Source organism: Scomber japonicus, chromosome 14, assembly GCF_027409825.1.
Source record: "Scomber japonicus isolate fScoJap1 chromosome 14, fScoJap1.pri, whole genome shotgun sequence".
In the NCBI taxonomy this organism is placed as follows: Eukaryota; Metazoa; Chordata; class Actinopteri; order Scombriformes; family Scombridae; genus Scomber; species Scomber japonicus.
In genome coordinates this window covers 14,474,528-14,546,412 of record NC_070591.1, presented here as the reverse complement: position 1 = coordinate 14,546,412, position 71,885 = coordinate 14,474,528, and the positions used below count along the sequence as shown (strand labels likewise).

Here is a 71,885-nt window from a genome sequence, read left to right as displayed (position 1 = left end):
CCAAGACAATAAAACAGAAAATCTTTGACCTTTACAACCTGCAGCTGCTCCTTTAGGAACTTTGAGGTTGAGGTGGTTGTCAAAAATACAATCAATCACAAATAGTTGCATGTGGCAGAGTCAAAAGAAAAGAAAGATGGGGATAATGAAGATCTAATGGTGCATGGTATAATTAGACGTGCATATGTGCTTTCAACAGTTGTATTTTGTGTGAATACTGTACAGGTTGCCCAATGCCTTACCTTAAAATTTGTGTTACCATGTTTCTCTGAAACCTAGAATGAACTTGTACATTGAGTCTCAAATTTTGTTCTCAGATACTGTTTCACACTCTATCTTCCACAGAGAGACTTCAAGTGGAGCAGGTGACCTTCTCTGCAGCCATTTCTCACTCAGCACAGTGATATACAGTAAAGCAAGAGAGAAGATTGAGCAACAGTATTGAATGACTATTGGACTATTGGAGTTGTGTTGGATCCCAGTGGTGGCTCATGAAATCTTCTTATGTTGACAAATGGTTTCTTTGCTCATGACCCATTTACGCAGCCATCTGTTACAGGCAGTGATTATTAGCAAGTAACTTGACCTGGAAGTAGATTTACTCAGTGCAGTCAATTACAGCAGCTACATGGATTTCAAGGAGTCTACTTTCTGTGTTTAGACACAGACACACTCAAAGACAACGTTCAAAGACAAGTGTTAGAAATGATTTTTGTTTAATTAATTGACATGTTTTTGGAAAGCTGTTGGAGGCAGTTGTAGCCTGATAATCAGACTGAATTACCTTTTTATTTTACTTCATTTTCAGCTTTGTGTTCATGATTTTAATCCTGCCGAAAGGTCTCTGGAAAAAAGCTAGTATGTTGTGCTACATATATCACACAATAAAATTTAAAAAGTACAAAAGTCAAGATGGATAACTTTGGTCGGTATGGCATGTGCAAATAGGGATACACCTGCAAAACAGAATCTGTGCAGTAACGAAAAAAAAAGGGAAGCAAAAAAGATGTGTGTTAAGCTCACTGGTGTTGGCTCGATGAAAGACTTCTGTACTTTGTGCCATTGGGAATTTTCAACTGGCCGTGGAGGTGAGAATGATCTCACTCGGCATATTTCCACAGGAATACACAAGAAGGCCACACTAGCTAAAGGTTTAAGCAATATCAATACATTCTTTGTGACATCTACTGTGGAAAATGACAGAATCGCAGCAACTGAAGCCTTGCCAGTGTGTGTGAGAAATGTATCTGTCTAATGGAGTGCAGCGCAAGTTACTTGACTTTTATGGAGACAGTGATGAAACTGGAAAAGTATGATCTGTATAAAAGACACATCACTGCCTATGCAGCAGATTATGTCAATTGTCAACTTTGGAAAACACCACTCTGTTTACCAGTTATTGAGCAGTGCCAACAATGGCATTTTGGAAGCTACTTGCCCAGCTCACATAGTCATAACACCTGCATGCATGCCTGAAATTGGGTGTTAGTAAATATTGAGTCAACTGTTTTAAATATTTACAGCCACTCTTCAGTATGAACAGTACATTGAATGGCATGAAATTCTGTCATCTTTGCACACGATGACTCTCTCCTCATCCACCTGTCAATCATCTCCACCAACACTGGCCAGCATTACTTCATATCTCAGGTCCTTTAGGGAGACCTGTCCTTTTGCAGTGAGGAGAAGTTTTGAAGATAAAGAAACAGCTGGAGCAGCTGCACTTTTTCCACAATGTAGGGTGTGTTTTTGACTCATAAACTCTTTTTTTTTTTAAAGCTGGAGGAAACAAAGCTCTGCATCACAGATGTTTACAAGGAAGTTTGAAAGCTCAAAATGAAGATGCTTCAGTGGAATCTTGACAGCTTTTTTGGATAGCAGACCAAGCAGCTGATGGACTAACAAGTGTCAACACAAAGGTCCAAGCAACCAAAGGACTTTGTGAAGTTCTATGACCCTATCATTACATACAAGGGTTTGATTTCTCACCAGAAAATGTAATGAAGAAACTGAAAATGCTCAGCTTCTTTGGGGAGCTCTTCTTCTGGCCTGGAGCAGGTAATGGCTTCCCCTCAAAATAACAGAGACCATCAGAATGGAACAATACCATGAAGAGTTTTGTTCTAGCCAGGAGGAAATACAGAAAGCCGGACAGGACACCACAAAATCCACCAGTCAGAAGAGGGTGGCGGTTTTCTAAAACATAGGGAAAGCCAACTTGATCAACATCTTTAGGATTATCTCATTTGTCCTCAGTATGCCAGGCTCGAATGCCTTTGTAGAGAGGATTTTCTCTCTGATGACTATTAAATTGTCTGACTCAAGAACTGGACGCAGTGCAGAACTGATCAAAAATGAAGTTGAAATATCTGTGGACTGTGATTTTGTCATGTAAGGACTTCTTTCTGGCTGTGTAAAAGGACCAAGGAGTACTTGAATCGGTCAAGAGCAACACAAAATATAATATATATAATAAAAAGGGGACATTATATGTCCCCCTCTTTTTTCCCTTTGATAATTTATTTTGAGGTTTAATCATGTAAGCTTAAATAATGAAACACTTTCAGTAAAGCTATAGTCTAAATGGGATATACACATTTTTTGCCTTTATAATTCAAAAGTAATATGAATATACTGTATATTCAGATAACACCACACCCACAGCACCGTGAAAAAAAAAAGAGGAAATTGCTAAGATGTCAACCAGGTTAGGAGACTCACCGTTCTTGCCCTTAACTGACTTACTTTTTGCTGCAGTCCACAGCAATTTCCTAAATCTCTGCAATATAGATGCTGAGTAAGATTTCATGGTGACCCAAATATGAGAAACCTATAGTAATTAATTCAGGATACAGAATACAGAATACAATAATTAATACTTGAATTTCCCTTTGATATAAAGAGCCATGTATAAGTTTAATATAAAATTTGTAAATCTATAGCTGTTCCTGCACCATTAACACACATTAGTTTCTACTGCTGAGAGTACATGCATCTGTTATTTTCCTTGCTTGTATGTACAGTTTACTATTAGATGAATGAGAAAACACACAGAAACAGAATCAGCTCTGTACCAAGTGAGTTCATAAAACATCACCCATGCAGTGCAACACAGACCCAACGGCTGCTTCAGACAGCTTGTGTGTACACTTGAAATGAACTTGTATCAGGTAACTTATGGACCACAGCTAAAGAAGGGTGTTTAATTTACACAATCAGATTGAGAATAATAAGTCTGACGTCCATCAGATCTTCTCCACCACCCTCCAGCTGGGTCCTGTGGGTGCGCACAGGAAAGGCGCCTGCCATGGTCACGCATGTGTAAACACAGGCAGACGAGTAGGCAGCAGTCACAGATGTTATCACCACAGACATTAACTGCTGGGAAGATAACAAATGAACATGAAAATGCTAATTATGTTCAAATTAAGTCCCCGGATAAAGAGGTTGGTACATTTCTATCTGATCAACAAACACAGCTTGAGGACACTTCACTGTTTGGGCAGTGTGGAAATAATTGTATTGATAATGCAGATAATGTAGCTTCATCGTCAAAAGTGTCACACCATCGTCAAAAGTGTCACACCAAAGAAAGTAGAACAGCTTTGTACTTGAATACTTTACACTTGCTCAAATAGGATTAAAACAAAATGTATTTTGAGGCCTAAAATAAACTGACAGCCACAGAGTACTTATGAAATTATAATGATGTTAATTAGCTGAGGACTAAAATCTCTCCATTTTGAAGAAGCAGGAGGAAACTACCATGATAAATTTATCTTCACTATCTCCTACAGTTAATTAGATATTTGGATTAATTTTTTTATTCAAACCACCTAAAACTCCCTTTTCCTGTAACATAATCATAACAACTCCCACTTTTTATTCTCAGAAGTGCTTGTTAAGCAACTGCACAACAAGTGGAAGTGGATTCATTTTGATAAATGTTTTCTTTTTTCCCCCTCAGAATCTGCAGGGAGGAGGAACAAACAGGATCTTGGAATGCCATCAAATCCTGTGGGAGAAGATATTCTTGATGCGGCTGGTTTCAGTGTTTCAGGTTCCCACCAAGTACTGACAGATTACTAATCTGTGTGAGCCAGTGTTGTTGCTTTGGTGTGGGTCTCTGTCAAGGATAGGCACAGATAGTCCTGTTTGATCTAACTGGGAAGAGAGAAAATTAGAGTGCTTAGAAAATCCTTGGTAAAGCATGAGCAGCTTGCCATTATCTCTGTTGAAGAAGTACATCGTGTGTCGCAGTCTTCTTGCCTTGCCTGTGAATACTTTTCCCAGCCCAAGCAAAGCTTTCAAGGTTAAAAAGGTTTTTTTTTGTTTAAAAAAAATCTCTTCTTTGGAGAGAGGTGTCAAGTTACACCTGTGACTGAAAGAGAGGTACAGATAGAGGCTTTATGTATACATTCATCTATCTGCAGTTGGGTTTTTAACTTTTTTGTAAAGACTCAACTGTTGTGTCTGGCTTTTCATGTTTTCACTTCCCTTTACCATCTCTTTACATTCATCAGTCTCCATGTCGAAGACAGAAAAAACAAAGCTGAGTCAACCATTGTGTAAAAGTTCTACAGGATGATCGAGTACAAACGGTGGGTGCTTTTATAACGTACAATGTGCCATCATAGAGATATGAGTAAATGGGACAGACAGAGAGGACAATACTGTGGACCTGTATGAGTAAGGAAAGACAGGGCTGGTGTCTGTTATTTCTGTGTCCCTGTAGGTTTGCATGTCTGTGACAAAAGAGAAAGGCCTCTTCCCATGTTTGCACAGTGTATGCTTTCCAAGTGAGCACCCTGCTCCTGTACTGTTTGTGTACAGTCTGTGTATGCCTTCCAGTGATCAAACAATGTGGTTGCGTGTAGGAGTCAGTCAGTGTTTGTGTATCGTACTGAGCGAGCTCAGTTTATGCACTTCACGCCTGTCTGAGATTTGAATGTTTCCTCCTGTTCTGGTTCTTTTTTTATCACCCCTCCCTTCCTTTGACATACACTCATAATCAGGGAGATGAAGGGATGGGAGGAGGGTCCGAGGAGGGAGTGGAGATGGGGGGTCTTCTCTTCTTTTTTTCTCCTTCTCTGCACTCCATCACTGAGTTGTCTGATACCTCCTCTCTGGAGCACGTGGCAAGTTCTTTCCCAAGGTTAGGGAGCAAAGTCCGCTGCAAGGGGAGGAAGTCTAACTGTCACCGGTGTTCCAATTTATCAGCTTCCCTTCAAGATTTACAGCCGTATCATAGTCCACTCACATGAGAATCCACAGGGTACTATGGACAGTGCAACACACACACTTGCACACATGCATTGACAGTGGATATGTTCACATACCACATGTACTCCATCATGCCTCCATATATGCATGTATGTGTGCAAGCTCTCAGTGCACTTCTCTCTCAGAGAAAAGAGGAATTAGGAAGGAAGAGAAGAGGATGAGTTGTGTAATATGGGGGAGAGTTGAGTCAAAGATTGAACCAAGAATGCAGCAATATAACACAAACAGCCAAGATAAAAAAAAACAAAAAAACATTTCCTCTGCAAATTTACAATGTTACAAGGCTGACCACAGTATTTTTCATCAAGCATTATTGTTAGTAAGCCACAGTTTCAAACCTTTGGCCTTCATCACATGCTGGATAGTTTGTCAGCTGGAGTAAATATGGGTAAATGTAGCACAATGTAGTCTACAGAGGCCTTGTAAGGAGTTAGGGTTTGGAAAGCCCCATAGCATGCTATTCATTTTCCCTCCCCTGCGCTCGCCAGCCCACTCCACCCGGCTATTATGGCGGAGTTACTCTCCAGGGACCCCCAGCACAGACGCTAGTTTGGAAACCCCAAGCATGCCTGACTGCCTGCATTTCAGAGCAGAGAAAAGGGGAAGGAAAGGATGAAGAAAAGGAGAGAACAGAGTTGTTCCTGGCTGCATCTTCCTGACTCTGTGATTTCCATCCACTGTGAATGTAAACAAACAAAGACATGAAAGAGGAAAACAGGGGCGAAGCAGAGGAGGAGGAGGAGGAGGAAGAGAAGAGAGGGAACAGGCAGCAGGCAAACATATCTTGGCACAAGGCGTGAGATACAAGTCACCAGTTCATTTATTGGTACCACTGCCAGACACAGAGACAAAAAACACATGCAGGCAACGATGTGTTTTTTTCACAGTGTGTCTGGAAGCTGGCTACCAGACACACTGGCACTGAGAGGACTTTGTGTGAAGTCCTTGGCAAAGCTGTGACTCACATCAATTTAAACTTTGTATACAGATGCAAGACAAATATTTCTGATTTGATGATGCAAGGGACCAAAAAGGTTTTTGCATGTTTATGTCCACTATATCACTTATACTTTATACTTTATATATCAGTTCATATGATGGTCATTACAAAATTGCCACATGCCTCAAAATGATGATTGGTTTTAGGCTACTGAAGGATACACTTTTCATAATTAAAAAAAAAAAGAAAACCCATAATGATAACCCCTTACTTTACATTACTGGTGACCAATTTACAAGTAAAACATTACATTCATTTCATACCGAGGTAGCTAACATTTTCAGGTATGTGAAACATGTATGAAACTGGGACTTGAAACTTTTTTGCACTTTTTGAAAAGCCTTCCATTTAAAGGGGACATGACATGCTGTGGTTTGTTTTGTTGTTATTTTCTTATTGTTGTCAGATGTTAAACATGGTTAAAAATGGTTAAAGTTTTAAAACATGAGGTGAGTATGTGTAAAAATGGGGCCTGAATGTTAAAAGCCCAGGCTTCAGCCTACTCTAAATGCTTTGTTGTAAAGTTACTCCTCTTGATGATGTCAGATTGCCCACAAATGGTGGTCCAGGTGGTAGACTTTGTAGCTGTGGTTGTTCCATGACTTGTTCACGTCGCCCACACACACTATCAGGCTCGAACATGTATGGATGGATTTGAGAATTTTGCAATTCAAAGAGAAAAAGAAGTGAAATCATACAACTACTGTTTGTTTAAGTGGACTACTGAGCTGCTGGCCAATCAGAACAGAGTGGGTTCATGGGGATGGGGGCCTTAAAAAGACAGCAGCCTAAACAGCCTGTGTCAAACAGAGGATGGATAATGGATCAGTATAAGATATATAAAGAGTTTGTTGTTTGTTTGTTTTTTTAAGTTGTAAATCATGCAAAGATATTCCAGTAGACATGGAAATATGCATGATATGTTTCCTTTAAGGTAAAATACTTAATTCAGTATGTGTTGTTGGAACAACATATTAAAAAACCATGAGTGAGCAAGCATGGACACCATTAAAAGTTTAATATATCATTGATAGTTTCATGTATTAAGAAGCTTGCTGTTCAGCTGTCGACTCTCGAATGATGGAGAGATTTTAAAAAAGGTCCCTGCTTATAGCTTCCTGATGACAAAAACGTATCTCAATCAAGGGTAAATCTAGCAGATTTTCATACAGTGGAGGTAGAAAAAAAATCTATACATTTGTGGTACTCTGCGGTATTTGTGATGTTCATAGTCACCAATGACAATGTGAAGTATGTACGTGAGTTGTATTTCATGGACAAAAGCAAGAACATTTTGTAGCTCAGGCTTTGTGCTTTCAAATATTATGAACTATATGTAATTACAGCCCGTTGGTTTGTTAATGTTAAGGTCAAATATATCTCGACGAATAATCACGAGGTGACAACTAAACTATAGTAGCTGTAAATTAACGTCAGATGAATAATTCTGTACCAATAAATCACCCTGATGTAAGCACACGTATGCAATGTTAACAATGAAAGTTCTTGTCAGCTAATGACAGCTTATGACATTTAGGCGCAGTGTTATAACAAACTGTTATGTAACCCTTGCAGAACCAAACGGTTTCATGTGAAAGGCCTATGTTTATGGGTGGACCTGTGCAGAGAGCAGGACTTCAGGGAAGGATTGATTGGGTGTCAGGAGAGTAGGAGGAAAGAGCTTTATGAGCTTAGAGCTCCAGTTTCTGTTTTCAGCATTAGTCAGTATTACCTCCATCGCTCTCTCTGTTTCCCACTAACTTCTTTTCTTCTCTCATCAAAACAGGGAAATCCTGAGTGTCGATTGAGTAAAACCTCATGTGTAAAGTATCTGTGGAGCAGTGATACTCAGACAAATGCAATCTTTTTCAGCATCAAAGGGGACTTGTATTTGTTTGGAGGATAGGTCACTTTTCACATAAAATGTGCCATAATTGAGTTTCCCCACTTTTTCTTTGCAATCCCAGATGCCCCACTTGACCTCTATGGGGAGACTTTATCAGATTTTTCTTTCCTGTTCTCTAATATCCTCCACTGGGGAAGAATGGCAAACATATATTCACCAATCTTAGCTCTTATAGAGCTATCTAGCTCTGGGTGCATGCAGCGACTCGGAAAGCCTTCTTGCAGAAAAAAGAGAGGTTTCATCTAAAGCAATTTCCTTCTTTTCTTTCATTTTCTTCACTCCATTTTATCTTCCCCTGGTGCATACCATGGACGCTATACTGGTGTTTCCAGCTGCCAAAACCAGCCACAGATTGCTTTCAAATCTTTATCATATGGTCTGTCTCTGCTTTGCTCTCCCCGTGGTCTAACCACTTAAAAAACTGAGGCCGCAGTGACATAAAGGCGGAACGCAATGGAGGTTCAACAACAGGGTGTACACTTTTTGTTTAGACAGATTACCTTGTAAACATGGCTGATCTGCTTTCTGATCTTTACATAGTGCTATCTGTAATTTATCTGTATCTAAATATTTACGAAAAGCTTCCTCCTATTCAGTAGGCTTCATGTTCAGGACGTGAGGCACAGACCCCTCCCATATGTCACATTTTGGAAAGTGGCCAATCATTGAAACTGCTGTTGTGGCAGGTGATCCTGTGAGGATATGAGCCATCATGACTACATAGGTTGATATACAGATATAAGCAGCAAAAATAACTATGATGTGGTGTGTCTCAATCCTTTTGAGTATATTTACTTTCATGAAAGAAAGCAAAAACTTTAAACCAACATGAACAGACTTCCTGGCCATTTGGGTGCAGCACAGAAATTATGTTTCTGATCTACAAAACTGGTTTCCTATTGTGCTGGCAAATTGCCTGGAATAAGTTCACAAACAACTTTTTTTGGAGTGTGTGGTTAGATTCAACAGAAACACAAAAAGCACTTTGGTTAAGGTTAGTGAAAGATTGTGGTTTTGCTTAAATGCTAACGAACATGTGCTTCAACTCATTGCTGACAATTTTGGGATTAAACCAAGACCATCTTTCACTCACGTTAACCACATGCTGCCAGTGCCAAAGCATAACCATAACAAAATGAAGTAATGACTGATTAATTAGCATGTAGTGAAAATGAAACTCAACCAAATGAACCAAAACAATTAGCTAAAGATGCTAAAAAGCTGCATAGAGATGTGAGGATCTGCAGAATTGGGATCATTTTTGACAATTTTCACATTAAACAATGCACGTCGGGTCCAATGTGAAACTTGATAAGTTCAGCTTTAAAGGTAACATAGAAGATCAGACAGATAATCACCTCTCTAATTTACTATATTACCTTTGAATGTATTGAAGTAAATACATAAAAAACAGACTTCATGACAGATTTCAAATTAACAACAAAACACTGGAGTTTCAGTTTATTGTTAGTTTCTATCTTGCACTTCTTCATGATTGGCTTGACTCCAGGCTCGTGACACAGTTTGTTTTCATATATGACTGTTACTTTCCTTGAAGGCCTGCCGGTAACACTGCACTACGTGTTTTGCTTGGAATTACCTGAACATCATTGAGTGTACTGGCTCATAGCCCTCTGGATTACTGAAGGTGTTTGTCCAACATTGAGTGTCAGACAGGGATAAGCATGCATCACTGACAAGGAAAATTGTGCGTTTATGAGAGAGGGAGTGATCTGACATGCAAAGCAAACAACATTTTCTTTCTTTGCGAAATCCTGAAGGGAGGTTTCCTTGCATAGTGCTCACTTGGATTGTTACTGGCTATTCAAAGATCATATCAAAACTTTTCTAAATTTGTTTTTCTAGTAAGTACAGCACTGGCGATTAGGAATTGATGTTAAACCACTATTGATCAGACCGATCCTTCTATTTAAAACCTTTACACAAGTGCTTCCCTCCTCACTCACAGATTGGTGTAAGGTTTCTGCCATCCATCTGTTGGGCTGCAGTCCTCCCCTGTCCTCCTGTCTTTACTTTTTCCATTAATGGTTGAGTTCAAGAAGAGCATACAGAGACATCTTTCTAACCCATACACTCTTTAACCTGATGTGACACATGCAACCATCGTAACTCTGTTAGGATAACCTAGTTACGCTTACAGTTGATCATGAGAGACAGAATTAAGATACTCGGCTCTCTCTGATGGTTAAATAAGTTACTGAGAAAACATAATCGCTTTCACAAATGTTTGGCACCATCATTTTGTCTTTTTTCCAGCTTTTTTTGCTGGTGGGCTGTTCTGCCTGGGAATATTTTGGTTAGTTTATGTATTTGAATGACTTTGTTTGTAAGCCATGTGACCCTAGATCACCTTTGGCCTCTTTTGTTGGGTTGATTACAGATGACAGCAAAGCTAAGCTGCTCTTTCAATAGGGGAGGTCACCATCCCTCTTCTCTTATTCACCCATTTAGTATTTGCACTTAAAATGTACATGAATGAGCACTAGGGGCACATTCTCATACATGATAGGCCAATGTTTACCACAATTCCAAGGGGTTATCTATAATTCAGGAAGTGCGTGTGTAATGAAGGAAGCCTAACTAAAAGATAAACACACCACACCTCATACTGTCTTGTCCTGTCAGATCCTGTCTCACTCTGTCCTGCTGCTGCTGTTTCTTCTGCTTTGCTGCCTCTGGGACAACAGGGTTTAAGCTACGTATATCCGTACTTATCCATACTAGGTTTTTTCAATGTGGGCTGGGTAATATGTTGGTATTAAATCGATATTTTATCTATTGAAATTAAACTAGATACTGGCCAAGATTTTGGATGCTGTAATATCAGGATATGGCATAAGTGTTGTCTCTTCATGGTTTTAAATGCTGCATTAGTGATGTGATTTTTTTTGGCTCTATTATTTGCCTTTACCCATTTAGTAATTATATCCACATTACTGATGATTATTTATCAAACATTTTATTGTATTAACTTTTAATGAAAGCACAAATAGTCATCCCTAAAGTACCATCAAAATATTGTTTACAATATTGTGATGTTTGATTTTGTCCATAAAACCTTTTTTATTATCTGAGTTTCTTGTGTTCACAAAAGAAAGATGCATTGAGTGACCCTCCTTAAGCATACTCATGCCTATAAAAACATAGGATAAATCTGGATTTCTTAAAGGGCATTTCTTTGATGACAGAGTGCATTATGTCAATTTCATATTTCACTCCTACACATATACAAAAAGGCCAGGGCATTAATACACATGCACAGAGGCATTAGGTGACGAAAAAGGGAGAAAGATGGAGTGTGGCGTGTTTACTTTATCAGCACGTTGTGGCACGGCATAAACAAAAGGTCCCATTTTTACCACACAATACCCCTTGCAGGTTATTTCTAGTGCCCCAGTGGTGGAGAAGGATGAAAGACCAACCACAAAGGAAAGAATGTGGTTCCTGTTGTGGTCTTAGGGGGGTCATGGGCGAGTAGATGTGGGGATGGGGTGTCTGCCTTTTCACATTGGGTGGCCCCTGGGGTGCATGAGTCAAGGTCTGCTGTGGGAGGAGGGGTGAAGGGAGGGGCCAGAGGTGTATAGGCCAGAGCTTGAGGGGTCAGAGGGATGAGTTATGCTATGAGAACAGAACCATACAAAGGGTGCCACCTCGATGTAACCCTGCCAAAGATAGTGTTTTAAGGAATGAAAACAGTCAAGCTTGGTGCTGACGTAATGTTGAAAACTGATGTAAAACAGCAAGGGAAGTGGAGTTTTCTAAAAGTGTCCTTTTCAGGCTTTGACAGCAGCAGACACTGACACTGAACTCAAGCGCTGACAAATTCCTCGTGGGGAGATCTTGGGTTCTGCAAACAAAACAAATGCTGATGACAGAGATGACACATGACATGCACTGTAATTGTGTACGGTAGCTGAGTTTGTGTGCTAATGTACATGAGAGAGATTATGTCTTTGCCTCTGTGAATGTTTACTGTGTTAATTTGAGTGCATTGTTACTTAGATCCTGTTATAGTTTAAGTGGACTGCATCGCACTGTGAGTGTTTTTCTAGCTGTGTCTGTGTGTACATGTCTGCCCTTCTGGTAGGCTCCCATAATTGACATCAAGAAACGCTGCCCCAGAATCTAGTTCTGCCACTGTCTGTGTGCTTGTCTACATACACAGGCCTGACCTTACCCCAGAGACAAACCCCTGACATAAAAGACAGCTGATGACAGGACATGAAGACAGGCAACTTCTTCTTTCTTTTTATTGACAAAGAGATTCGTACGGTGGCCGAGACCCGCCATAGATGCAAATAAAAGTAACGCTGCAAACAAAAACAAACGCTGCTGCATATAAAAGAAACGCTGCAAATAAAAAGACACACCGCAGCAAACAAAAAAAACGCTGCAAATAAAAACAAACGCCGCTGCAAATAAAAGAAACACCGCAGCAAACAAAAAAAAACAAAACACTGCAGCATACAATAAAAAAAACGATTCAAATAAAAAAAGACACAACGGAAGTGGATTACCGGGGACTGTTTTTGCCGAAACACCGGAAGAAGTTGTTGCTTGTACGTGTAGGTCAGGAAAAGACGTAAAAGGGACCGTATATGGTTTGTTATTTGTGTTATTACGTTACGTGTTGGACTAAATACATGGACATATTGAGGAAAGTATTTCGATGTTATGGAAACGGATTTCATATTTCACAAGAATGGATACTTGGCGAGCTGTACAGAAAGTCCTGAGTCATAAGATGATCGTTGTGGATAAAGGGAAGACTTTGAAGGTATGTAGAGATTATAGCTGTTTTTACTTTAGCTGAGTGGCTGAATACTATTACGGCTGTGAGCAACCAATATAATTCGTGAGTGGTCTTGAATGAATCAGGGCAACCTATGCTTTCTAACAATGTACGGCATGAATAAATATGTTTAAGGGTTGGTGTTTAAAACATTCAGAAGGACGTGTGGCTACCTCCCAACCTACGACCCGTCCCGTAGGCGGAACAGCGTGTTTTAAGTGTCTGCAGTTCCGATCCTCATCCCCATGTTGGCTGAAACATACAAGTCAACCTCAAACACTACCATTTTCACTTACTTTCTAGTTCGTTTTCCAATTCGTAGTCCTGTCGTTGTTGTTTCTTCTTCCGGTGTTTCGGCAAAAACAGTCCCCGGTAATCCACTTCTCTTGTGTCTTTTTTTATTTGCATCGTTTTTTTTTGTTATATGCTGCGGTGTTTTTTTTTGTTTGCTGCGGTGTTTCTGTTATTTGCAGCGGCGTTTGTTTTTATTTGCAGCGTTTTTTTGGTTTGCTGCGGTGTGTCTTTTTATTTGCAGCGTTTCTTTTATTTGCAGCAGCGTTTCTTTTTATGTGCAGCAGCGTTTGTTTTTGTTTGCAGCTATGGCGGGTCTCGGCCACCGTAGTACCTGATCTGATTACTGCATAAAGAGTTGAGCAGACTAAGCAAAACAAAACAATCCAGGCATAATAAAGATTACAGAAAGTCACAGAAAGTATCCAATTCAATAACCTATTCACTCATGGAAGTGAGATAGACCTATGTTTTGGCTCTCCTTTGTGTACTGATTTTGTGCATTTTCTTCAGTGACCATATGTATTCCCACATATCATGGCATGCAGATGTGGAAACATCTTTTGTTCACGAGAAAGACCAAGGAGATGATGATGTAGTAGCAGAAAACAAAAATCAAAACGTTAATGTTTACTTTCTGTCTCTTTTTAACATTCCTCACTTTGTCCATGTGGTTGCGTGTGTGGAGTCTAATTGGCAGAGCAGTCTGGGACCCTGTGGCTGCTTGCCTGGAAGGCTGGCACAACAATACAGGAAGCCAGCACTTATCTGGGAAAGGGATGAGGAGGAGGACACAGCACATGTCAAGAGCCATGTAGGGTTTGTCATGAAAAATGCATTTTAATTATGATCATCCTCTAAATCAAAGGAATGAAAAAACCTTTGTATGTGAGCTTGCAGCGAGGTAGCCGGATGAGGGTGTAAGTTCCAGAGGATGTTTGGAGTTTACACGGACCGTGGGTTTACTGATTTATGTGTTTTCCTGATAATGACATGCATGGGGATTTGCTGATGTGTATCACCCAAAGAACAGCTGAATCTGAACACAACACTATATTCTCTGTAGCCCTTTCATGCTTCAATTCCACTTTTCCCTGCAGCAAAAAACACAAAAATTACACACATGCATCACAGAAGAATCGTCTGTGTTTAAATGATGTTTTAAGTGTAAATGTACACTGTATACACAGGTGTAAAGTTAAATCAACATGTACGAATATTTTAAGCATTTTCCCAGGCATGACTACGTACATTTAATGAGTTTCATTGATATTTTATTTCCTGTTCAGATGTGTTGATTGTTTTCTCTCTCACAGAGCTCATATGGCTCTGAGGCAATAGTTCAACACTGTAAAAGTATTAAATTAACTCTGCTGGTTGGATAATATTTACATACCACAGGGTCAGCTCCATTCAGCTCATTAGTGGAAATGATTTATTAGGTTATAAATCACACAACTTTAATCAGAAATAACATGTTATACATCTCACTAAGGCTGAGTGTAATTCTGCTTTAAATGTTATTGACAAAGTTTCCCCCCATCAGACATGCTGTGTGTGTGTCAGATCAATGCTGTAGTTTTTCCTTCACCACTGAAATGACCCAAACCATCTCAAGGTGGTCATCTTGTTCAGTACTCCCGAAAGCTTGATAAAGCTGAACTCCATGTGAGCTCCTCTGAGATAAGAAAACCTGCTGAGTTGCTTTGTCTTGTGCAACTTCTTGTAGATGAGTCTGGGAAACATCCACAGGCAGATTCTCTTGGTGTCACTCTAAACAATGAAATGTAGAGCTTATAAAAGTTAATGAGGAAAACAGTTTTCCCGGTAAGCCATGTGCAAGATCCACATGAGATTTTGTGAGTGTTATGCTCTCCTCCAATTTTTTAATTTAAAAGAGAGGTTCACAATTTTTCAAGCCTGTCTTAAATCAACTGTCAGGTACCCATATGAACTCTGAAACAGGTTTTGCTCACTGTAATCATACCTCATGTTTATACTAACCATCAGAAGATCCCCTCCAATGTACTTATAATATAAGTGACGGGAGACTAAATTCACAGCCCTCCTTTTGAGCAAAAATGCATTTGAAAGCTAATATGCATCTGCAGTCTGATATAGTCAAATAAAGAGAATATTTTCCACACTTTCCTCTTTGAGTCTCGACTGACAATATTCCCTTGTTCAGCTTCAGTAGAGGGATTGTAACAAAAAGAGGGAACTTGGCATTTAAGAGATAATAACTTTAAAATATATTGACTTGATTTTAGGAATTTGGACAATTCAAGCCTCAATAAACTTCATAAACTTTTAAATACATTTTTGCACAAAGGGATGCTTGTGGATTTTGACCCTCATCACTTACATTGGATGTGCATTATAAAGGGCTCTATTTGGCCAGTATGAACAGGATGAATAATTACAGCAGGAGCTGTACTATTGTTTTCAGGCAGACTGGAAAAATTGTGAACCTATCCTTTAAGCTTTGTGTCCATCAATCCATCCCAAGTCAAAACTCTGCCTGTTTATATGGCATCTACAATAATGGCACTGGAGCAATTACACCCACGCCAAAGTAGACCTTTTCCCAAAGCAGATTTCTATGTTACGAATTCCCTATTAATTCTCCAAGATTTACTTTTAAATCCTGGAGAAGTAAAGTGGTTACAGCATTTACTTGAAAGGCTATGAAATGGTACTAATACTAGCTAATAGTTTCTGCATGTCGGAAAAAAACTAAAACTGAATAAGCAGCTTGCTTTTGAATTCCTGACTTGGTAAAATAATGTCAGCTAATCAGCTGGGCTGTCCCTGCAGGGTTTGTACACACACTGATGGTAATTAAGGGAGCAGAGCAGTGTTGGAAAATACAGCAAGGCATAAACAGGTTTGGGTAAGGCAGCACGTAACTATTTGTGCACTGAACCAATGCTTTTGCATCTGGCCTTGAACAGAGGAAAACACATTACAAATTGCATTCAAGTACAATGTTAATACACTTATATTTAGAGCTAATGTACTAATGCTTACTAAAATGACTCTATTGCACTGTGCTCCTGTAAAAAAGCCATCTATGGGCGATGCCTATCTGGCAGAAGGACAGGAAATTTGAGATGCCATAACCAAACCAATAAGCCCAAAGATGATTATTCAACACCCTAGCCGAAAGGCAGCTGTCAGGGATATGCAGTCAAACACTCCCTGTGGCTTTGAACCTGAGCAGTGCCTTCAGGGTAGTAGAGAGATGAAGAAGGGTGGAGAGCTACATAGCTATGACTTTAGCATGGTAGCCTTGTGTGTGTGTTTGTGTGTGTATGTTTGTATGCACATATAGCTTGGACAACAATATGGCAGTTAACCTTCTTTCAGCTACTAAATGAAATGACCCAGAATATCAATGCTAATGTTTAACACACACAGATGACAGGGTGTATATGTGTTTGTGTGTGTGTGTGTGTGTGTGTGTTCATATCCTTTGATAACCCCTTCCTGACCTTTCTATCAGGGCTCATCTTCTAATAGACCTTGTCAGGGCCACTAATCATTTCACAGACTGTTGCACAACACCTCTCATTGACTCCAAGGAACAAACTGTGCTGCCAATGACGCTCATACTTAATAAAGGCATTCAGAGAAGCCTCCCTGTGCCACACACAAACATACACACACACATACACACACACACACACACACACACACACACACGCACACTTGTATACAGGCCACTGCATGTTTTAGCAATATTTGCAATATTTATTATATATGAGTGTGAGTGACACTGAACATGTTAAAACCTTCCAATCCAGTGACCAAATTAATAAAGTCCATCATGAAAATCTTGTAATGTGTGGGAAACACACCCTATAGCACCTCATTACCGAACAGAGCCAGCAGATGGCACCATCTTACTTTTGTATGTGTCAGGAGTGCAGTGTTGTGTCCAGGAGATTTACAGTGCATAGATACTCTGAGCAGCCTGGTTTTAGTTGTTGCAACTTTGACTATATATGTCTGAATTTTGTAACTTTTCAGTAGCCTACTTTTAAAATGAGTGAATTTTGTGGTCTTACTAAATAGTGATGTTTATATATTTTGTTAATGCAGCAGATGTTACAATTACTATAACATATAGGTTATTCATCATAATTTATTAGCCTATTTCTCACAGTTATTTTATTATCACAAACCTCATGCAGATTTCCAGTGAAACTGCTTTGAGGAATGTACAAAGTGAGATCACAGCTCCCTCTTCTGACACAGAAAAAACTCATCAACTCAGTGTGAGGTTGATGTGCTTTTAAAGTAATGACATAAGCAGATTTTGAGTAGTGTTTGTGTTAGTAATATGAAAAACATCATCACAGTGGATACAACCAATAAATTAAAAGACTCACACTAAAGTCTGAAGGATATAAGATCAGAACTAGTAATTATAAATATTTTTTAAATCTCCATAACACTGCTGCTGATGGCCATGACAAACAGTAATGAGTTAAAGTAAAAAACAGATTCTTTGATTTTAATGATCTCACAGGAGAAAGCAAGCACTCAACAAAATGATATGACCAAGCAGATAGTTCCTAGTGTGAAAAATAATGCCAGAGCAGTGCCTTAAACCGGCAATCTTTCTAATGGCCATCAGGGGGCGTAGCCACCGGCTCCCTGAAAAAGTCTGAATGTATAGAAGTCTATGAGAAAATGATCCTAATTCTCACTTGATGTATTACCTCAGTGAACACTTTTACTGATGAGTTAATGGTCTCAATCCCTGGGTTCAAGTCTTCTTCTATACAGCTTGATACTCAATTTGTAAATTATGGTCCCATTTAATTTAAATTTGACGATAAAGCAAGCTATGCCCAAGGGCATGGCTACATTGTAATTGACAAGTCACTACCACAGTAATCACCTTAGTTAGGTAGGTAAACGTGCCATCATTATGTGAGTGTGTTTTCAGTTTGTGAAAGTTACCTGTAACATTTTCGACCCTAAAAAAGTCTTGCTGTTGTTGAGCATTTATTTGTACTATAAGACTAAGACTAAGTCTAAGGACTCGGATGTACAGTTTTTCCGGTAAGTACATTATGTTCTAATATTTTCAAGCCTGTTTTTCCCTACTCGCCGTTAACATTAGCATTAGCATTATCACAGTTAACCATAGATTATAAATGTACCATGCTAACCAAGCTAGCAGGTAGCGTTAGGGTCAACTCAACCTCTTGTCCACATATATGGTCACCTCTGGCTCCAAAAATCCAAGATGCCTGAAGTGCTTTGTGTGTACAATTTAAGAACAAGGAACACTGTTGGTAACATGCCAGGGGGCTATAGAAGGGCAGAAAATAAAGGCAGAGATGAGGAAAATAAACAGTTAAATAAATATCTTGTAAAGATTGAAGAGGTCTTAACAGCTTTTTTCATTTATTCTGAGATTGAAAAAATGTATTGCTTCATATACAGCTGTTAGCTCGGGAAAAATTGGAATTTGTGAACATAGAATTTGGTCAAATGATAAGCTAATGAATCAAATAAAACTGTGAACTGAGATTATGTGTTGAATGAAACAAAAAAATACAGTTTTTCAAAGTAAAAAGAAGTGTGTGTAGATAAACTTGTGAGACAGCAATACATCATCACAATGTATTCTGTATAGTTGTACAGTGTGTGAACAAGACAAAAACAAATGCTCTCCACAAAAAGTGCAATTTACCTCAATGTCTTTTTTTTCAGTCTTTGTGTAGAACCTGTAAAGCATTTTAAAGGTTATCTCTCTAAGACACACTTGAGGTTTCAATAGTCCACAAACCAGTGTTGACGTCAGGGTGGCAACATACATCCATTTTATTCAGTCCATGGATATAACACCACATATACTATAGGACATTTGAGACAGTGCAGCAGTCAATTTAACCATAAGAACATGTAATGTCTTCATATGCTGTAATTTTTTACACAGTGCTCTGTAATTCTGCAAATGTATGTTTTAGTTTACGCAATATGAATCTCAACAGTCATTCATGCTCCATGTCATTGATCATCCTAAAAAAAGATGGGCTAGCAATAGTAGCTTGTTGATTAGTTTCAATCAGATGACCCCTTCTGGTATCTAGTCATGCAGATAGTTTTGGTTTTATTATTATATAATTTTTCATCGCTACGCATGAAATTAAACTTTCAGCTCTATTGTTTTGAGGTGGAGGCAGAAGTCTCACAGATAGATATCTTAAAACCTGACACAATAAAACCAAAAACATCTGCATGGATACCACTCGAGGCAAATGAAAAAAATGTGTTTTTGTAATTCGAATGACTAAGTTGGCTCTAACCTGTTATTTGTGATTCTCGTGTGTATATTTATGAACGTGTTAAAAGTCCTTTTCACGCTGCATTGACTTTAATGGGGCTTGGATGAAATCAACACATTATATCGTGTTCAGAGGAATGATTCAGCATTCTGCTATGTTTAGTTAGGAGACAAATAGTTCATGCAAAGAAAAACAAAATCATTCACTGTAGACAATGAACTTGGAACTACTGGCAAAAGCGGGATACAACAGCCATTTCAGCTGTACCAACCCATTCTTTTTAATTAGGGATGTGGCCCGTTAATTGATCAATAACGTAATGTTTGCCATAAATGGACCAATAGTGGAGTGGGGATGGGAAAAAAATGGAGCTACCCCCTCAACCCCCCTCCAAGATTGCTCTCTGCGTCCCAGAGGTCTTATCAGTTACCCTCCTTGTCCCTTATACTGCCCTATTTGCTGCTGACTGTCACCCAGCCAGATAGATAGAGGTCTAATAGAGAGGCCTGCTCTGTTAAGTGATTGAGCTGTAAATACAGATTGACCTGAACTAAGACTCTCATCATCTGTAAACTCATTCAACACTCTGCGTCCTCTCCCTTTGACATCTGGAAGAGTCTGAATCATTTCCATCACTGGGCAGGGGGGCATCTCAGATCATGAGATAGAGTGCAGAGAGTGAGCCACACAACTCATGGTATATAAATATATATAGAGAGAGTATATGTGCGTGCGTGCGTGTGTGTATAAATGTGTATGCGAGAGAGTGCTGAAGCGTCAAACGACAGGACCGAGATGATCTTTCCATCAGCCCCACAGAGAGCAGAGATTGTCCCAGACAGAATTTATGAAAATGGTCGTAAAACGTGAAGACTTCAGTAATGGGATATGTCGATAAAACCCACGGCGGCACAATCTACGGCAGTTTACTGAGGAGATGAGTGGCCCGGCTGTTAGACAACTCAAATCTAATTTTCTCAATAAAGCCCTGTAAGTCAACAACCCTAAAGGTTCTGTAAATCATAATATATAATACAAAGAGCCACTGAAGGAGGGACGGATTCATCAAGCTGGTGTTTATTGTTATGGCAGAGTGCCACCACAGCATTAATCCTTTATGTGTGGCTCTAATGGCAAATTTAGATGTTTTCTTGATGCAAGTTATTTTAGATTTTAAGTTTTATGCAAGTTTTATTAAAAGAGACAAAACTCAAATAGAGTCAGCGCACTTTTTATGGGTTTAAAAAAAATAGTATAATATCCCACAGGAAGAACAATTAAACATTTAGGTGTAGTAGTAATGTCCATTTGCATTGTAGGTGTATCTTTGATTAAGATTCTGTAGGTAACGGACTTAATAAGCTTAAATATACAATGGACTCATCTCCCTCTGTGGTTTCTGTCTCTTGTGCATTTGTGGGAATCATTTGATACAAAGAATCTGTGGCATGACGCTCAAATCACTTACACAGGAAGACATGCACAGTGCAGGAGCTCAAAAAGTATTTAGGCAGTTTCTTAGAACTTCATTATTGCCTATGCTGTGCTGTAAGTTTGAAATCAATAAGGTTAAAGTGATGGCAGTCTGTTTTAATTTCAGGGAATGTTTAGTAATATCTTATTAAGAGCAGTTAATGACCCACAGCCCCTATGGCAGATGATCAATAGCTCCTCAGAATTATTGGTGGTACACGAGAGGTAATTTTGAGTATTTTGTGAAGAATTCTTAATGTGCATCTACTTCTGAAAATCTGTCATCTCTCTAACTTCCTGTGATAGATTGACAGTGTGTATTACTTCAGTGTTTACATAGTCATCACATAGTAAAAAGTACAGATGTCGATTTTGTCAAAATACTTGTAAGAGGTGACAGACATTAGACAGAAGAATATGAAAATGGGAGTTGTAGCTGTAATAATATGTAGTTTGATTATTGTCTCTGGATCCTTTGTCACTGCTATGAACTGTATTTACCAGAGTCAGTCCTTTGACTGCTGGATGCTCCACATGAGCAGTGATGCCTGCAGAGCCAGACAGCCAGGAAGGAGCCCTATGAAAGCCAGCGAGCCCTCCCCCTGGGGAACGAAGAGGACCCACACCGTTTTACTAGCACAGAAGGGCAATAAGTGCTAAAGGAAAACAATTATACCCCAATCATTTCCGATTCTTTGGCAGTCATGGGCCAAAACGGTCTGAGGATGAAGGTTACGGGGCAGTAGAGGACAACTATGAACGCCGACCAACATGTTCAGATGCTTCAAGATTTGAATTTGCAAATAAAAATGGCAGCAATAAAGAAAATCCTACTTTGCAATACTGAGGCAAGAAAACAATTGTTCTGTTAAAATGTTAAAATCAAAAACAATCATTGGAGTTTTGTAAGGAAACAAACATGTCTGAAAATAATAAAACCTGAATGATTTGATTCCGCTTTCAGAAAGTTAAATATGACATATTAAATGTGTCTGCCTGTCTTCAGTTTAGGTGTCAGCAGATTTGATTTAGCCTATATCTCACCTGGGTTACCTGCTTCTTTAAACTGTTAGTTCATCCAAATTACAATATGTCCCCATTAATCCACGTACCTCACTGTAAAAATGTTTTTTATTGCATCTGGTTTATACTAAAGAAAGTCTCCATTGTCTCAATGAAAACTGCTGATAGTGAGTAACAATATTCAACACATCTCCATTATTTTAGGGTGGTATTAGAAATGTCAGATGTTGATATTTCGTAAACCTGGCAACTAAAATCAAAATTAACTGCACTGCAAGATTCCACTTTGGGTAAGCAAGAAAATGTTTTTTTTTCTTAATTTGGTCGAATTCACAAAAATGTTAGGTAAGGTTAAACAGAATCAGTTGCTGCTTATTTTAGAATAGGGCTGACTACTGGTGCTTAACAACCAAATATTTATTAAAAAATATTCATTGGAAGAGCATGTCAGATCTCAAACATTTGTGTCCTCAATTCATGTCTGATTCCACATTCCTGTTTCTTTTGCAGGGTGAACACAGCTGAACTGTCGCCTCAACACATTAAGGTCTTTATTTGAGTCGGTGGTCATGCTCGGTGTCAGAAGTGAAGCTGCTCTGGGGAAGCGTGAGCCTGGATCAACAGTAATCCTCCTCCCATGGAGGTCACAGTCTAGTTAGGAGGCAAAGGTTCCCTCTGCTGTTTTCAGCTTCAACTTCCATTAGCAATCTGTTAGCTGCAGTCCATCGAGAGGGAGGACTGAAGCACAAGCTCCTGGGAGCACACAAACATACAAAGACACACACACACACCCACACACACATATGCTCACGGCACAGACCTTGTTTGATGAAAAAGAACAATTAAGGGAGAAATGAGGGAGAATCATCAGGGGAAATGGCTGATGAAGACTTTATTGATTAGAGCAGCTCCACTGATCCAGCTCTCACTGTAGCAATTACCACCAACCGCCTTCCGCTAGCGGGGGCTGCACAGTGCGGGGCCCCCATTTAAAGACTCCAGCGTGAAAGACAGGGAAGTGTCTGAGGAAGCATGTTTGGATTATATTTGACAGAACTATGAGCAAGAACATTAGCCTGTGCCAAATGTTATATTGACCTGAGATACAACAATGTCATTAACTTTTTCTCACAAATTTAATTGATATTTTATTGCACTTTGCATAATGGTTAATAATTCTGCTATTTGATATAATTTACTTGTAATACCAAACAACTAGAGAACACAAAGAGTAGATGAGAAATAAATAAGAGACAGAATGTGGTAATATATGCACATCTGGAATCAGGAGAAAGCAGATTCCTGATCTGATGGATAGATAATAATGGTTTTTCTGTTCTTCATTATCATAAAAAATGTTTTTTTCCCCTGTCACTTAGTTTTCCACATTTACCAAAACCATGGCCTCGCATATTAATCACACATGCAGCAGAGCAGGCTGGAATATACATAAGAAAAGGTAGAATAAAGCAGCTTCTTCCTCTTTTTGTCTCTCTCTCTCTCACACCAATGATTAATTCAAATCCCTCGTGAATAAAGCAATAAAGTCTAATAGGGGCACATCTGAGTCAACATGCCTACAGTGGATACCTACCAGAGAGGCCAGTCTGATCATTTCCATTTGTTTGTTTGCTCAGCTAAGACAGCGCCGTATTTGTATTTAAATCAGATTGTTGTCTATTCGAAGACCAAAGATACGTTGACTTATCAGTGCAGTTGTTTAGATTGCAGACTCTTGCATGCATGGGCGGCTTGAAACGGCATCCTCTCTTAATGTGGTGATCAATTGTATGCTGGTTAAATGTAACCCTTTGCATACCAACAAGAGATGATGCAGCCTGAATGACTTTATCTCTGAATGCCTTTAGAGAATCGTGTCAGATAATGTTGTCGTTATGCAGCGTAGAGCAAGCAAACGGGGAGAAGAAGATGCATCTTCATCCCTAAGGCAAGACATCAAGTTCAATGGTCAGATGAGATGACCTTTATGTAATTAGAGGTGAGGGACCAAAATTTAATCTGAAATGTGACCTGGTGCTCCGTGAACAGCATAATATTCTGCTGGCTGTTTAACTGAATGGATCTTATTCACTGAGCCAATATGTGTATAAAATCACAGAACTTATGTATTCAGTAGTTCTAATTTATTTAAATGCAATTTTAAAATATTTTTGGATTGGGTATTTGTGGATATTTTGACTTAACACTAAATATTTGGCAAAACTGCAATTCATTGAAAAATGTGTTAGGTTCCTATGACCACTGCTTACTCTTATCAAATGTAAAATTTCTGTAATAACACCATGGTTTAACATTACAGTATAACATTACAGCCGTATAAAAGTAGCTATTCCTTACTATTCCTTAGTACGGTAATGTCCCTACATACAAATAAACATGTTTAAAAAGCTAACAGCACCAAACCCCCTCTGAAAATTGACCAAAAACTGAACTCAAAGGAAAGAAAGGAAGTCACAATGATGAAAAATGAATGAATGAATGAAGTGGTACTTCTGCTGAAATGTAATGACATCATTTTAAGATGGGGAAGTTTGAAAAGACACCAGTTCTCCCAGTAACATCGACCATTACTGAGCCACTGTGCTCTCATTCTAACTACAGCCTCACAGTTTCTGTGGACTATTTGGCAAGGGCATAGAAACAAAAAAGAGATAACGGTCAATGGAGAAATATAAAGGGACAAACACAATCTGTTTCTACACTAGATGGAGATGAATGGGGCATAATCCTATGCCTTCCATCACACCTTCCCAGCCTGCACCATGGCTGCTCCCCGCTCATCCGCAATGATGATTAATCCTACACCCACTATTTATATAATTGTAATTAGCACAAATTATCAATTACAGTTAGTGCCTAATTGCCCTTCATAAAGACAGCTCCCCAGGTTTAAACGGGTCCATTTAAATAATGTAACTAATAGCTCTTGCCTTTACGTTGCAGATACATCTTCATTGTTCCACGCGTGAACCGTGATGGTTGCTCGTAATTTAACAGGGCAATCGAGAGAAGGAGTGCAGGTGGCACTGCGGGACTAATTATTGTTAATGAATTATGATGTGACCTTCTCAGAACAATGGCTAATCAATGCTCACGTTGAGTGACAGTGCGCTCTGCGCAGATGCCAGAGACCACATAGCCATTACAAGCAGGCCTCAGCCTGTAGAAAACAGGCAGCTGCAGCTCTTTCTGTTTGTTTTCTCTTGCTCCCTCACATTTTGTACACTCTCCTCTAGTTACCACAACACTCACCTCTCTGTAGCTGCAATTGCAGTTTTTCTGTGGAAAGAACAGGTCGGCCAAAATACCTGTGTAGCCTAATTTACAGACTAAACAATATGAAGGTCTAGCCTAGGCGTTAGGCCAGAGAAACTCAGCTTTGTACCCAGAACTTGTGCCCAAGGAAGATCAAATGCCAATTGATTGTTTTGTAACCCTGTGTTAGTATCTAATTATCTACATATATTCTATTTGTATAAGATCATTGTTCTCTGCTGTTATGCAATTAACAGTGATCTGTTATTGAAGGAGTTCCAATGCTTTGGTCCCTGGTTTATCACCAATGTGAGGATCACCATCTTCATAGATTTCTGATTCCATGTTTCATACCTGCAGAGCATTGTTACTACCTGAAGAAACAGAAGCATATTGTGGGTGTCATTAATGAGAGAGGGTCTAGTACAAATCACTGTTTTCACTTTGCACAGAAAACTTCTTCACATGAAACAGATTCAAAGAGAAAAAACATTTCTAATCTTTGAACTGAACATCTCCAGTCAGTATGAGGAAGAAAGTTTACACACTATACTAACACGATCACACTTTGTTGGTTGTCATTTGACAACGTCAGTGTATGAACTGACCTTTACCTTGCTATGACAGGGGTGCGGTATGACTGACAGTGTCCCTCAGCATAATTTACCCCCACCCCACATCGCCCTCCATCTCCTCTGTGATGCAGTTGACCCCTTTACAAATCACCCCCAACTTTACACATCTGCTGCCTGTCAGCATCTGCCAGGCGCACTCACCCGTCCCGCCCGTAATGAAAAACTCTCATTACTCGCCTCCACCCAACAGGTATACAGACCGTTAGGACAATTACTGGGCAATGCCACTGACCTTGTTGTCAGAGAGAGTCAAACAAACACAGAGGTCTAACTGAAAAGGAGGCCTGGCAGCAAAATCCGTAGGCATGCAGTGCAGATAGGAGATTTGGCAAAATGAATGAAGCCTTATGCCCGTTAAGGAAGATTGTACTGTATTGATCATCACCGGCACACATCAATGCCAAATGCCTCTAAGTGCAGATAAAGTGGAATTGTAGTTAGTAGCAGAACTCAGTACTTTAGGGCAACAGACACTAAATGGTCTGATTAAAACGCAAATAGAAAAGTGACGTTACATCTAAACATGTCATCAGCACTCAAATGACCAAACTGGAGGTTTTTCTTTTGTAGACCAAGTTGTGTATGTATTACTGCTGCATCCAAGATCTGCCAAAAATAAACTTTGGTATCAAAATCAAACCCAGATTATAAATAATAAGCAACCAAGATGTGAAGTTGCATCCTTGAATGTTCAAGGAAGAGTTCAAAACAATCCCTGCTTGCAAATACATTCATAAAAACAAGATATCACAGCCTGACTAGCCGTACAGTGGTGCTTTGTGCTAAATATGGTCAACATCAGCATGCTAACATGCTCACAATGACAATGCTGACATGCAGATGTTTAGAAAGTATAATGTTTACCTTGTCCATCATCTTAGTTTAGCATCTTAGCATGCTAATTAGCTCCAAACACAAAGTACAGCAGAGACTGATGGGAACTTAGATTAGCAGGTATTTGGTCATCAACCAAAGTATTTATGTAAGTACTCATGATGATAAAATTTAAGGGGTTACCAAAGTTACTACAAGTCATCCTTATAGCGGCATGAATGTTTGTATCAAATTACATGGAGATTCCATTCAATAGTAGTCAAGACATTACACTTAAAAATACAAATGTCCACCTCATGGTGCCACCAAGATCACCCAAAGTCATTAGGATTCATCGTCTGGAAACCTGAATGTTTGAAAAAGATTGTTCCAGTCCATCAAGTAGATAGTTGTGATATTCCACAGGATGGGTTAAAAAACACAAAGTTACAAAGTCAATCTAGTTTGCTTTTTTACAAGACACAAAATGTAATGAAAAGTTACATTGTGGATCAAAAAATGCAAAACTACAAAGTATGTTCTTCAGTAAAGTATCTGTATCTTAGAAACCACAAGAGATACAAAGTTTAGGAATCTGGCACAGATGATCTAACAGCCTCTCTTAATGTTTCACCAGACACTTGCTGATCCTTTGTTTGAGTCCCACTTCACAGGGGAGTTGGGGAGACAGTGGAGGACTTCAGAGAAAACAAGAGACACTACAGTCTGAGTAGACCTGCAGCTCATAATGCCGCTCCTGCCATTAGACAAATTATCTGACATTTAGCAGACCAGAGGCAGCTTCCCCATGAAGTGATGACTTTATTGACCCTGGAGGGGGGTCTTGGATGGAAGTGTGTCTCTTGGCCTCCCTGCAGTGTTTGACAGAGGCCGCTCCTCCTCCCTGAAGTCTTGCTCAGGCCCGTACAGACTCAGAGCTGAGCCAACTGCCGTTCTCGCTCTCTGAAGCCTACCTGAGGGTCTCTTTGTCCTCAGGGCTCGTCCCCCTTTGTCCCACTGACCCACACAAACAGATGTCCAGCCACTGGGCTTTCTTGTAGGAAGTTGTAAACCTCCAGTGTGCAGTGGGCTCTATTCATATGGAGAGCCTACAGTAATGGCTGTGCAAGTGCTATACACATGCAAATGTAAACAAGCAGACACCCTGTAGGGGCGGCCTTAACAAATGTTTGACTATGTAACTACTACAGAGCATGCCAGTCCACCAGACTATGACTGGGTAGTAATGAAACCTCCATGTAGCAGAGTAATCACCCTGAACCGTATAACACAGGAAATTGTGTAGGAAGGAATAGGAGAAACCTTAAACAGTGTGTAAACTTGATCAGATGCACCACGTCACTAACACCAGACAGGACTGCAGACATAGAAATTGACCTTTTGCCTTCTGTCTGTCTCGTGTACTGACAATGTAGACCTCACAGGCTTAGACAGTAAAATATGTTAATACATAAACATATGGAGCAAATTTTTAATTCTAAATTACACCTGGCAGAAGAAAAAAAAGGGTTTTAACACGATTTTGAATCACATCTAACTCTGCAAAAATACAAATGAGAAATGTTGAAGACATTCTATGAAAATCTTTAACTAAAAACTCAAATACTTTGGTTGATTTATGGACTGAAGAGTTAAATAAAAGCTTCCAACAAGCCCTCCTGTGCTGTTGCAGTTACTGGTTTGGCCTTCCAGTATCCAAAATGACTGTCTGTAGCCATCAGGTTTTATCTATATTGGACACCTGCTGAGAATATTGATCCTGTGCTGGTTTCACCATTTTAGCCATCACCAGGCATCAAGCTCTAAACAACCCTATGTCACTTTGTATTGAATACTAATACCAAAGACTAGGGAGCCAATTGATTGTGAATGTAAATCTATCACCTCAGGTGAGAAAACAATCAGCTGTATTCATTGTACGCCTGCAATATAAGCTCTGAATGAGCAAATCATTTTAGTTTGTCCAAAACATATATGCTTAAGCAAGAGTTATTTCATTAAACGGCATAAAATGTGCTGCAGGCACTGCAATGCAATGCAAATGATACTGGAGATATTATTAATCAAAAATGTTTTACAGTATGAAAAGCTCTAAAATAAACAACAGAAGTCACCTGCAAATACAATTATGCAAAACAAAAAGGATGAAGGGAGTATAATTGACATTAATATTTTTGCAATAATTCATTTGAATTGCAGCTGTATTTAAAGTGTTAATGGCACAAAATATCACCATAACACTTGGAAATAATAAACATCTGTGTAATAATATTATATCACACTAGATATCGATATGATTTTCGTTTTCAGTAATACCAACTAACCACTGCTCCCATCTGTGCGTAATACCTTCACGGTTGATACTGGTAGAGGTACATTTTTAATGTTTATACATTTTTATTTGAAAGTTGACGTTTTTAATTCACAGGGATTGTGATGCTGCAATAAGTCAGTAGTTTAGAAGCAGAAACCGCTTCAAGAGAAAGTTTTTTCTGTTCCTCAGGACGAAGAAAAAAAACCTGACAGTAACGCCTCTAACTGACTCCAATTTGGGGAGACAGGACGATCTCTGATATGGATCAAGTGCCATCTGTAGCCAATTTACTTTCAGGTCGTGGATTATTGAATTTAATGATATGGGTGATTATCGACGAATGCTTTGAGCCCATTAGGAGGTCGTGTGAAACACTAATAGTGTTTGTGTCACGTGTCTAGTTGAGGGACTGGGGGGACAGACGCTTTAAAGACCGCGCTCCGGTCATCTCATTCACGCTGCAAGACTGACAGACAGAAGCAGAGGAGCGAAGTCCACACTCTGAGGGATCATCAGCACTAATGCGATTTGATGAAGCTTTAAGACAAGAAGTGGCGTAAACAATGAAAAGTTCGTTTCCACGCGCGTAATTACGCACATCGTCGCTTTTCCATCTTTAATGCTTTTTGTATAAAGGATGCTGGACCCCAAAGACTGTGGAGTGACAATGATGTCTAGTCACAAAATTTCCTTTTCTATAATCGACATTTTGGATCCAAACAAATTCAACAGCAAAAGGGTAAACGAACTTTCTATCGCCGAGGAGAAGTTTCGTGTGCCAAATGCAGAGGGAACAAGTTTGGAGTCGGACACCACTGCAGGCGGAGACTTCAGAGGTGAGCGCAGGGAAGCAGGTAGAGAAAATGATACACTTTTAGAATATTATTCAACGTTGCCATTAGGCTGAATCTTTGATGCTGTTTTGGGATTTTGTTACATATGCAGATCATCTCCCATTATTCAGACTTTTAGACAATAGAAACCCATTGTGTTTGTATGTAGATTTTTTAAAAGTTCATCAATTAAATTAATATGAAATGTAACATGAATTCTTACAATAAATACTTTACGCTCTGGGTTTAGACTAAATAGCAAATAAGATAGTGAGATATTTTCTATCAGATTTATTGTCATCTCTGTATGACCTTCCGTTATTTTCCAAGGCTGCGTTTCCTTTCAAGGAAGCCACAAAGGCTTGCTCCCAGAGCCCCAGCGTGTGATTGGCATTGGGACAGGCAGGCTAGATAATTGTTTAAATCGTCCCATTGAGGATGCCTCTGCGCGCTTTGATCGATATCCCATTACTGCATCCTGCATATCTCCCTCCAGCACCTTGCAGGTACAAACTTCACACCCCATCCATGTCTGATCCTAAATATCGTTCGATTAAAACTTCCCTTTAAATAGATGACATTTATCGATCCGCCCGCAAATATGAAACTCCATTAGCACGTCATGGCTGAGGTGGCCGAGCTGGATTTAGACGGGATTTCTTTTCCGCAACATGACATTTGAGGCGCTATGAGGTTTATAAATTATTTAAGGATTAGTGACCAAGGCTCTCCCTCCTCTGAATTTATGCTTCGTTCCGCTCCAAAGACATCAGGATCCCAATCATACACTTAACAGATGTCAACTTTGGGCCTTCTGTGTTTGGTATTTAAGCCGCAGTTCACACAGGACAAAGAGGAGCATCTTTGAACAGTGAAGACACATTTATTTACCAGGTGAGAGCTTCAGCTCTGGGATTTGACACGTGACTTTTCTGTCTTGTCAGGAGCTGTCCATTCAGGACCATGGCCTACTTAACACATGGTCCCAGGTCTTAAGCCCTGCTACTCAAAAACACAGAAACACCAAAAAGGCTCATGTCATCAATTGTAAACTTTCTAGAAAATGGGCAAAGCACCATGTGTGAAAACCATAGTATAATGTTGAAAATCCTTTTTTATTCGCAACCAGGGAAGCCAATTATTGTTGCCTAATGTTACTGTTATCTTTAAGATCAGAGCACTGAATATATTTCAATCTTAAAAAAGCTTTTGCCACTTCAACATAAATCAAAGATGGATGGGACCTACTTTTTCAACCTTAAAGAATTGATACGTACCCTAACAACTTAATATCTGACTGAGAATGAAATATTACTATTTCAGAAATCTGGTGATTCCTCGCAATATCTGTGTTCAGGATGTTGGCTGACTCTTCTCTATATTATTCACAGGGGAGGACGCAGGAGATGAACATTCCACAGGCGCCGAACATTACGCAGTTGTCGCTGACCCCCTCCTTCTCTCCCCTGCGGCTGAACCTGAGCGCTGTCTCCCGGGAGAGCAGGACGACCCGGTAGAGGAGTCCGCCGTCACTCTGCAGGACCCGTCACCTCACAAGCGGCGGCGGCCGGACCAGGCCTGTGCCAAGCCACGACGTGCCAGAACAGCGTTCACATACGAGCAACTTGTGGCTCTGGAAAACAAGTTCCGCGCAACTCGGTACTTGTCCGTGTGCGAGAGACTGAACCTGGCCCTGTCCTTGAGTCTGACCGAAACCCAGGTGAAAATTTGGTTCCAGAATAGGAGAACCAAGTGGAAAAAGCAGAACCCCGGGGCGGACAGCACCTTGCAGCCCGGCTCCAATTCCCTGGTTAGCGTCAGTCCCAGTCCGGCCACATGTGGATCGAACCCTGCCAGCTTTCACCAAACTTTCCCCAACTTCACCTCTGGGAATGTGATCTTCCACACAGCCAGTGCTGTTCCGCTTTCATCCACTGGAGGGCTCCTGCATCCCTTCATATCCAGTGGATTCGTCCAGCCGACTTATTTTAATCCACACCTATAAAAGAAGTCAGGACTGAGATGTTGCAGCTGGTGAAACATTTAAGGCAAATCTTTGCAGGGGCAGAAATAACTTAATATATCCTCAGCTGAACTCTTACTGCTCAGAGAGGTCGTAACTGTTGCATCGATACCATATCATGTGCTATGAACTGAGAAGAAAACAGTCGGTCTGGACAAGTTACAGCTTTGGTCATGTCTGGTTATCATGTTGCCTAACTGGTTTACTTTTAAAGGAGGAAGGTCTCTGTCTAAGCGTGGACTTTTTCCAAGATTTGAATATCATAGTGATCTGTGCCGACCAATTATTTCAAAAAGTACTCATAGCTCTGTCAAACTAATTCACCACTATGCACTGATTCGTTGTCGTGTTTGCTGCAACACCTGCTCTCACTGTGTATGTGACATCTCATACGGTATCATTTTTATGCATCAGTGTATTCCCTTACATCTCTGTAACACAAACTGTGGCATATTGCACCCATCTGATAGCCAGCTGTGTTCTTATCTCTCAAAGGCTCACACAGCTCACGTCTGTTGCCATTTGTACAACGTTATCAGTGTAAGTTAATTAAAAAAACATAAAACATCTGTGTTTGGCTCTTGTAATGCAAAGTAAAGCATTTCGAACGAAGATGGATTGAGGGACGTTTTGTATCCCTCTTAACATTAATTTGGCGTTAAAGTGACAACAGTAATAGGTTTGTAATAAAAGGTCCCAGTGAAAATTACTCATACACTGTCATCTCCTGAGTAATAAGGCTGAACTTTTGCCAAAAATACATTCAAAGTGGATGAGTACGACTAAGTAAACTGTGTACTTAACTGATGGCGAGACACTAAGTGCTTGAGTCTTTCCATTTTGTGATCCTTTATACTTCTACTCCTTCCATTTCAGAAAGAAATATTTATACTGCACTGCATTTATATGCTGCAGCTATAGCCCTCTTTGCAGACAAATATGTTTGTTACTATCAAAACTAATATAAAAGTATCTCCGCCTCACTCGACTAAGGTACTAAAATGCTGCATCCATGTTAATCTCTCAGTTAAAATAATCCCGAACAAATCTGTAATTTCATTTATTTCGCCTCAAATTATATCACTAATCCCATCCGTGACTTACATACTATGGCCACATTGTGTCGCTATTTCCCCACCGTCTGTCTGCCCAATCTTGAATGAGATGCAGACAGCACTAAATTTATGGGGTGTTCACTTGTTCCTTGGTAACAGCAAGAGAATGAAAAACAGATGGAGACATGTCAAATTTGTAGAAGAGCTTACAAAGTGGATGTCTCCCTGGCTGCCTTTAATATTTTGTTGGAATATTTTTTGGAATACCTGTTAAATCTAATTTAATCTAATACAACAGCTCTGCCATTATAGAGTTTATACATTTTAATTTTGTGTTGACATCATCAAAAAGGTGATAATTCTACATTATGTTTGTTGTTGAGGTTGTAGTGGGTGGTGGTATTGTACTGGAGTGCATTATATTATGGAGTGGACAAAAATTAAACACAGGTGTTCCTAATAAATTGCTCAGTGAGTGTATATTATTCACAGAGAGAGAGAAACTACAAAAATACATTACAATGCTGTCAGGATTTAATTGCTGGTGGATACACACTTCTGTAACACTTCATTCATATCAATTTTGCATGTAGCAAGTGTGCATGACTGATGTGACGCATCACCCACTGAGCTGAGAGAGGGCAGCCAGCAGAACAGGAGAAAATAAAGAAAGATTTGGTATAACAGCTATAGTTAGCCAGGATGATCTGCACAGTCCTGCAGCAGAGAGCCGGGATAAAGGAGCTTCAAACCGACTGTCAAGCCAGTGTCATTAGTTGACATCTTTCAAGGGTGTGTTGTGCTTTCGCTACTTTGATCCACAGTACACTGGTTGAATAAGAGGCCTCTGTCTGTATCTGCAGAGAGTGAGTGTGCAGTGGGAAGAGACAGGAGAGCAGACTGAGAATGGCTGGTAGGCAATTTTCTCCTGACACCAGTTTGACGGTTAGAGGGCTGACAAGCATCCTTCAATTAGATGGAATTTTCTCATGGCTGTCAAAACCGGGTCAATGACAACCTGTCGCTGAGGTGTGCTGGTGTTAATGTGGCTGCTTTTTTTTTCTGTCTCATACTTTTCCCACTCTTCTTCTTCCTCTCTCACATACGCATACTTTTGCACACGCCCACACACAAGTCCCACACGATAATGAAAACGTGATATCCATCCATTTTGCTTTGTTTGTTCTGACTGGTGTGTATCAATGTACGTCCCCCTTTGGTTCAGTGATAGTTTTCATTCCAACAAGGCTTGGCACACAGCTGAAGAAGTTGACAGGTTTGATCAAATTGATATTTTGGCTTGAGGCTGTTTTATGTTATATGACAATATGATGAATAATTTTACAAGGTATCTGAGGGGGGTTATTTAGGTCTGGACGAAGAGGGCTTGTGTTTAAAATTCATGTTGGAGAATGCTCTGGGACAAGGTCAAATGTTAATAGTAACAGTGCTTTCATGCCTGTGAGTGTGTGTGTGTGTGTGTGTGTGTGTGTGTGTGTGGGCATTGGTATGGGGAAGAAAATTCCATCTACAGCCCATGTTCGCTGTACTTATCTTTTTTGCAGTGAAATGAGTAGGAGGTTTGAATAAATAAAATGGAGCTGAGGATTCCATGGTATGTGTGTATGTGCTATCTTCAGCTGTGGCAGTCCACAGGGACCGGCATCGTTTCCACTGAGGTTCACAGGTCAGATGGGAGCGGAGGATGGGGGGATGTGGGGGTGGGGGGTGTAAAGGGATATAGGGACACAGACAGAAAGCGGTTTCCAGGTAGGGAGTTTCATAAAGATGCAGCAATATCCAACAATGTTCAGTTTCTGCTTTCCCCTTGTAATTTAGTGAAATTAACACACATCACATTTTTATCACTCCTAATATTTAATTTATAATTATATACCCATAACATACATTATTTAGCATGCAGTCCTTTATTGGGCAACATTAATAAAGGCCTTTATCCTGATTCACCATCCTGATATCTCACATTTACTAGCATTACATTTACTAGCATTATATTTTGGGGTCGGTTTGACCCCAGTAAATTAAACTTCCAGAAAATTAGTATAATTAAAATGGTTACACCTCACCACCCCCAATCATCATCATCATCACCAACATCAGAACATGAATAAGGACCACATAACAGTTTCTAATTTACAAAACAACAACGACAAAAAAAAAAAAAATTAAATTGTGTCCAGAGTTGTTCTGTCATACTGCTCATAAGTGCTACAGTATGTATGCAAATATGCATATGTGAGATAGTAAAAATTAGCTTGATGGAATATGAACAGCATAGACAGAATGTGAACAGCATATTATTTTCCTTAGAGGCCACCAGAAGGTACAGTCCAGCCTTTTGTCTGCACTGTGAACATATTGTGCAGAGAGTGTGTACGTGCTCTATGTATTGCATTTCACACAGGCATTGCTGGTCTTGGAGTCATTTCTGTTGGGACAGGGACAGACCTAGCAAGTGCCACATTTCCTGCCTGCAGTTTGAACCACTAGAGGAATCAGAGTGCGTGTCTCCTTTTGAATGTCCCTCACAACAGGTGCAGCAGCTGCTGATGCTCTTGGAAGGCACTGTCTTCTCTTAAAATTAGGTTTGACAGCGCATAACCCAGATGCTCCAAGAAAATCCTCCTTTTTCCGCTGTTCCAGTCCTTGTTTATCTCGCACAGAAGAAGAAAATGACAAGAGGCCAACAGACAGTTATGCATCGGCAGCTGTATGCATCTGTGACCTTGTTCAGGTTATCAACGCTTCCCTTTGTCTTGTTGTAGTCTAGACCATTTGTGGTTGTCTGTCTTCTCTGGTGCTTAGGACAGCATCATTGTGCTTGGTGTTCATCAGCAGGACATTTTTCCCTCTGTTGGACAGTGGCTCTGTATGTGAAGGCAAATATTGAAGATGTTACCTTCCCGCTCTGCATCACAAGAAGCTCAGAGGAAATCTCTGGCTTGTTTGTTGGTTACCTTCCTGTTTAGTAGTTCATCACCCAGGGCATATGATGTAAAAAAAAAAAAAGAAAAAGATCACATGTGATGTTATAATCATTCAGTCCTGCTGCAACATCTTTTGTTTGACTTCACTGATGGAGCTATGTATACCCCTTTTACTGAAGGTTTCTCATGTCTAATAAACAACACATACATACAAAACATAAAAACAGCACATTCTGAATAATGAACCAATACCACATCATTTTAACATTAAATATTGATATGTATCTGTTTATATCCTGAGCAGCTACTGAAGCAGTAGTGAGGATTCATGAAGTCGGTTTATTTATAAACCAAAGTGGCAACAGTTCTCATATTTGCACCTACACACAACATGCTACATATTCAAACCTCTGCTTTTTAAACATTTTTTTATCGTGCATTAAAGTGGAGTGTTCCCACTAAAGTATATGGGCTGTATAGTTCAGTATTGTCAACCTTTTTAAATATAACTACAGCACTACTTTCATCATTCTATATGTGGTGGAATAAAATGGGTAATTAAAAAAAAAAATCTGCTACACTTTAAAATATTAAAATATATCTCTGAACACTTTATCTCTAATATTTGAACTGTGTATTTGATTGGAGAAGTTAGTGTGAAAGTGCCCTCCAGAAGACCGCTCCAGGTTCTTATAATTAATGTTTAACTGGAGCCAATTCTTCATGAGCTGTACTTGTTCTAAATTTGTATTATATATCTTGAACTTCACCAGCTTTATAAGGGCTATACAGTGAAATTAAGTACTTTTTGAAGCATACTGTACTTTTGTATGCATGAATCTGTTAATCTATTGGGAACATTATTGCCTTGCAGTGAATAAAAAGTAAAGCAAAAGTAGGTCCTGTAGACTTTGCAGACACTCTTCTTTTTTCTTGAATCATTAGAGCTTTGCCTAATTTGTCATACTGTACATGCTTTGTATTACTGCATCCTCCAGCGCAGCAGGAACTCCGGCCAAGGCAGGCAGAGATAAAACTGATTTCTTCAGTATGAAGCAGCAGGCAGAAGGAGCCCACTTGTAATGTTCTATTAATCAGCTGTAGAAAGTGAAAGTCAGGTTAAGGGGAGTGAGTCCTAGGAGATTTAGTGCTTCCCTGTTTGGGAATTCATATGTGAGCCATACTGTATGTACTACCTCGTCTCTGGGTCAGCTCAATGACACAAAGTGAAAATCGGAAAACTTAAACAGCACCGTTATGGAGAGCAAAACTTGTTGAAGCTCTCGACATGATTGTTTTAATTTACACGCAAAATATTTACATTATGATTGTTACACCAGCTGTTTCCCTCTGTTAACCTCTGTAGAAATCATCTGAGCTAAAACACAAAATTACCCAGACGTCACGCAGCTACTGTGCTTGAGAAGGAAGAGAATGCCAAGAGCATGACAACCCAAATGCTCCCTTCTGTTTGCCTACAGTCTGTCATCATTTTAGCTGTCTTCTCCAGCTGTTACCAGCCATTAGGAAAAAATGTAACCTCAGAGTGTTAAATGTAAGTAAGTATCCTTTTTTCCATATTCATAATTAAATCAGAGTTTCCATTCAGTCTGAGCGATACTATTTTGAATGGGGTTTGTCTCTGGATTTGCCAGTGTGTCCAGATTTTCAGAGAAAGTCAATATTTTGTCTCATTCAGTCTGGTTTTGACAGCCCTCATTGATTTCTTCCGTCTATGATGAACAATGTGGTTTTGATGAAGCTATTTCTATAGAGAGGTGTCGTGCAATAGCAAAATTAATTCCTTGTGGAAAAGTGGAAAATTTAAAGTAGCAAAACAATTAAAGCTGCCTGACTGAGCCACTGTAAGAGCAAGTATGATTTAGCAAGCCTAATCTGACTCTTTGGGATGTATTTGGATAACTTCCCAGTGGGGATTTTTGCTCAAGACAGTCCGGAAACAGCATGCCAGTGTGTGAGCGATGTCTTGGATAAATCTCTACCGATTAAGCTCGTCTGGTCCATCTCTCCATGTTGAAAACTCTCCTCCCTCTTAAATATCTTGACTTCATGTGCTCTAATTTTTGAGCCAACGTAGACACACTGATGTGATTACAAGACCACTGGCATAGGAGGGAAGCAGGGGATAAAAACTGCTTTTCCTGAGAAACGGCTTTATGGAAAGGAAATGAGTGTAATGTGATTTAATCATGAGTAAAATGAGGGGTGAGAATGAGTGTGTTTCCCATCACTCTTGCAGGAGGCTGTTCGTCACTGTGATAACATGCAGTCCCTTAGTTCAAACCTGTTTCATCATCTTGGACCAGTGACAGAGACATCATTAGTTAAATCCTTTGGTGAATCCACTGTGGAAAAAAAAAGCTGTAGTTCAGTGATACATTTTGTATGATGTCTTATGTAATCAGGAAAATGCTGAAAACCAGAAAATGAATTCTTAAGCTGTATCTGTGTATTGATGTACCCTCTTACGGGTCAAAGCAGTGCAACAACAGTTTAAGAGTCTTGCAGTAATTTGTGAAACTTTCTCATACTGACGGCCTCTGTCTAATAGTCTCTTTATCTCTCCTCTCCAAAAACACTGCAGCTTTACCACATGTGTTGTTTCACTGATCTAATGCATTCAAAGGTCAGCTGTGCTAATAACACAGAAGAGGAGAGAGCACTGGTAATTACAGTTTGTCTCAAAGTCAAAGACCCCAGTGCTGGGAGAGAGCTCGTCCTTCCTTGCGTGCACACACATGAACACATGCACGCACACACACACACGCTCAAACACGATCATTAGAGGACATTATCTCGCAACAGTTGTGGAGTGAACTAATGGCAGGCTAATGGGCTAATGAACTCCATTGCTGTTAGATTTGGAAAATAAATGCGACAGACTGTCTCTGACCTCTCATGCACAGATTGAGCAAAACACAGTTTCTCAATTAAAAGTTAGAAGACCTTTCAGTGTACTGATGAAATCCTGACATCTGAACGCTGGATGTACTCCAAGGTGAACCGACATCCATATTTTCACCTAGAAACTTCATGATACAAAAGGTAGAGATGGAGGCTGCAGCAGCGTGCTGTGAAGGGAATTTCAGCTTCTTTCTTAATGAGCATTGCTTTGCTTCAAGGATCTCCAATAACAGTACAAAAAAGATTTTCTACCTTGTGCAATACTTCTACGACTTTCAGGCCTTTGAAGAAAGCGTCAACTTTCTAGAGACGACAGAGGAAGCTTGCAGTCATGTGTTGTGTGTTGCAGGGTGATTTGATAGAATCCATAATGTATGAGAATACATGTCTTCAAATATGCCTCACATAGGCATAGTTTTTGATAAGGGAGCCACAGAGCCTGGGGTAAAGTAAGTAAGTCAAATTAATTATAAGGTCCTTTTTAGAAAAGAAGTTCTTAAATGGCTCTATCAGCGATAATAAAATGAAAAACAACGGCATAAAATGGTGCTTATAAAACAGCAATATTAACACAATGCTAGAGGCACAAAGAGTCATAAAACAGTTTAAATTAATACCCAAGGGTAAACGCTAAAAGCATAAGAGTCAGAATTTAAAAGGTGAGTTTCAGGGACAATTTTTATGGATGAAAAAATACAGAGAGTAAAAAAGTTTCTAGCTTTCTGGTTTGTTTTTTCACTTTTCAAGGCTCTAGGAAAGTTTTACAAATACAAAACTTCATGGATAAAAACTTCATAATATAAAGAGCAATCATTTACCTTATTTGCAGTTGGAGGCGTACTATCAGCTGTTTCATACTTTAGATATGTAATGGTGGTCTAAGGGGAAAATGCTTTTTGGGCTGCAGGGCTTGTTGTTTGTTTAACAAGACTAAATGTCTATTGCTAGCTGCTCTGTGACGCTGACAGACCCATAGCACTAAATGCTAATGTCAGCATGCTACCATTCTCATAATAACATTACATACAGGTGTTTCAGCCCAGAAAAACAATATAGGTTGAAAAACTGAGCCAGCAAAAACAACCTACAGTTACCATCTAGTGGCTGTTGTAATGTGATGCCCCCCTCTCCCTTTTTGCTTAAGCTCCCTGGTTTAGGAGCCAGTGGGCGGGACTAGAGAGGACATTAGGGAAACTAGCTGCAACTGCGTATAGGCCTGGGCCTATTTAGGTAGCTTCTGTGGTAATCAATCTCTCTCTTCTCTTCCTTCCAGGCCTTCACAAGCCAAGTGGGTCAGACTTGTGGTTTGCTCACACCACATTTCGCTCATTTACACACTTAATTCATTATTGATTCCACTGACTGACATTATTTTAACTTAAGTTCATAATAAATATTATTTTACACACTTTATTTATGTGTGATTCCCATTTTTGTTGTGAAATCTGAACCACTTCGTAACAGTAATTATGATCCGGAGAAGTGATGCAGTTCATATGACGTCTACAGTATATTAGGCGCATTGGGTGGATGGCTAGATACATAGATAGCAAATAGTTGACTTAGTTGCTGGAAGACCGCTGTACCTCTTCTGTTTTCCAGCCACAAGTGTCACATTTCCAGCAGGAGAGTTTCTTAAAACCATAACTATGATTTTTGTGGTGTTCATTGTTGCCGTGATGACAAAGGTTGCCTAAAATAGTAACTAACCCAAACCATGATCTTTCCATAACTATAACCAAGTGGTTTTTGTGCATAAACCAAACCAGACCAGACCATAACCACAGTGTTGTCACACCATAAATCATGATTTTCTTTTTTAACAGTGCAATTGTAACAGTTTTGGAGAGCACTGATTAAGACGGCATATTAGAAAATGCCCTATGTGGTTGTGTTGGAGTTAAGCATGTATTATGTTTAACATGGTCACAATGTTAGTTTAGTGTGGTAGCATGCTAATATTTACTTATTAGTATACTAGACACAAAGTACATCTGAGCCTGATGGAAGGTTTGGAAAGTTGTTAGTTTTGCAGGTATTTGGTCATAACCAAATAAAATACAGGACAAATTAAAAATTTGACCTGATGATGCTACAGTTAAAAAGTTAAGTGAAGTCATTAGGATTCATCCTTGGGGCACCATGTAATTTCATGACAATCAGTCCAATAATTGTTGAAATAAATCAATCTGGGCCAAAGTGGTTGACCTTCGTTGGGCCACATCACTTGTGTAGCTGAAAAACTAAAAAAAAAACAAATGTGTTTTTTTCAATATGTGAAAAAACAATAAACTATTTAATGGTGCATTGGAATAAGAATAAAAATGAATATAGGTAAACCACATCTGATAGATTTAAATTGATCAAAGCTAATTTGGGTAACTGTGGGGAAATCTCTTAGACTCCATTCACACACACACACAGCTTGTGCATCTTTGTGAAATGGGAATAAATCGCAATCAATTTAACAGGAATTAACAGCAATTAGACTGGAAGTCTCATGCATATGGATATGCTCTGAAGGGGAGGCAGTTTATTCAAATGAGACTTTATCTTCTCAGAGCAGCGTCAGTTTCCCAGGGCACGCTCTTTCACTTGTCAGAAATGAACCATTTCACCTCTTTAAAGTTGCAACCGGTGGGAGCTCCAAAGATGTACATCATGGCAGCCCTCAACATTTCATCTCATTTCAACATTTCTCTTCGCCTTTTTTTTGTTGTTTATTCCCTGCAAGAAACAGATGTCATGACGAATGGCGAAGGAGATGGCTCTCGACAACAGAATTAATTTCCTTCCTGTAAAGAAGAGGAAACACATCAGTGGCAGCTCTTTGACAATACTCTATCTTGTGTACAGTGAACTGAAATTATTTCATTCATCATCACACTGTTTTTACAGTTTTCAAGGCATCTGTCACAGTGTCAGGCTATTCAAAGCTGGTTAAAAACTGCACCTGGCAAAGCTCTTTGAGTATTTGGACATGTTGTGTTGCTTACTAGTGTTTTGTTTTTGTTTTTTAATTTAATGACATATGCTGACAGTGTGATGTCACACTTTGACATCACCAACAGAGGTAAAAATAGATGAGGCAGGTTGTTGGATAATTACTGCATCAAAATAATCATTGCAAATGCTCTAACTCATGAGATAGCCTATACCCAGAACATTTCTGATGAATATAAAGCCTTTTTTAATGAATAAATGGGGTCACTATTTTATGCACAAAATGATGAATTTGTAGAAATACAGTTCTGTTTCATTTTAACAGAACACATGCTTTTATCATGAGGCCAAATGTGCAATTGTGAAACATCCACACTGACTCCCACTCATACCAAACGAGTCAACTAATGAAGAAAAAAATGTCTATTAGTTAAGAAGAACATTATGACCTAAAAATAAAGACTGGAAGAAATCCCCTGACATGACCTCATACAGCTGCTGCGGTAACAATAAATGTATAAGTATTACCCAACCATTAAATGTCCCTGATTACACAATATTGCCAATAATATGAAACCATTTTGTCAGTAAACAATACGAACAAGATTGTCCTCAAGAATAACATTCAGAAAACACAAAAACACAGGTATAATGATACATGTAAGCTACAAAGACTGCTTTTTTCACAAAATCGCTCAAGGCAGAGATCCTTTGTTTTAAAATTTAGAAGTGTTGAGCATCCACACAGAGATTAAATAATAATATAGGGATCATTTCAAGGCTGGTGTGCTGCTATATGTACACTAAAAAGTCTGGAAGTCTATCCATGAAAATGAATGCACTGTGATGCAGCCAAATTAAATAAAATGGGCCATTTAGAGCAAATGGTGTGCATGTTGTGGTATGTAACTGATTTCTGTGGAACTCCATGAGGACACTGGGGCTTTGTTCATTGAAATTAGGTTTTATAACTCTGCAGGTGATATTCTCTAGTAGCTTTAATCATCAGGGCTTGTCCAACAATAGAAATCAATATGTGCCATAATTCCTAACCTACAGTACATAACAGATGGGTTGTGTCCATTCAACTAGGCCATATGCACCCTCCCATATATGAGACTGTTTAGTGTTGTATCGAAAGGATCTTAATAGTGTTGAATGTGTAATGACTGGAACATGATTTGGACTCAAGTGCACAACTCGAGATAGATCAGTTCACAAAATGCAGTCCTTTAATCAGAAACAGGTCAGTAACAGGCAGGCAGTCAGACAGAGCAAACAAGTCCAGAGAGCAAGGGCAAAAGGCAATGTCCAGAAAATGAGCAAGGTTCACAAATACACACTGAGTTTAACATGAGGAAAAAATGCTATAATATAAAGGCTAGACTATATACTCTAGTGGGAAGTGATCGACAAGACACATGTGTAGACAATCAGGGGCAGGGGAAGACATGAACAGGAAATGACAAGATAAACAAAACAGAACAATAACATGTCCTGACATAGGACAAGATGTGAGAAGTTGTGGTTGTATCAACCAGTGGAGGTATGATTAACAAAGCTGTGCCTATGCCATAAAATAGTCTTGCTGTAAAATAGTCCTTATTAACATCAATTATGTTCATTTATAAGAGGCTAAATTATTGTTTTTCTCAAAACAAATTTTTTCTTAACGGGAAGAACATGCACAGATTTAATTTCTATTTCTCTTACAAATAGTCAAGAGTTAAATAGTGTAAATATAAACAGTATCTTGCGTGCTTTGCTTACTTAAAGTCCCCCTCCACTCAAAAATGTGTTTTTCTTCTTGTTCCTACAGTTGTACAGATGTTTTAGCTTCACTGTACAGAATTATCTAGATACTTGACGACTATTTTAACATTCATCTGCTGAAAGTGGGAAGTTAGGGTTAGGGTCTACGAGCATGATCTGTGACATCAAAAACGTTTGAAAAAGTTTGAAAGACAGGTCCTGATCCAGTACTTCACTTACACAGGTGTGATTTGGAAATTTGAAGCCTCAAGTGCACACACACACACACACACACACACACACACACACACACACACACACACACACACACACACACACCTCTGAAATGAAATATATTTGCATATTCATGAGAAGGAATAGATGCCATTTTAAAGATTTTAAAATGGTAATTACATCAGACACACAGCATTGTTCAAAGAAGATTCTTAATTCATGTCTGGAGGGGATCTTTAACTTGAAATAATCAACAGTTCTGCTTAGTTAACCAGCTAATGATACCCTTTTCTTTAACATTTTCTTATTCTATATAGGCCATTCAGCATAATTACTGGTAGCGTGGTGTGGTGTGAACATTAACATATGGCACAGTATTGCATTTCATATCACAGATTGCGATTCAGAGATTTGCCTAATTTTAACTGAGACTGATTTATTGACCCTTCCATCACATGTGTTAGAGCATTTCCCTGATTACGACAACTTTTGATGAACTGATGCTGAAGTATTTCCTATTTTGTGGGGAATCCTCTGCACCGTTACCAATAGGAGATCCATTGGGATAGGTACCCTGAATCTATGTGCTTTTAAAGTGACTTATAAGATACCATTCATCATAACGGAACGTCAAAACCTAATCAATGAACGCGTTTTGGGGGTTGAAATGTAGATGTAGGATTGGTTATGCTGCGCTGCTCCACATGCGCACCTCCCCTCTCCTCTCTCCACTCTCTGGTGCGCGCAGGGGAACTCACTCAGTTCGATGGAGACTCCGGAAAGTCTCGCATTTCCGTGACTGAAACCCAGCCGGAGCTTGTCAACATGAACACTGCTGGCCATCCTCAGGGTACACGCACTGATCATTTATTCCATTTGCGTTTCATACTGACACCTGTCGAGTTGTGTTGGATTGCCTGATTGGTGGTCATCATGGCTCGTGAGCGGCTACACGAGAGACGCCACTGTGAGTATCTTCACACACACAATAATTGATTACAAAGAAGATTGAGAAAAGGGTTTTTTGCCATATTTCTCCGATCATTAGAGATGATGCCTTAGCTGAATTATGTTTTTGTTTATCTGAAATCTCATTATCCTGACATCGAGATTTTTTTGTTATAAAATCACGTTTTAAAAAATCAGTTTTTACAGTATGATGAATCTCTTTGAAGACAGTTGTGGTATTCTGTTATCTGACTATTTGACAGTTGAATATGAATAGACAGCACAATGAATAGATGAGCTTGACTGAAACATTAGGAAAAACAAATATTTTATTATAACATTGCATGCAAATTCTTAAATAAGTGGCCAGGAATGAGGCTGAAAATCCCCAAAAGTGTTACAATGTGTTCAAGTTTCCCAGCTGGAAAGTAACCTCCTCCAGGTTAAAATTTCAGCTGCAAAATGTCCCAGCGTCATTCCTCAGGGGGGGCTAAAAGATTCTTGGTTGTCCAAAGACTGAACCACAAACAAGGCTGTGTTATGGTGGAAAGATAAACTGCTGTAAACATTTGTATACATGCTCACTGACATCTTGCTCTACAGTAAAGATTATTATTCTGTTTATTGTAACATAACAAACCGTAGGATTATCTGTTAACATATGACTTTTTGGGTAATTCCTTTCATTACAATCAAAATGATTTTTCTCATGCATCCCAGCAAACAAGCCATGAAGTACACATGTGTATTATTTTACCAGCTTGTTTGGTATGTAGTCTTGAGATGTTTGACATGCATTGATATGTGAGATGTTGATATGTGAGTGCATCCATTGTTTCCTGTTTGGCATTTAGTTCACTTCCCTCTCACTGCTTTCCCAATTCTAGACTATTAAAGGGGCTGCAGCAGTGCTCAGAGTACAGTGCAGAGGTCCTGACATGTAGGCAGGTGACCTTTGGACAAACCTGCCTCAGTGGAGTGCAGCTTCTAGATTGTATCGTTGTTTTTAATTGGAGGGAGAAAGAGCATGACAGAAGGATGAGATAGATGTAGTGTCCATTGTAAGCTGTTGCACCTCTCCACGCCCTATAAAACTTTGCACATGCCCAAGCCAAACCTCACTCTGGCCGCTGCACCCAGCCCTGCAGTCTGTCTGGTCTGCCAGGCAGGAAGGCTTTAGATTGCTCCCCCCAAGTTAGCGGAACAAATGTCTGGAGCTGCTGAGATGTCAAAGCCATGGTTCTTTTGGCAACGGCCACCGTTGGAAGGCTGAGGTAATGCTAAAAGAATGAGTGGGGGGAGAAGGGAGAAGGCAAGTGAGAGAGTTGTACCATATCAGATTGTTTAGACTGGACTCTGGGGGTCCACCACAAATGGAAGAAAAGGATTCTGTAACATAGAACATTAAGAATGTGGGAGGATTGCATGATACCAAAGTGTTTTGGCAGCAGCTCAGAGTTTCTATTTCAAGAGTTGGTAGTTTTTAACCTGAAATGACAACAAGCCTCAGTAATGTGAGATCGGCTCTGCATTATTTCTAACATGAAAACTGATGATGCAGAGTCAAATTTTTATCTGCATCCGTCACTCTCCTTTTGCACTGCATATACTGACTTTCTGTTGAGTAATAGTTCTGGATGTTGCTTTTCTCTGGATTTCTTTCCCCCTTTCTCCACCAGATTATATTTTTGATGCGCTATCTGTACGTCACATTTACTGCAGAAAGCTCTCTCCCTCACTGCAATTCATATAAAGGTGTATTATGGCATCATTTCTCCTTTAAAATGAAGTCTAAATCATAACAAGAGAAAAGGAAACTATCCACTTCCTGAGACCATATGTAGCATATTTGGTAGAATTACTAAATTAAATTTGCCAGTCCTGACACGCTTAATGAACATAGTCATAGATATATATGATACATATTATGTTAAATTATACTGAAGCACACATACTCAGGTCATTATGAGTCATAATGCATTAGAGAGTCAAGTTATTCTAACGAGATAACGGTTTATAACACAACATACTAACTTTAGTATTCAAACACTCAAAGTGTTTTTTTTTACTTTAAAGTAGCTGAAAGCTGAAATAAATCACTTCCAAATTGCTTAAAATCAACAGTGAAAGTTAAAATAACATGTAGCCACATACATACTGTAACCCTGAATGAGATCTCGTCTGATTTACCAGCCAAGGCAAATATTTTCCCTAATGTATAAAAACATTATAATGTGGGATCAGGCAGTACTCCAAGAGAAATGTAGACACAGAAGTCATGAGTGATTCATAATTTAAAATTATTATATACGTGACGCATAAAGATCTAATTATAAAGGCCTAAAAAATTGGATGTTTTTTTTCACAGGTGAACCTATTAGTTTTACCTCTTACTCTTGATAAATGCATATGGAGTGTGTGTGAGCAGCTTTTGGCTCACAAGAGTAATAAAGACACCTAAAGTCTGATCAAGCTGCTACATGTCATGTGGCTGTGCATGCAAACGGGATTAACGGTAGTACCTCGTTTCACACACACACACAAGCAAAAGCAGTGGCAGTTAAACTGTGCTGACAGGTTCTTTCTTCAAGCGTTTTTCATGAACATAATCGTCAGCCAAATGTTCTTCTGGTAGCAACTCAAGAAGATACATGTGTCAGGTTCAAGGACAACAGCACCTGGGTTGGTTGCTAACCAAATCCCTAGCTGAACTTTTGCCACTTTCTGCCTATTGATTGGATGAATCAATAGGAATAACGTGCTCAAGCAGGAGAATTAATCTGTTCAGCTTCAACTGGCTGGATTTTCCCCTGATTCATTATCTTTCAGTGACAATAAAGAATGTGTGCATGCTGTTTTGTTGCCACTTTAGACTGTAATTTGTGTGTTATAAAAAATCAGTAAATTGAATCACACTTTGAATAATCTATTTTCAAAAATAGGCAGTTCTGGCAGTTGAAAGCTCATAACAGCTCTGCTGTTTGTTCAGGGAGCTTCATTATGTTGTAGTCGTAACCAAATAAATAATTTAATGAAATATTTTTTAATCATATTTGTACAACATATTGTAATTTGAAAGGCCAAGGGCACATTAAATGATGATTCCTGTTTATTAAAACGTAGGTCTTTAATTTGTAGTTTTATTTCTCTCACTTAAGATAACACTGCATTCATCAAAGTTATTTACGAAAATCTGAAGTGAATGTAAGCAGATGGATAAATGAGCTAAACTATATAAACATCCGTCATAGTTAACTATGCATGCAGAGGCAGTGCTGGAGTCAGTCACCTGATGCCCTCTGCCTGTAAATCTGTAGAACAAGGCATACTTTTTGACACAAATGCTTCCCATAATGTGTTTACAATTTATAACAATTAGATTTAATAAAAATGTCTCAAACAGTCATAAAAGTATTTTTGTGCTATTCATGTGTGTGGGAAGTCGGTACTTAAGTATTTAAGGTCTGTCCATCATATTTTTATTCTGGAATATCTTTGCATGATTCACAGTTCAAAATGCTCCTTATTGATCTTATACTGGCTCCTTATGCAGCCACTCAGTTCATCCTCTGTCTGAAACAGACCGTTCTCCTCCTGATCAGCCTACTCTCTTCTGATTGGTTCACTTCCACAAGCTGCCCCTCGGCAGGCTTCTGCCATCTCCTGAGGCTTAACAACCAATAGTCAGATCCTGCTTCTATTTTACTTGAAATATAAACATCTCAAATACATTGGTAGATGTTTGAGCCTGAACCCGATTCAATATATACAAGTGGACAACGCAAATAACTCATGGAACAACCTTAGCCACAAACGGTATGGAGCAGGCAGCTGTTTGTGGTCATGAGTGAACAAGCTGACGTCAATTTGATGGGGGAGTAGAGGTAACTTGCAATTGGAGCACTCAAAGCAGGTTGAATCCTGGCTTTTGACTTGATGGTGGCATTTCCCCCAAGATAGTCAAGTCAACTTTGACTATCTGACATAATTACAGTTATGCCCCCTTTACTACTTTTATTATATTTTGGGTGTGCTCGCTTTTAGTTGTACCTCAAAAATAAAATGCTTCACATGACGTGGCCAAACTGCTGGGATATTTACAACCTTTTTAATTTTCTGACCACTTGTTTCTCATCCTGTCAGATTCATTGATTTTGCCATGTATGTAACAGGTTTTTCTTTCATTTTGGTCCAAAAATTAAATTAAAAAAACAGCACAGCCAATAAAAGCAATCTCCAACATTTGTAAGTTGTAATAAACTGGAATTACCCTTTTATCTAGTTATTATGCTGCCCACCCAGGCTGAACCCAGCTCATCCTCTCTGTCTTCAGACCTGCACACTCCTTCATCCTTACTCAAATTAAACAGTAGGAGGAATGTTTTAGATGTTCTCTGCTTGTTATTAATGTCACATAAGTTTTAAAGACCTGCTAAACCAAACAACCTGTTGCTATTATAAAAACATGCACATGCAAATATATACAGTGATATACATGCACAAATACACAGTTTTACTGGGGGACACATCTGTTCTCCAGATGTCAAGGTGGACTGCAGTGACCTGGCTGATCAAGACAGACATCACTGTTAGACAAGAGGTTTAATGTTTCTAGAGCTTTTTTTAGTACATTTCTGTTTTGTTTAGACTGTACTATTGCTCCAGCAGCCTGCTTATTTAACAGATTAAGAAGTCAGATTCCTGTGAAGGCAAACAACATTCTCCAGCAAAAAAAATCAAACCCACTCATCTTCTTTCTTAGTGAAAAGTGTAAAGGAAGGGGAGGACTAGTCCAGCATAATGAGACGGATGAAGCCCACTTCCTGAGAAATTTGTGTTCTCAGGGAGCTTTTAGACTTCCTGCCAAGATTTCATCTGTAATATGACTGAGAAAGAAAAAAAAAATAGTCAGCAAGGAGCAATTGTTGTTTTCTGTCCTTCACATGAAATTTACTTTTGATTTCTTTTTCATCCACAAAGAGAAAGTTTTACTATTACAGCAGTTTGGTATCCCATCTTTCATTGTTTGACTTCCCCATCAGCAGGGACGCTGTCTTATTTCCTTTTGTGGCATTGATTTCTCTCGTGTCTCCCGTTTCCCAACTCTGGGATTCAGCCAAGTCCCAGTCACAGTGTGTACTGTACAAGGTCAGGATGTGTTTACACAGTTATAAACATGAAGACATGATTAAAACATGTTTCAGGAGAGGCGAGAATCAGAGTGCTGCCTCTTGTCTCCACTCTTTAACATATTTTCACATTTGTAAGGACTCTATTTCACAATAATGATGCTGAACAGAGCTGCATACAGCATGCAGTATTTTGTCTCTGCAAGAGCTCCATGGGGATGACGATTTTCATTTGCTGTTCAGTTGGTATCTTCATTGCACAGAATTGGTTGGGTCTGATTGGCATCGTTTTGTCACGAAGACTAGATGAAGGGGGATAAATGAGAGGGTGCAAGACAGTGAAGCAGTGTGTAATGAGCATGCCTGTGTGTTTGAGTGCATCAAGTGTGCATAAATATGAGTGTGTGTGCGTGTGCAAAGCGAGTTTGTGCATGCACATAATAGCATAACCTGCACACAATTAATGCACCCCAAACGGAAATTCAGTGAACAAATCAAGCAGATGTGTACATAAAAGCCCGTCAGACATGTCATAGTAAATGTAATCAAGGTTAAATATACTGTTACTTCTATCTGAAGGTGGTAGGACTAGAGGAAGACTTAGGGACATAGACTGTCATTTAACAGTAGTCATGAAAATGTTTATCAGCAGCACAAAAGGTTGAATTGCAAGTTTGACACACAGCTGTGGAATCGATACAGCTGGGACTAATTAAAAATAATGAGCTCCATGATGTGTCCATGTAACAGCCAAAAGCTACTGAACCTTTATCACAGCTGAACATATTGAAATTCATATTGTTCATCACAATACTCAATTCACTCTACCTATTTTGTTGATTTAGTAAGCTAGAGACAAATCAAATCACAGCTACCTGAATGGACTCTACCCGGACAATAAACTTTGAGTGTAAAGGCACATCATGTCAAAAGTAAAGAAATGAATTTCCTCATATACAGTTCTTGAAAGTTGCCTTTTCTACACATTCCACACCAATCTTTTTCATAGATTTTAGATCACAAGGATAACATGCTTTTTTCAAACATGTATCAGAATAATATGAAAAATTCTATACATATAAAAATTCAACAGTGGCCTATGACCCTTATCAACAGTACCAGTCAAAAGTTTGGACACACTTTCTCATTGATGTGAATGGGAAAGTGTGTCCAAATGTTTGACTGGTACTGTATACAGTATGTGGTACTATTCTGTGTCCCTTGTACGATAAACTGTTTTAATGATATGACACACAAATAAAAATAATCTATTCATAGAAACTTTAAATAGTTTGAACAAATTGAATAAAGTAATAGTAGTTATAGTTTAATATAGGAACAGGAGAAGAGTTAGCCTATTAATGAAACCTATTTATCTAAATGAAATGTAAGAAATTAGCTCATGCATATTTTATCTAATGAGTGGCGTTAAAAGAAACAAATGGATTTACCCACTCAGCCTGAGTGGATTCAACAAATATGGTAATCCATACACAAGTTCATTGGATATCCTCTGCAAAGTTGACATCTGGATCCGAGCATGGAGCAAGAGGAATACTCAGAAGTGTCCAAACTGAAAAAAAGTTGGTCCTGTGTTAGAACACTTGTACTGTTTAAATTTCATGGCAATCGGCCCACATTTTGACATTTCTAGTATACAAATGGCAAATGTTGGTCTGACAGTGATATTAACAGAAAGGTCAAGGGCCGCAAAAACATTAGTATTCATTCTCTGGGATCCATTAAAAGATAGGTTCACAATTTTTCAAGTCAGTCAAAAAACAAACAGCTGGGGAGGCCTATATGAACATCGAAACAGCTTTTATCTTGCTGTAATTGTTCATACTGACTATTAGAAGATCCCCTCCAAATATGCTTTCAGTGTAAGTGGGGGACTAAATCCACATTCCTCAAAAACTTATCTGAAGCTAATACGAGGCTTCAGCTGTCTGAGTTAGTAATCGCATTAGATTAAACTTTCCCTCTTTATGTCTCAACAGACAGTTTTCAATATGAGCACTAGTGGAAGGATAGTAAAAAGTGGGAATTTAGCACTAAAAAGGTTTCAGTGTTGAAAGATATGTACTTGATTTGAGTAACAGCTGAAGGCTCACATTAGCTCCAGAAAAACATTTAAATACATTTTTGCATGACAGGAGGGACGTGGATGCTATGGAGTATAAAATACTGCTATTTGTATGCTATGGAGTATAAAATGGTGTGTGTTGTGAATGAACCAAAAGATTGCACACTGCTCCCTTACAGGTTCTTACATTCATAGACAAACAGGAAATTATCTTTTATTCATCATTTTAAATTATAGAGTACAAAATTTTACTTATACATTTCTGCAAATTGCAGACATCTGTAACAATTTCTTTCAATTATATGAATTACTGGTGGTATTGTAATCTTGGAGAGTATATCCAGGATATGGACGATAGAGAGGAGAACGATATTGCCAATATAGAAGCTCAATACACCAGGTTAGAAGATAATATGCAGTATGTATATTTTAGATATATTTAGCTTATATCAACTGTATTGTGTGAGTTGCTGGATTAAATCACATCATAGCTTTTCACTTCCACCGAAAGGCAGCCTTGGGTCTGTATGATTTCAGACGATCTGGCACATTCGCAGTGTAAACACCCCAACACACTTCTCCCAATAACATGGAAAATATCCCATTCTCACTTTGATACCAGATCCGTCTTGGATTTCTCTGCACTTACAACAACAAAGGCATCTGATGCAATGATGAATGCAGGTTTTTATTTTGAGTCAGCCGGATTTTGATGGTGTGATTTCACCTCAGTCAATCCGACCTGCTGCTCGCTTCCCGCCACAGATCGATTTTTAGACCACAGAGGTCTAAAGTCTGTCTTTTCTGCTCTTTCTGACACTGTTTTTCTCATCTCTACTGCTTCACTTCTCCACCCTGTTCTTTACCCTTGACTCTCATCATCCTTTCTTCTATCACATTTTGAAATCTCTCTCTTCTCTCACACTTGTGATTTTTTGCTCTACACAGACATTAAATATTTCATGATAATAATAGATTAATAGTTACAGAGAGCACAGGATACCAATTCCCTGGAATCATAACAGAATATTTAAAAAAAAAAAGATATGCAAAGGAAGGACTTTACAAAACACATCTAGCTTTATACATCATTAAAAGTAATCAAAACAGCACCAAAATATGGAAATATAAGACATATAAAGGTAAGGCAGGAATCAGGATTTGGTCCAGCATCATTCATTAAAAACTTAAACTACCAGCTACTGTAGATGTCAGAGTTGTGGGGGCTATCAGCTGTGTTTTAAAGAACTCTTCTTCACCTACTTATATTTAATTAAATGAGGTCTGCAACACCTCCAAAGGCATAAAAAATAAATTATTTGCTCAATCCCAGCGTCTGCCTACATGGCCTTGCAGACATCGACAAGCATTCCTGATAAGTCTGTGAGGGCTCAGAGTGGTCCCATTATGAAATCTGCAAGTGTGTGAGGGGCCTTTGTGCACACGTTCAGCATGTTGCAGACTGAACAACATGATGAGCATATGTCCCTCAATTTAGAGCATTGTTGCAACATTAAAACAAGGGTGAAGGTAAGGCTGGGAGAATAAAATATAGCAAGAAGTAAAGTAAATACATGTACAAGGGAAGTAAATACATGTACACGGGTTACAAACAAGCATGGAGTGCAGCTGTTAGTTGTTTATCTTATGATAACATGATCATTGAAAATGTCTTAGAGGAGTACCAGTGAATTAGAACTATACTTCAGCCATACTAAAACAAGAATCAAAGCAAAGCCTAAATATCCAGACTTTGGTCCTGTCACTGGATCCTGCACTTGTACTGTACCTTTGAACATGACTTATAAGATCACAAATGGTTTGGAGTTAACTGTGGTCCAGAATGCAACTTACGCAAGGGTGATGTGAAGTGGGAGACATCCTGTGGAAAAACCATATTAGAAACAAATTATCATTCCCAGCAGAGTGTTTTTTGTTTATCTTACAATATGTCTGGAGGGCATCTTTAAGCTTCATTAGTTTAGCAAATCTTCAGGAAAACTGGCCATTAAGAGATCCTGTTATAAGGCACTTCCACTGCAAGAGTAAAGTGACAAAAAATACAGCCACTCTTATACTTCCTGTGGACTGTGGATTTTGTCCCCCATCACTTGCACTGGAGGGGATCATCTTAAAGTCATTATGAACAGGAGAAATGATTGCAGCAAGGAAACCATATTTCAGTGTTCATTTGGGCACATAACTGTTGTTTTAGTTATTTAGCTATAATTCAGGACTTGAATAATTGTGAACCTATTCTTTCAAGGCTTGTTTCTACTCCACAGCATTGCCCAAGATTTTGTGAATTTGCTTTCAGTACATGCTACAGCAAGACACTAACCCTACAGTGGTGATGGCAGCATACTAATCACATCTGTGGGTGACTGCTCTGCCTTTTCAATAAGTAAATGGTGGTGAGCTGGTGGTATTTTCTCTCATTTGCTGACTCTGATCAAATAACTTAACTGCCATCAGTTCAATTAGTTTCATGGAACTCCATTTCAAAATTATGTTACATAGCATGAGAGGACTGGGGTGGCATTTCAATATACTCTGCTTTTGCACCTTTAACGATCTAACTGTGAACACACTGAGTCACATAATGTTTTTGTGGCTGCACTTTAACAGGCCCCTGTTGTGCAGTAAGAAAAAACACTGTAAAATTAGAGAGTGCTCTGTCTAATTCAGTGGAACTGGTGCTGGATTTAATTTCCTGGTCCAATGGGACTGTCAGATATTATAAACTCTGCAACAAAAGAAAAAGAAATATGTTACCAGCTTATGATTTGTCTGGGAAGTGTTTTAAAACATTCAACACATCAATGTCTGAAATTTATTAGCAAACCACCCTAGAAATAATAATGCCTACTTTATTTTTAGTCACGTGGCAGGAAAAGAAAACCAAATGTGTGCACTGGCCACACTACTTGTCCACCTGTATCAATACCTAACATGGATCTCTATGTAAAACCCTGAACTCAGAGAATAATGTTTTCAGGTTAATAAAAGGGAACTCTCAGCAGGCTCTTAGCTCACAGAGAATAATCATGTGTTTTTAGTTTTGAATTGCAGAGAAACTATTATTCTGACCTTGAAGGTCTCTTGGTAGGGCTTGTCTTTGCATGTGCTGTATAGCCTTCATCCTAAAGCAGTGGATCTCAAACCAGCAGACCACACACACACACACACTTTGCAGCCCACCTCAAACAGTTTAGAGGTGACTCTCTACTATAGAAAGAAGTATAGTTTGAAATTCACACACTGATGCCTCAGAGGGGGAGTAAAGCTCCCTCAAATACCCTGATATTAAACACGTTCATTCCACCTTTTCTTGGAATTATGGTAGATGACTAAAATACTTCAAAGAAAACTACACTATTGCACTTTTGGTGAAAAGAAAACGGAACTCATAAAATAGCCACGTTCTTTGTTTTAACAACTGTTTCTGATTTTACAGGAGGCCCTGCTGAAAGACTAAGGAGGACATAAGAAATGAAGACGAATGATGATCTGCAGGTTAACAAGCGTGATGAATACACACAACCTCCCACAGGTGAAGCCTGAGCTTTTGTGAATAACTTATAAGCTTCTTTTTCTACATGCTGATGCTGACTCCATGTCAGTATGCCACTATCAGACTGCAAATATGGGAGCAACACCCAAACAGACCACAGCCACAGCCTCCACAGCTTGCCCATGGCTGAAAACTATGGGAAAAGGCCCATTAGAACGTTTTTTGACTTCAGGCACACAAACCTGCCTGAAAATATGGACATCAAGTGGGCTCCCCTGTTGTCACTGACTAACCTGCGAGGCTTCTCAAAAGTCAAAGTGGTGAGCTTCCTGCTGGGCTTGACCCTGACATTCCTCATCGTGGCTTCGTATATCCTGACATGGGACAAAAAAGGAGTACTGTTCACTCCCTCGCCCTATCAGCTCAGACCTGTGGTCATCCAGATCAGCACAGCAACATCTGACGTGTCGTCTGAAAAGAGTTTAATGGACATGAAACTTCTGGTGAAGATCATCGGCTCCAAGCTACAATACACACCCAGGAAGGTGCCTGATAAAAAGAACATCATTGCAACTGACTCCCATGTAAGTTTGTGGAAAAAATGTTTCAACTCATTCAACTCATTACTCTTGTTACTTGACAGCCTTGCAAGTCAGAATGGCCATTTCCATGTTATTACTGTTCCTGAAATGATCCTACACTCCTTCTTGAGTTGCTAAATTTCACCCACTCCTTTATCAAACCATTATATAGTTGACCACCAAACATAGGCTGCTTTTCTTATATTTATTGAGTGTGACGATGACACAATGTTTTCAACCAGCAATGACCATGAATGAGGAATATGTTGACAAATGATAATTGAGGCTACACTATAAATTGTTTTTAAGTGACTACTTGATTCACTTTATTTCTTTTTTGTTGACACATTCACACATGTGAACTGTGAACTGAGACTGACAAACACCACACCATAAGCCCTGCATTACTATAATGACTGTCTGGTGAAGCTCATAATCACCGGTGTTTGTTGAGACTGTCAGAGGTGTTGATTCAACTTCACATTTCTGGAGCCAAAGTTTGTTGTGCTGTTAAGAAAATATCAGGTTACATGTCTTTATAAGTGTTGCTATGGGCCTCCTACCTCTGTTTCTATGCACTAAAGTAGCTCTCCTGTGTTTAGTGTATGTCCTCGTCATTTTTTTCCATGTTACACTGCATCATTTTACAGTGCTCATGACTAAAGTATCAATCAACTATGGCTGTAAAACACAATAACAGAGGTAGCCACACAAGCAAGTCATTGTCAGTGTTAGACATATTTTTTAACATAATGCAACTAACTGTTGTACAAAGAGGACAAATTGGTGATGATGCATCAATTCTGAGGCTGCAAAATCATGTAATGTGGGTTTTAAGTGGTGGAAGTGTTGATACTTTTTATGATAATAATTAGCATATATAATAGAGGGTGTGGTGTTACTGCTTTAAAAAACACCACAAACCACAAGCTTCACAAGAATAACAATAATGACCTCTAAAAATCAGGATTAACTAATCTTACCTAATTTTATTGTGTTTCTTGCCACAGCTGTTCACTGCAATTCCTCGCCAGTTCTTACCTGGCATCAAGAGCCCCTGCTGGTATGAGGAGTTCTCCAGTAAACTCGGCACTGATATGTACAAGAGGAACCTCTTCACTCTGCGCTCAAAGACCTTCAAGACTGTGTGCGACCACCTGAGGACTGACTTCCACCATAACTTACTCCACAGAAATGGCAAGCTATTTCGTCTGCGTTGCTTGCCATACTTCTACATTATCGGCCAACCGAAGTGTGGCACAACAGACTTGTTTCACAGGCTACTGCTGCACCCAGAGGTCAAGTTCAACACCATGAAAGAGCCCCACTGGTGGACGAGAAAACGCTTTGGTAAGTCATCAGAGGATGGATGGTAATTCTATGTGATTTGATGATTTTGGATAAAGATTGTGGAGGCAAGATGATGGATAATAACAGATTATTAGACAATGTAGGCTTTAACAATAGTAGTATTGTGTACAATCAACAATATGCACTAGTGGAAATCTGACTCAATTAAGTCATTACTTCTTAACAGACTTCAAAGCTGAGTAAAATCAGCTCATTTCATTTTAACATCTGCTAAAATAGAATAAGACGATCAAAACAGCTTCTCCTGATCACATTTCTTTTTGTGCTGGAAAGGCTTCCAGGTCAAATATTTTATTATTATGTCTCATTTAAATGTATCTTTTAGGGTTTGTAAATGTGAGACCAGCAAACATAACTTATCATTGAAGCCATTTCATGTCAGCTGTTCACTGATTTTATAGTTGTGTCCATATTTCTTTTCTTTTGGCTCTGAATTTATTGTCTTCACCAGATATTCTATTCTTTTTTTTCTTAAAACACACACAAGAGCCTTACCTCTATCACTTTTGGATTATTTACATGGACCTACATTCATTTCATGGGTAATTACCCTAACCCTAATCATCACCAGGACTTGGCTAACGCTAACCTTAACAACTGACCCAAAAATCAGTGGGACCATGACTTTTGTCAGCAGTTGGATAAACTGTTTTTGCTTTTTTGCTTTTGTCTTTTGTTTTCGTAGTTGTGCAAGCCGTCCCCAATCAACCCACACACATACGTACACACAGACACACATGCAGCTATACCCACTTATCCTTCAGCAGTACAAAAATGCCCAAATACGGAGATAAACTGCTAGTCTGCAAGCTTAAAAACAAAAAAAGAGATCGCACAGTGCCACCGCTGTTAATGAAGACCTTCTGCAGCTGCTTCATAATAACAGGCTTCATTAATTCCCTTCCCTGGAAGGCTTTTACTGTGAGCTGCCTGCAGGAAGTGCTGCATATCAACAGTATATGTAAATTGTTTTAGTCATTAATAAATTATAAATGCATTAAAGAATTATCTCTTGATCATACTCCAGTAAAGTTTTTAAAAATTCTCATTTTTGTTCAACTGAGTTCAAAGCTTATACAATCCATTAAATGAATTATATGGTGAAGTAGTCTATAAAGGAGTATGTAATGAGTGTTATTTTGGCATACTGTGTGGTGCAGGTTATATCCGTTTCAAAGATGGCTTCCAGGAAAGTTTCCCTGTGGAAGACTACCTGGATCTGTTTGACTTGGCAGCACACAACATCCAAGAAGGAATCAGTGGAAATTCATCTGGAGACCACAGTGCACTCCAGTTCATAACAGGTGAACACATGTGAAAGTGTTTGCGTGTGTGGGTGGCTAGGATTTGGTATTGTTAGCGGCCATTGTGCATCAAATGGAAGAATCTGTGGCCTTTATAGTTTTCAGGTGGTGTTTTCTGAGGACCTTTGAGCAGCCAAAGAATCGGATCCTGACCTGGATTCAAATTACTGGTCTCTTTTGTCTGCCATTCCCATTATTTTCAGTCCTCGCTCAGTTTCAGTAGATTCCCCACAAGTGGCTCTGGCCTCAGCATTACAGCAGTGCTCATGTGAAGAGCCAGGGGGAAATACCTCTCCCATTCTTCTAGGTATTCTGCGGTCTAACAGTCACAAACCAGTGTTGGGAGTGTTCACAGAGTCTGGGTGCTGTCACAACCACCTTTATTTACTCTCTGCATCTATAATTATGAATCAGGTTGACTCAAATCTTACTCGCCTGGCTCCAAGAGACAGAAGAATATAATCACTAGTTATAAAAACATGGAATTAAAGTATTGATCTTTTAAAGGACAATCCTTAATGGCATGGTTATGTAAAGTAATTTCATCTTCTCATGAAAATGTGCTGATAAAAAGTTCCTGCTTACTTGACTTTGGTTGTTTATCGTTATTGGATTGTGCATTAAACTATGATTAATTTTCTAAATCTTAAGAGTTGCAGCTGTACTATCACAAAACTGTTTAACTGTAGATTAGAGAGGCACGATGTTGCCAGGTGAGAAAACCGTTAACATCCTATGCATCCTTTTGGCCTGATATTCAGCTCAACTTTGTCACATGATGTCTGTATTTCTGCTCCACTTGTTGCATTTTAAATGTACTGTCGATGCTCAAGATGATGCTAAGACTGTCACTGTCTTGATAGGTGAAGCCAGTGCATCCACTATGTGGGATAATCAAGCCTGGAGCTATCTCCCTGGAGACAGGGAGGAGAAGGAGCCCCCGTTCCTGACCCAGGACTTTATCCACACAGTCCAGCCAAGTGCCAAAATCATCATCATGCTTAGAGATCCAGTAGAAAGGTAATGTAGAGAAATCCAACCACATATTTGCCTGTATAGATGATGTGTGGTGCTCATTCAAAATCATTTATGTGTTTAAATTGCTGCTAAAAGGTTTTCCTGTAATTTATCATTATTGCAGGACATAATTGTTTTCTTGTATATCCAGCAAAATGTCAATTCTCAGTTCCAACTGGCTTACAACTTCATTTCCCTCTGTTCTCAGGCTTTATTCTGACTACCTGTATTTTAAGATGGCCAACAAGTCAGCGGAGGACTTCCATCAAAAGGTCACAGAGTCCATACAGTTGTTCCAGTCCTGCCTTTTGGAGAGGTCCCTTCGTTCCTGTGTCTACAACACAAACCTCTCCAATGCTATGCCGGTCAGCTGAAATAATTCTCACTTTTAACTATTTGAATATCATTTTATATAATAATAATTACAGATTTTATTACAAATATAGTCCTCAAACGTAACTTTAAATGGATGTTACAAGTGCAAAATATTACCAACTGGCTGTTCAGATTCATTTCAGACCCTTTAGCATATATCCTATCAGACAGCTCTCCCGCAGGAATATGTTGAGTTATGAGCTCTGTCACCAGTAATCACAACATGTAGGTGACAGCACTGTTATACTGGGAGATTTACTCCAATAAAAGCAACAATCAGCTCAGCCTGAAATGGTTGGAACAGAGCAAAAACATTCAGAAACACACCCTTAGATTTGGTTTACATGACTCCTCTGTTATGTATGAGTTTGGATAGGTCTTAAAAATATGTTAAAGATTATTTCATGCTGCTTGTGAGGGTTAGGGTTAGAGTTTCAGTGGGTTGTGTTGAACTGTGGCGCCCTCTTGAGGATTATGAGTGTCTGTGCAGCTGTTCACCGTACACCAAACCAGGGAGACAATTACTCCATGAAGAAAACCATAATTTAAACGTGTGTCACATTAGATTGTATGACAGAAGTATTTGTGTCCATGTCCATCATATCCCTGTTTCTAAGGTTCAATTTGTGATTAAACAGCGTATATTTTGAATAGTTTTCTAAACATATTTCCTTTACTATTTTAACACATTTTGCAGTTTGTTGATCTGTCTGACATCGAGTGCACTGAGAAAGCCCAAATTCATCATTAATTCATATTTTTCTTTACATGCCATAGTGTGCAAATGTGTCACTAGTCTGTATTTATTAGTTTTAGTTTTGTATGTGTCCATTTTTAAGTTGTAGCACCTGCACACCTGCACCTGTGTTTGAAGCTGATAATTGTATTCTGTTATTTTGAAAGCTCCACTATCAATGTGTTGATTTGCAGAGATCCTCCTTGTGTTTAAGGTTCTTTAAAGTGAAAAGTGGGAAAGGATAATTAAAGGAAAAGGTTTACAATATTCTATATCAACAAATTTAAAACCAATAGTCTGTTAGTTTGCTTTAATACTTTCCAGCTTTTGTACCCACAAACTTTTACTAAATCTGTAATCTTAAAAAGCGGTCAGGAATATATGCTTTCATTCATTAAAATGCTCAGTAATTCTTAAAACAGTCAGGTGAAATTTTTAGAAAACTTTACCCAAACAGTAAATGGTGCATTTGTGGCAACTATTCAGATGCATATTTAATGTTGCTGTACAATGATGGAGGTGTGTAACACAGATAAAGAGTTCAGATAAACAGATAATACTGTTTAGTAGGATCAGTTCATTGTTGGGTTTTGTTTTTTAATGCACATTTTTCAATGCAAATTATTTGCACATTATGCAAATTATTTGGTGATATTGTAGATGTTAAAATGTTTGTTTTTCTGAACACTTTTAGGACTTGTCAGACCTTAGAAACAGCATGTTAACAAAAACAATTTGTTTCTCACTTATGATGTTGACTGATGTTGACTCTGATGTGTCCCTGCAGGTGAGGCTGAATCTGGGGATGTACATTGTCTTCTTACTGGACTGGCTGACAGTTTTCCACAGGGAGCAGATTCTAGTTCTTCGACTGGAGGACTATGCAGCCAACTTGAAAGGGACAATCAAAAAAGTTTTTGATTTTCTGACTGTAGGTAAGTGTCCAAAAATCTGTAGAGTGACATGCTGCTTATTTAAGTTGATACATTTTAACATCAGAATAAAAAATGAGCATACATCTTCCTGCTTATGTATTTATTTGCTTATTTCTTAACTTTGCAAGATCTCAGATAAGTCTTATATTCTTTGCAGGTCCTTTATCGGAGCAGGTGGAGGCAGCACTGACCAAACGGCCAATGTCGAACACCAGGCGTGCAGCAGACAGGAACCTCGGCCCTATGCTTCCAGCCACCAGAGACCTCCTCAGGGAATTTCATCAGCCCTTCAACCACAAACTGGCTACTGTGATGGACAACAAGGGCTTCTTCTGGAGTAACTCCTGAAGTGGTACGAGCTCAGAAGAAACCAGAGAAAGAAGCTACTGATAAATATATATATATATAGTGGGAGAACTCTTACACAGGTGAATAGTTGTACATACCATTACATGAATGAATGTGTGGATTTTGTTTGTGATATTTATTTGCTTTTGAGAGAATGTGTAATGGATCAAGTGAATTAGTCGGCACAATGACAGTGAAATGTGTTTTGTGTCTTACAAATGTGTAAGATACTTCAACAGTGTTGGGAAGCCATTTTATTCAAAATGTACTGTTAAAATCTACAGATTCATAAGTGTACACCTCTGAATAAAGTTTTCACTTCATTTATGGCTCAGGCTGGCTTGGATGTAATGCAGTGATGATATTGTGGTTTATTGTGAGAAACATCCACTGTCCCATTTTTCTGGTCTATTTCTCTCATTTTTAGCTGGAAAGATACACAGAAATAATTTAGATTTCATAGGGTCTAAGAGAAGGCCTCACAAGAGTTACATATTACTACAGTAATTATTATGCAGCTGATGGGTCTGCGAAAGTGAACCAACAGCAATTGAGGTTTTAAAAAACAACAAAAATGGCAATAAAATGATTTGAAGTTAATTTTGTTCAGAGTGGTGTCTGAGTGAAAATTTTAGACCTCATGTTGATGTTCTGGGATAAATCACAAGAGGGCACTAAAACACAGATCATAACTCTAATATGTGACCATACAAACCTCTGATTCCTCCATGCAGCCATGCTGTCACTGGGGTATTTTATCTCACTGTATTTATACAAGATACAGGTTAAAATATGACATTACCATGCCTGGACAATATAAATAATGTTTTTTTTCTTTGTCAGTTGTGATTGATGAGGTGTGTCATCGGGCTGTTTTTTTTATTGCGATTACAGTGCATAAAAAGGCTTTGTGCTGCATTTAAAAAAAATAAATAGAAATTATCCCAAAAGATGAAATCAGGGGAGAGAAGGATTGAAGAAGACATACTGACCAGGTGAGATGAATTTCGCTGATCATCTGACTCTACCCTCTGCTCCAGACTGAACCCCACAATTACATCCCTCCAGGTGATTATAATAATAATAATATTTATTTATCATTCCCATACATTTACATGGACAATTGCATACATAGGAAATATAAATCAAAATTAAAAGGTAGAATATGTAGAATGAGCAGAACAACGCCATCTAATGTCTCGAGATCGTAGTCGCAACAACCAAAAAGTAATTCCAGCAGTCGGGTTGCCAGGTCCGGTGCCGGATTTTATTTTAGCTCTAACTCTGTAAATATACCACTTTATCCACATGTCTAACCTTTTTAGGTGAGAAAGTAGCCCTTTAGATCCACAATGTGACGCTAATTTGTCCAAATAACATCTGCTTAAAGTTTTGTTCCTGCGAATTCGGAGCCACTCAAGTTAGCCGTAGCGAGTAACGTACTTCCGGTCATTTTCACAAAATAAAACACCCGTTGCCTTTTATTATTAAGAAAACCATAACGATAGAGTTGGTGCTTTTATTTTGAAAACAGGATGCGAACATACCCTCGCTGTAACTGACTTGAAACCACCGAGGTACATTACATTGTAACGCCAGTGGGAGTAGCAGCAATGTCTCTGCATGTACTGCCTAATCCTAAACACCGATTGGCTTGTGTGTGGGGTCGTCAGAAGCAGGAGAGGCTCGCGGTCGTAAACATCTAGTCACGTGTACTCTGAGATGGACGCGCAGGTCAGGAAATGACGTAAACGGACCGTATATGGTTTGTTATTTGTGTTATTACATTACGTGTTGGACTAAATACATGGACATATTGAGGAAAATATTCCGGTTTTATGGAAACGGATTTCATATTTCACAAGAATGGATACTTGGCGAGCTGTACAGAAAGTCCTGTGTCATAAGATGATCGTTGTGGATAAAGGGAAGACTTTGAAGGTATGTAGGCATTATAGCTTTTCTCACTTAGCTGAGTGGCTAGCCGAGCTAATCGCTAATACTATTACGGCTGTGAGCAACCATGTAAGTCGTGAGTGGTCTTGAATGAATCAGAACAATCTAAGCTTTCCAACAATGTACGGCATGAATATATATGTTTAAGGGTTGGTGTTTAAAACATTCAGAAGAACGTGTGGCTACCTCCTAACATCCGTCCTGTCCCGTGAACGGAACAGCGTGCGTTAAGAGGTTAATGATCAAATATCAAAATCCGAATAGCGTCAGAAAGTCAACCCACTCTCCACATTTCCATTGCTACCGTTTTGATACTTCATGGTACACAAACAAATAGCATCTCATATGAAAGCTAAGACCCTGGCGAGTTCAACAGTACCACTATTATTGCGCTAAAAACTCAGTGAACCAGCAGCATACAAAGGTAAACAACCACTTATTTACAGCGACTAACAGATATTCTGTCTTACCTTCGAAGTTTTGTGATGAAAAGTTGTACTTGAGAGCAAAAAACGCTGGTTTTAGTAAGTCCAACACGGGTCTGCTTGTTTACAACTCCATTTCACCCAGTGCCAGCCTACAGTAGCTGCACCGGAACAACTGATAACCCTGGCAACCCGCAATTCCGGCCGCTAATTGGCTGGTACAATGTACACAGAACGTGTCAGAACGTCATTGTCGAACCGTCAAAAATTTTTAAAAATATGAATTCAGACTAAATATTTTTTTTTTATGGAAAAGCAATACTTTCATTCTGTACCCCTCAAAACGCCCCGTGGCTGTATTATTTAAAAAAAAAATATAGCTTTTAATAAATATTCTACATATTCAACCTTTAAAGAACACACCTTCATGTATACCACAGTGTATCAATATATATGTATATGTGTATGTATACACAAACAACATTAGCCCGTTTCTGATATGGATCAAATGCTGCAGCGTTGTACATGTGCTAAATAAAGATTGTGCATCATTTCTTTGAACTGGCACCTCAAGGAAGAAATATTCAATTCTAAATAATTCAGTTATATTCACAAAACAAACAGATGACATTTATTTTTTTGGCCCCAGAAGCTCATATGCATTTCATGACTTCTTATTTTGTGTGCTGTTATACAATATGATGTCATATGTTCTTTTATTCAAGCGCTGTCATTGCACATTAAGAGCAATATCTTTGAGAGTTGTTCAGCATTACATTGATGATACTGGTGGAGAAATGCAGTGCAAAGCAGTACTGTGATACTGAGAAATATACCTCATTTAGCTTCATCCAGTCAAAACTGTATCTGATATAATGAACTGTCTTGACATTTCTTGTCTTAAGACCAAATTCAGTTTAAACAGAATTACTGTCTCATTATACCATCAGACCTTTGCAGAGTTACTCATGTAAACACTTTTCAGCAGTTGTGTCATTTGGCATATTGACTGTCATTTCAAGTAAGAATCCTGAGGAGCGCCGTTTTGTTCTCCCAACAGTGTTGCCTGTGTCATCACCACTTCACACACAAGTCAGTTGATGTTTGTTGCGTTAGCTTAGCATACCCTCTCTGGTGGACCAATGACTACTGGGTGGTGAAAAACACGTCATTAATTGTGCCCTGCTTGTGATTTTTCCTGAGAATATCACCAACAATATAATACTCAAAATACTGCAAATGCAAAAGCTTTCATCAGGCTCAATCACCACTGTGTTACCTCTTTCAACAACAGATAGTCATTTAACAAACATTTTATTTACATGAAATTTTCTGAGATTATTACTTTAACTGTGCCTTTCCTGATGGGTCAACCACCCATTACATTCAACACCATTAAGATTGCAATTTAAATTTTCCCTCTGTCACTGCCAACATGCACTTATTGAGGAAAGAAAATCAAACATTGGAGATTGAGGAGCACCGGTGCTAGAGAATCACCTTGTTTAGCCCTCTGATTATGTGCATTTACAATGTGATTGTTCCCTTCCCTTGGATAATGACAGAGTCTCAGGAGCCTCAGAGCTGAAGCACTGAGGCTCTGGTGAAAGAAAGGTAGTCAGGTATGGCTGATTAGCTTCTTCATGTCATATTGATGGTAATCCTATCTAGGATTTTCAAAGGTGAAAGAAACCGAAAGGACGTCCTTTGACATGCCTTCATTCTGTGAAGGACGTAAGACATTTGATTGTGCACATAGGTGTGTGTGAGTGTATTTTAGGAGTTAGGATTTTGTGAGAGTCCACTGAGTGCCTGAGCTATTTTCTTGCATCATCCCACTTCACACCCAGTTTCACAGTTTCATCACATTCACACCTGGCGCTGAGGAGAAAAAAAATTATCATCTACTGTCCACTGAGCAGTTTCACTGCCAGCAGTCGGCTGTCCAGTGCCTTGCTCAAGGGCACATTAAAGGATAGCTCCACAATTAGTAAAAAAAAAAAATCCCTCTTTGTGTTTCTCTGTTCAGCTACAGACAGTAACTTTGAAATATAATTAGCTTCAAATACATGCTCACAGCTAAAATTTAAGAAATTCAGAGTACTGGATTCACTATTGCTCTCATCAGCGTAATATTGTTGGAAAAACTGTAAATGTTAAATCATATAATCTTAAAATACCCTGACCAGATGACTCACCTGAAACAGACTTGGGAGGAGGAGATGGGAGTACCAATTTCAGTACCAATGCAGTAGGTGTAAGCAGTCACCTGCTAATCACACGCACATGTTTTGGTCCTGTCCGAATCTCACTGGCTTCTGGCGCCAATTTTTTTGAAACTTTTGCTACAGTGCTTGATATCGATTTTAGTCCTGAATCTTGCACGACACAGTTTGGGTCCCCCCCACTTACAACACCTAATCTACCTGTGACAAAGCGCTGCGTACTGGCCTTTTCAACTCTATTGGCCAGGCGCCTTATCTTGTTTTGGAAACATGTTCACAATAGCTGGCTTAAGGAGGTCTTAACTCATAACAAACTTGAGAAGATTAGATTTTCACTTGCGAGTTCTGGTAAAACTTCCTACTACCTCTCAACAAGATTATCTGGATACATTGTGTGTGTGTGTCAACTATTGATGTATGTAATGAAAAATCTAATAAAAAGATTTATAATAAAATATGCTACAACGGATACATATGGATATTTCTGACATGTCACCGTAGGAAAAGCACAGGTGTAAATAATCAAATTAATGCCTTCAGTTTCAGGTGTTAGTGGCTTGCTGTCAAACTCTCATGGCTTAGTGGGACACTTGAATAGAACCGAGACATCATGAATATTATTAGTAACTACTGTGCTTTTTCTGCAAGTCAAGTCAAAATGTGTGTGAAAAAGATCTAACAATAGCTAGAATGAATGATGTACAAATCTCAGAGCTACAAGCCTTAGTCTTAGGGAAATCAATATCTCCTTAACAAAATGGGAACCTTTTCTTCACATGTCGATTAAGCACGGCTCTCATGGTCATTATTTCTATGAGATTACAAGGTTGCGAGTTTGATCCCTGCTCCTGGCAACACTTCTCATTTTAAGGAAATGCAGACACAGAGACAGATAGCTGACTGTAACCAGCTGATTGAGTTCGGTCTCTCCCACTTAAATTAGACTTTCAGTGGATTCAGGTTTTATGCTTCTGTCTCGCACACAAAAACAATACCGCACAGTACATACAAAGACACACTAACATACTGGCAGATATTTGCCATATTTGTTTACAGTAAGCGACCAAATCACTTTGCTAAAGTTTAAATACTTTGAGGAAAAAGACCAATATTAGTCTAACAGTCGGCCAACTGTTAGTCAGTTAGTGTATTCTGTGTCTACCACAACAGTGCCTTTTGGATATGATGGTGAAAATGTTGCTGCAGAGGCATCAGCTTGTTGTAAATAGGAGATGTGCCAGTGCCTCCAACCAGCTGTAGGGTTGGACTTAATTCATAGACTGATGGATGTGCTGGAGCAACCTAAGGCTGGTGTTTCCTCTTCTACGCTTCTAATTTTCTGTCATTAGTTGTCAATGTACTGTGGCTAAAGAGAAAGCATAAATAAAAACAAATGGCATTACATTTGCATTCTATAACAAAACAAAGGGACATTTCAGGTTTCAAGTTTGTTTACATTTTGACAAACTGTTTCTGAAAGCTGAAAGTTGAAAGCATGACTAAGAAAAAGCTAAAGAAAGATGAAATCTGAAGTTACAGTGAGTGACATTACTAATGCATTACACACTAATGTGAAAGTTTTGCAGAAGACCAAGAATAGCTGAAAAACTAAAACAAGTCAAAAAGTTAATTTTAAGTTGAAAAACTGAAAGTCTCTAGATGCTTTCAAAGTTTAAATGATGACTGTAGCCCAAAGCATGATGACAGCAGTTAGCAACAATCATGTGCACTTTCTTCTGGAAATGCACATAGTAATTTAAATATTGAGATCCAATTGCAATGTGGCCACAATTGAGAAGATGAGAACGCATCATAATACCAGGTTTTGTAAATGGGGCCTAATGCTTGAAAAAGATAGAGGGTGTAAGTATTTCCCAAACATATGAACTATACGTCTTTAATCTTGATTGTTACAAAGATTTTGGTCAACATATGAATAGAATGAAAATCAGTCATAATAGGCATTATCAAATCAGACATTGGTTCTGTTACATTAACTGACAAAATGAGACTTGATGTTGTATTCATACATATTTTCATCAGTAAAGTGGGAACAGGTGTTCTGACTTTCACAGATAATAAACTGTACTTTCTCTGGATCTGAATGTTACATGGTTAAACAGATGCAGAATTGTAGAAATGGTTAATGCTGTATGATTGAGACAGCCTCATTTTCCAAATGTACCAAGTTTGAGTTTGTTTAAACAGAGCAATCTGTGACAAAAATGAGGACAAACTTTATACTGATAACCCTGGAGCAGAAAACAACCCTCTTAGCAACAGACTTGTCCACACAAAACATTTGCCACGAAAGTCAGTACTTGACTGGAAAATGCATTTTGCAGCGTTGACAATTTAACTTTTGTACCTTGATTTTCTGTTAATTTGGAGTGTTCTTTTTTTATCCTCGGCTAAACTGTTATTCACTGAAAGCTGACGCCAGCATGACCCATTAAAATGTCTTAAAACCATCTTCAGTCAGCAAGAGAATGATGACGCAGTTGTGGACATGGATTTAAAAATAGGAGGTAAGTTAAAAACATTTTCACAATGTGCAATAATGGTAGTTTGAGGTAAGCACTTTAATGTCAGAATCAAACGTCTGTGATTTTGTTGTGACATTTGCTGTACTTAGAACAGCAAATTGCAGACATCTGGCACCATGATTCAGATAGTGCCCAATTAATACAATTATATGACTGTTCATCTAGAGTTCAGACCTGATTATGAATCATTCTCATAATTGTAATGTCACACACTGAGGTTTATATGGTAATTTTTTTAGTAGGTCCATGATTATGTCTTATTAAAACATGGCCTCCATCCAGTAAAAATAGTTTTGAGATGTTTTTAATATAATCTAATTGAATGAAAACTTGTATCCTACAAACCAATTCAATTTAACTGAGGTCTATTTGTGTCTGTGTAACAACAGGGTACTTGAAACATTCTTCAAAGAAACTGCAAGAAACAACCAATGCCATCAAAAAGGCTACAATGACATTCAACCATGCAAAGAAATGAATGGAAATATAAATCATCACCCTGTATTGTTACTTTGTGTGGGGCACACTGACAACTACAGTGTGAGTTTATGTGTATCCATTTCTTTACAAAATGTCATACTCTATTTTTATTCCTTAATCATAAAACAAAGACAAAGAAATGGCTTGTACCATGAAGAAAGATTAATGGGCTAGCTGGCTATTTTTGAGCATCACTCTGGTTTCCGGTCTCCAATATCACGTAGCCGAGGTAGATCACCGTGGTAATCTACTGTATGCTAAACGGCTAACCAGAGGATCAGATCAAAACTTGCCAACAGCAAGACTGCTGACCAATCAAATCCCTGGATTATGTTGAACATATTCATCATTCCTACAGGATTCTGACGTGGACAAAAGTCCAGAGTTTGCAATACAGTGTACATTTTTATAGATTAGTTGCATCACTTTGCTGTTACAGGCGTTCATGTGTCACTTTGGGTTTAAAGCAGAGCTTCTGACAAACTGACAGATACAGACAGGTGACAAATTAAAGGAAAAATTGGTACAGGTCTGAATGCTTGACCCCTACAGGGAGGGGAAACAATGGCTCCGCTTCACTGTGGGTCCACCTCTCACTTTAGAGGTAAGGGTCATTGCAAATAAGTGCAACATTGTTCTTGGTGTTCACCTTTAGCCTGTTTCTATCCTAACAGGAGTGGTCTCTTTAAGGATGACAATGCCACCATCCAAATGGCACATGGGGTCACTGAATGATTTGATGATTATGAAAACAATGTGATATATATCATATGTTATGGCCTTCACAGTCACCAGATGTCAACCCAAATGTACACCTATGGGAGATTTTCTATCAACATGTTAGATCATCAAAACACTAAATGAGGGAATATCTTTTGGAAGAATGGTATTCATCCCTCCAGGAGAGTTCAGACACTTGAAGAATCAGTGACAAGGAGAATTGAAGCTACTCTAGTGACAGATGGTGGCCTAGCACCTTACTAAGACACTTTATGTTAATATAAACTAGTCATTTTGTTACCCAGCTATAGTTTATGACATTAAATACATACTTTAATGATGTAATGATGATCATACTGTAGCTGCATTTTAATTGTGCTGTTTCTTTCATTCCTAAAGGAATTACTGATGGTGTTGACGCTTTTTTAATCTTATTCAAACACAGCAGCTCAGAATAACATGAAACGACTGTGTGATGATAATTTGAAATAAAAACCTAGCCCTCTGTCTAGCTCCCATGATTATGAATGCAACATTTCGGTCAATAGGCCTCATCAAGTATTAAATACTTTTCTTCTTCTCTCCACTTTGGCAGCAGAAACAGTGGCACATTTTTTATGTGTATCATACAATAGTTTGTTCATTATCCAACAAAAAATATTCACTCTACACCAAAGACATATATGTGGTAATTCTCACACTTACCCTCACTTTTAATATTTGAAAGTTATCTTTACTGTTTCCAGTTGTGAGATGATACATTTCATGAATATCAGTCTATATAGTTGCTTAAATTGCATTAACATGCTGGTATCACATATTTCATCTCATTTTATAGTAACTATTTCTTTACAATGTGTAGTGTGCTTTTGCATGACATTTTGGACGATGGGATTTTGGACATATATACAAATACATACAAGAGGGTAGAGACCTTTCCCTCAGCTGGAAAATATAGCACCAAGACATTGATGTCTTTAGGAGGCATTTTAAATATTGGTCCTTTGTTTTAGTAATGACTGACTCCACGGGGTCATACTATTTTTTTTAAATGAAATAATACATCCAAAATATCACACTTAATTAATTAAATTAATTGAATTAATTTAATTGGAATGCATAGCAGACATCTGTGAATCAAACAATGTGCCAGTTCCCTGTAAGATCTTTATCAATGTTCAGGAGGTGTCCTTGCGCATTTCTATGGTGCAGCTCCGGGGTTTCACACTGTGTGTGATGGCATCACCACTACAGCCTGTCTCACTGCTGTTCATCACCACAAGATTGGCTTAGAACTAAAATATTACAGGAATAACTTGTAAA

At 38.9% G+C, this 71,885-nt stretch overlaps 2 protein-coding genes across 2 annotated transcripts; both read left to right on the top strand.

The window, feature by feature from the left end:
- The first annotated feature begins 29,790 nt into the window (after positions 1 to 29,790).
- nkx1.2la (NK1 transcription factor related 2-like,a) lies at positions 29,791 to 31,991 on the top strand. Its single transcript, XM_053333140.1, has 2 exons — positions 29,791 to 30,007; positions 31,393 to 31,991. The coding sequence occupies exons 1-2, from the start codon at positions 29,791 to 29,793 to the stop codon at positions 31,989 to 31,991; spliced, it is 816 nt and encodes a 271-aa protein (XP_053189115.1).
- Positions 31,992 to 44,640: 12,649 nt separating this feature from the next.
- On the top strand, positions 44,641 to 62,764 carry LOC128372787 (carbohydrate sulfotransferase 15-like). The gene is made up of 8 exons (XM_053332951.1): positions 44,641 to 44,833; positions 55,487 to 56,127; positions 57,135 to 57,474; positions 58,656 to 58,799; positions 59,663 to 59,819; positions 60,025 to 60,181; positions 61,715 to 61,862; positions 62,020 to 62,764. Exons 2-8 carry the CDS (start codon positions 55,654 to 55,656, stop codon positions 62,208 to 62,210), a joined length of 1,611 nt encoding a protein of 536 aa, XP_053188926.1. The 5' UTR covers positions 44,641 to 44,833; positions 55,487 to 55,653; the 3' UTR covers positions 62,211 to 62,764.
- Positions 62,765 to 71,885: the final 9,121 nt, after the last annotated feature.

What these genes read in the sequence shown, in the direction of transcription:
- nkx1.2la (XM_053333140.1), top strand. Translation starts at nt 29,791, where the DNA reads ATGCTGGACCCCAAAGACTGTGGAGTGACAATGATGTCTAGTCACAAA. An exon ending in AGGTGAGCGCAGGGAAGCAG is followed by an intron (nt 30,008 to 31,392) that starts GTAGAGAAAATG and finishes AGGACGCAGGAG; the next exon opens with ATGAACATTCCACAGGCGCC.
- LOC128372787 (XM_053332951.1), top strand. Translation starts at nt 55,654, where the DNA reads ATGCCACTATCAGACTGCAAATATGGGAGCAACACCCAAACAGACCAC. An exon ending in ACCTCTCCAATGCTATGCCG is followed by an intron (nt 60,182 to 61,714) that starts GTCAGCTGAAAT and finishes GTGTCCCTGCAG; the next exon opens with GTGAGGCTGAATCTGGGGAT. An exon ending in TTTTGATTTTCTGACTGTAG is followed by an intron (nt 61,863 to 62,019) that starts GTAAGTGTCCAA and finishes TATTCTTTGCAG; the next exon opens with GTCCTTTATCGGAGCAGGTG.